We start from the raw sequence: 72,089 nt of genomic DNA on the forward strand, positions 1-72,089 counted from the left end.
ATGTCTAGATTGGTCATAGCTTTTCTTCCAGGGAGCAATCATCTTTTAATTTCATGGCTGCAGTCACCATCTGCAGTGATTTTGGAGCTCAAGAAAATTAAGTCTGTCACTGTTTCCACTGTTTCCCCATCCATTTGCCATGAGTGATGGGACCAGATGCCATGATCTCAGTTTTCCAAATGTTGAGTTTTATACCAACTTTTTCACTCTCCTCTTTCACTTTCATCAAGAGGCTCTTTAGTTCTTTGCTTTCTGCCATAAGGGTGGTGTCATCTGTGTATCTGAGGTTATTGATATTTCTCCTTGATTCCAGCTTGTGCTTCATCAGCCCGACGTTTTGCATGATATACTCTGCATATAAGTTAAATAAGCAAAGTGACAATATACAACTTTGACCTACTCCTTTCCCGATTTGGAACCAGTCTGTTGTTCCATGTCCAGTTCTAACTGTTGCTTCTTGACCTGCATACAGATTCCTCTGGAGGCAGGTAAGGTGGTTTGGAATTCCCATCTCTTGAAATTTCCACAGTTTGTTGTGATTTGCACAGTCAAAGGCTTTGGGGTAGTCAATAAAGTAGAAGTAGAGGTTTTATTAGAACTCTTGCTTTTTCAATGTCCAACAAATGTTGGCAATTTGATCTCTGGTTCCGCTGCCTTTTTAAAATCCAACTTGAACATCTGGAAGGTCACAATTCACACACTGTTGAAGCCTGGCTTGGAGAATTTTGAGCATTACCTTACTAGCATGTGAGATGAGTACAATTGTGCAGTAGTTTGAGCATTCTTTGGCATTGCCTTTCTTTGGGATTGGAATGAAAACTGACCTTTTCCACTCCTGTGGTCACTGCTGAGTTTTCCAAATTTGCTGGTGTATTGAATGCAGCACTTTCACAGCATCATCTTTTAAGATTTGAAATAGCTCAACTGGAATTCCATCACCTCCACTAGCTTTGTTTCTAGTGATGCTTCCTAAGGCCCACTTGACTTTGCATCCCAGAATGGCTAGCTCTAGGTGAGTGATCACACCATCGTGGTTATCTGGATCATGAAGATGCTTTTTGTGCAGTTCTTCTGTGTATTCTTGCCACCTCTTTGTCACCAACCTCCATCCATAGTTCTTCAGGCACTCTGTCTATCAGCTCTAATCCCTTAAATCTATTTGACACTTCCACTCTATAGTCATAAGGGATTTGATTTAGGTCATACCTAAATGGTCTAGTGGTTTTCCCTACTTTCTTCAATTTAAGTCTGAATTTGGCAATAATGTAAGCCATAGTCAGCTCCCGGTCTTGTTTTTGCTGACTGTATAGAGCTTCTCCATCTTTGGCTGCAAAGAATATAATCAATCTAATTTTTGTATTGACCATCTGGTGATGTCCACGTGTAGAGGACATCTACAAGATGGCAGAGGAGAAGGACGTGGGCACATCTTCTCGTGCAAGAACTCCAAACTTACAACTCACTGCTGAAAAACCATCCACAGGAGAATGTTGGATCCCACCAAGAAAAGATATCTTACATCCAAGGACAAAGGAGAAGCCTCAGCAAGATGGTAGGAGGGATGAAATCATGTTTAGAATCAAACCCCATACCCACCAGAGACTCTCGGAGGGCTCACAGAAAACCTTGTGCACACCAGGAGACCCCACAGAGACTGAGCCAGATTTGCCTTTGAGTGTTTGAGCGTCAGCAGGGGCCTGCCTCAGGGGCAGGGGCTCTGGGTGCAGCAGACCTGGGTGTGGCATAAGTAATCTTGGAGGAGGTCACCATTAACCCTAACATAGAGCTGCCAGAACTTACACAGGACTGGGGAACAGACTCTTGGAGGGCACAAACAAAACCTTGTGCATACCAGGACCCAGGAGAAAGGATCAGTGACCCCACAAAGACTGACCCAGACTTGCCTGTGAGTGTCCAGGAGTCTCCGGCCGAGGCGTGGGTTGGTGGTGGCCTGCTGCAGGGTCAGAGGCAACTGAGTGTGACAGTGCATAAACAGGACCTTTTGAAGGAGGTTGCCAGTGTCTTCATTCAGTTCAGTTTGTTTCAGTCGTTCAGTCTTGTCCTACTCTTTGTGACCCCATGAACTGCAGCATGCCAGGCCTCTCTGTCCCTCACCAACTCCCGGAGTCCACCCAAACCCATGTCCATCAAGTCAGTGATGCCATCCAACCATCTCATCCTCTGTCATGCCCTTCTCCTCCTGCCCTCAATCTTTTCCAACATCAGGGTCTTTTCAATTGAGTCAGCTCTTCACATCATGTGGCCAAAGGCTTAGAGTTTCAGCTTCAACATCAATCTTTCCAATGAACACCCAGGACTGATCTCCTTTAGTATGGACTGCTTGGATCTCCTTGCAGTCTAAGGGACTCTCAAGAGTCTTCTCCAACACCACAGTTCAAAAGCATCAATTCTTCTGCGCTCAGCCTTCTTCACAGTCCAACTCTCACATCCATACATGACCACAGGAAAACCATAGCCTTGACTAGATGGACCTTTGTTGGCAAAGTACTGTCTCTGCTTTTTAATATGCTATCTAGGTTGGTCATAACTTTCCTTCCAAGGAGTAAGAGTCTTAATTTCATGGCTGCAATCACCATCTGCAGTGATTTTGGAGCCCAGAAAAATAAAGTCAGCCACTGTTTCCCCATCTATTTGTCATGAAGTGATGGGACCGGATGTCATGATCTTCGTTTTCTGAATGTTGAGTTTTAAACCAACTTTTTCACTCTCCTCTTTCACTTTCATCAAGAGGCTCTTTAGTTCTTCACTTTCTGCCAAAAGGGTGATTGTCTTCATTACCTCCACCATAGTTTGGTCTCAGGGCAAAAAACAGGGAGGGAACACAGCCTCACCCATCAACAGAAAATTGGATTAAAGATTTACTGAGAATGACCCCTGGTCCCATCACTTCATGGGAAATAGATGGGAAACAGTGGGAACAGTGTCAGACTTTATTTTGGGGGGCTCCAAAATTACTGCAGATGGTGATTGCAGCCATGAAATTGAAAGACCCTTACTCCTTGCAAGAAAAGTTATGACCAACCTAGATAGCATATTAAAAAGCAGAGACAGTACTTTGCCAACAAAGGTCCATCTAGTCAAGGCTATGGTTTTTCCAGTGGTCATGTATGGATGTGAGAGTTGGACTGTGAGAGATCAACCCTGGGATTTCTTTGGAAGGAATGATGCTAAAGCTGAAACTCCAGTACTTTGGACACCTCATGAGAAGAGTTGACTCATTGGAAAAGACCCTGATGCTGGGAGGGATTGGGGGCAGGAGGAGAAGGGGATGACAGAGGATGAGATGGCTGGATGGCATCACTGACTCGATGGACATGAGTCTGAGTGAACTCTGGGAGTTAGTGATGGACAGGGAGGCCTGGCATGCTGCGATTCATGGGGCCACAAAGAGTCAGACACGACTGAGTGACTGAACTGAACTGAACTGAACTGAGAATGGCCCCACTCATCAGAACAAGACCCAGTTTCCCTGGCAGTCTGTCTCTCCTATCAAGAAGCTTCCATAAGCCTCTTATCCTTATCAGAGGGCAGACAGAAGACAACCACAATCACAGAAAACTAATCAAAATGATCACATGGACCACAACCTTGTCTAACTCAACAACACTATGAGCCATACTGCGTAGGGCCATCCAAGATGGACGGGTCATGGTGCAGAGTTCTGACAAAACGTGGTCCATTGGAGAAGGGAATGGCAAACCACTTCAGTATTCTTGCCTTGAGAATCCCATGAACAGTATGAAAAGGCAAAAAGATATAATACTGAAAGATGAATTCCCCATGTCAATAGGTGCCCAATATGCTACTGGAGAAGAGTGGAGAAATAACTCCAGAAAGAATGAAGAGACGGATCCAAAGAAAAATAACGCCTAGTTGCAGATGTGACTGGTGATGGAAGTTAGGTCCAATGCTGTAAAAAACAATATTGCATAGGAACCTGGAATGTTAGGTCCATGAATCAAGGCAAGTTGGAAGCGGTCAAACAGGAGATGGCAAAAGTGAGCATCGACATTTTAGGAATCAGTAAACTAAAATGGACTGAAATGGGTGAATTTAACTTAGACAACCATTATATCTACTACTGTGGGCAAGAATCCCTTGGAAGAAATAGAGTAGCTGTCATAGGCAACAAAGGAGTCTGAAATGCAGTCCTTGGATGCAATCTCAAAAGCAACAGAATGATCTCTGTTCGTTTCCAAGGCAAACCATTCAATATCACAGTAATCCAAGTCTATGCCTCGACCAGTAACACTGAAGAAGCTGAAGTTAAATGGTTCTATGAAGACCTACAAGACCTTCTAGAACTAACACCCAAAAAAGATGTCCTTGTCATTATAGGGGACTGGAATGCAAAAGTAGGGAGTCAAGAGATACCTGGAGTAACAGGCAAATTTGGCCTTGGAGTAAAAAATAAAGCAGGGCAAAGGCTAACAGAGTTTTGCCAAGAGAACACAATGGTCATAGCAAATACCCTCTTCCAACAACACAAGAAGAACTATAAGGAGTAGAGGCAATTCAAGTTTAGTATTATGAAAACACTACTTATATTCAGCAAGACTCCAGCCAGTTCTGCTTCCTGCTTTGTGAGATGAAAATGGGAATTAGGGACAAGATTCCAGTCTTGGCAGGAAACCTAAGCAAAGAGTCAAGCTTGGGGGTGTGTAATGGGGCAGGTGGGAAGGTTTTGCAAACCTGGCCACTCAAGTAAGAGCCAACCCATACCTGACCCAAGGAACATAAGCAATTCAAAATAAAAGATTTTTCTGGGTTAATATGAAATATTAACACATGCATACAAGTGCACACATGTACACACACATCTAATTTCATGCCTGCCTAATATTACATTAGATTTACAATAAAGAATTTTTTTTAAGACATAAGCCATCAAATATGGGGAAATTATGGGAGGAGACAACAGCAATAAAATTTTGGAAGCTATGAAGCATACTGATGAGATGTAACTGAAAAAAACAACTCAAAAAACATGAAAATCCCAAACTATCACTGGGGAAACTGAGAAAACCTGATTTATATCTTGAAATCTTCAAAATACTCCCAAGTGGATAGCACCAGATTCCTCTGGAACTGGAAGTAGAAGAAGACCTCTAAAACAAGAAGATTTGGGTGCATCCCTATGTCCCTTCTGCTCCCCAAGCCATTGGGAAGGGGTAGACATCTGAAAGTATCTTCTCTGGAAATGGTCAAACAGAGGGTCTCTGAACTGGAGAACCAGGTTCACCCAAGATAGGGCTACTACACCAAAACCAGAGATTAAGGGACTGGTACATCCTTAGTGATGACTATGAAGGCACACCTATCTCCAAGCCCTCTCATCCCACAAGATCTCGCAACAGCAGCCATTATTGTACTTTCCAAGCTGGAGTCTCTTTCCCAGGAGTCTGGCCAGTACAAGAGGAAAATATAGATACTTACTGTGATAGACTGAATAAGTGAAAAGTGAAAGTGTTAGTCGTTCAATCATGTCCAATTCTTTGCCACTCCTTGCACTGTAGCCCACCAAGCTCTTCTGCCCATGGGATTCTCCAGGCAAGAATACTGGAGTGGATAGCCATTCCCTTCTCCAGGGGATCTTCCCAACCCAGGGATAGAACTCAGGTCTTGTGCAATACAGGAAGATTCTTTACTGTCTCAGCTACCAGGGAAGCCTGATAGGCTGAATAATACCCCCTGCAATGTCCACCTCCTAATTGTTATGCTTGTGAATACGGCAATTTTGGGCTTCCCTAGTGGCTCAGGCAGTAAAAATCTGTCTGCAATGCAGGATACCTGGGTTCAATACCTGGGTTGAGAAGATCCTCTGAAAGAGGGCATGGAAACCCACTCCAGTATTCTTGCCTGGAGAATCCCCATGGACAGAGGAGCCTGGTGGGCTGCAGTCCATGGGGGTCACAAAGAGTTGGACATGGCTGAGCGGCTATGCATGCATTTGGATATGTTACCTTGAAATGGACTTTGTGGATGTGATCAAATTAAGAACATTAAAATGGGGAGATTATCCTGGATTATGCAGGTGTGTCCAATGTAGCCACAAGGGAGGCAAGAGTGGCAGATTCAGAAAGAACAGAAATGGGAATTGGAGAGGAGAGAAGTTGCTGCACTGCTGGCTTTGAGGATGGAAGGGGGTCAGTCAAGGAATGCAGCCAGCCTGGAGAAGTTGGAAAAGCCAAGGAAATGACTTCTTGCCTAGAGATCCCAGAAGGAATCCGGGCCTGCCAAAGTTTTGATTTTAGTCCAGAGACACTGATTTTGGACTCTCTGCTCTCCAAAACTGTAAGACAGGAAATGTATGTTTTATGTCACTAAGTTCATGGTTGTTTGTCACAGTAGACATAGGACAGCATTTTGTTGGCTCCAAAGTTCATTTGGGTTTTTCCATAAGCTGGTATGGGAAAACCAGAAATAATTTTTGGCGAACTCAATGTTATAATGATATTTGAAATTTCTCAATAAATGGCTCGACCAGTTCACCCAGAAGTGAAGTTCAGAGCCTATAAGCTCCCCCCGCCCCCACCACACACACACACACACACACACACACACACACACACACACACACACACACACACACACACTCAATTCCAGTCAGCTGTTTCCTCCATTCATTGCCATCAGCAGATAGACAAGGATCCCCAGATATCTGATGAAAGCCTCCTACAGGAAAGACAGAGATCAAAACAAATTTAAATAAATACCAATTTGGAGGCAACCAACTTGCAGAAAAGAAAGCCTAAAAAAAAAATAATAAAACAAATTATCACTCATTCCTTAGAAAGATAAGAGAAGATTCTGTGCTCATGAAAAAAAAAATAAGAAAAAGAAAGCTATTTTAGCAGGAATATTCACAGGACAAAAGAAGAGCTCTGGGGAATTAAAAATAAGATAGCATAAACAAAATCTCAGTAGAAGACTGGGAAAATTAAGTCAAGGTATTATTCAGACATTAGAGCAGAAAGAAAAAAATATATTTTTAATGGTGTGAGAACTAAGAAAAATAGAGAACCAGTCAGTCTGAGAAGTTGAATACTAAATAACAGGAATTTCTACAACAGAAAAAATGGAGGACAGAAATCATTATAATTCAAGAAAATTCCATGAAACTGAAGAGCATGAGTATCCAGATGGAAAGAATAGACCAAATGAAGTTTAAACTACCCTCTCCCCAACTGAAAGAGGATAGATTATATGCTTCCAGAGAGAAAAGAACAAGTCACATAGAAACATAGAAAATGTAGGGAATCATATTGGCTTTAAGCTTCTGAACAGCTCTATTAGATAAAGACTGTGGAGCAGTGCCTTTTAAATTCTGAAGGAAATTACTTCTGTGATATGTGTGTGTTAGTCGTTCAGTCATGTCTGACTTTGCAACCACACAGACTGTAGCCTGCCAGGCTCCTCCATCCATGGAATTCTCCAGGCCAGAATACTGGGGTGGGTAGCCATTTCCTTTCCAGGGGACCTTCCCTGACACAAGAATCAAACCAGGGTCTCCTGTATTGCAGGCAGATTCTTTACTATCTGAGCCACAGGAAGCCCCCCAGGAGAGAATGCACTTCACCAAAATGAAAGAATTATTCTTCCTCCAAGAAGAGGAAAAAATAGGGTTCAGGAAACAAAAGACAGAGCATAGGAGAGAGGTCAGGGGAAGCCCCTGAAAGAAGGGAAAGAATGTTCTAGAATAAAACTTGTTCACCACATGTAAAGGAACCAGCCCACTGGAATGGTATGCCTTGAGAGACAGAAATGCCCAGGACAGTCATCACCAAGAACCCTGATGCCAATATCCTATTGTTTTGACCTCAGGCCAGTAATCCTGTATTTGGTTTGGCTTAACTATATGCTGCTAATGTTCCTGCTCTGTCTGTTCATGGTTTGGATCTCCTAAGGGCACTCCACTCCTGAGAGCTGGAGTGGAACCAGACTGTGACCCAGAGCCTTACAGTTTATCTTCTCTCAGGAAAAATAGTGGCGCTGTTGCCCTTTCCGAACACAAACAGGTTTATGTTTGCTATTATTTTTCCTTCAAAAATAAACAACATATTGTTTAAGGATAGATATCCTAGTAAAAGGGCTTCCCAGGTGGTGTTATCAGTAAAGAACCCACTCACAAATGCAGATGTAAGAGATGTGGGTTCAAACCCTGGGTTGGGACGATATCCTAGAGGAGGGCTTGGCAACCCGCTCCAGTATTCTTGCCCGGAGAATAACATGGGCTACAGTCCATTGGGCCACACAGATTTGGACGCTACTGAAGCGACTTAGCATGCATGCATGAAAGTGAAAGTGAAGTCGCTCAGTCGTGTAGCTTGCCAGGCTCTTCCATCCATGGGATTTTCCAGGCAAGAATACTGGAGCATCCTGGTAAAATCTTAAAATGATACAGAATAGAAAAATTTACTTTCCAGGGTATGAGCTGTGTTCACCAAGGTAGATTCTCGCAATTCCTGGATCTTTAACTATCATTTGTGGCTTTCATACAAAATGTTTCATTGACGGAACTTTTCGGTGAGAGGCAGAGGAGCGGCGACTGCCCAAGCTGCGCACAGTAACGCGCTCCTTCGCGTTCCCGGACACCGGCATCGGCCGCACACTGGCTGTATAAAATGGTGAAAGAAACCACCTACTATGATGATTTGGGAGGTCAAACCCAATGCCACCCAAGAAGAACTGAAAAAGGCTTACAGGAAACTGGCCTTGAAGTACCACCCTGATAAGAATCCAAATGAAGGCGAGAAGTTTAAACAGATTTCTCAAGCTTATGAAGTGCTCTCTAATGCGAAGAAAAGGGGATTATATGAGAACAAAGGAAGAGAACAGGCCATTAAAGAAGGTGGAGCAGGAGGTGGTTTTGGCTCCCCCATGGACATCTTTGATATGTTTTTTTGGAGGAGGAGGCAAGATGCAGAGAGAGAGAAGAAGTAAAAACGTTGTACATCAACCTATAGTAACCTTAGAAAATTTATATAGTGGAGCAGCAAGAAAACTAGCCTTGCGAAAGAATATGATTTGTGACAAATGTGAAGGCCGAGGTGGTAAAAGGAGCAGTAGAATGAGTCCCAATTGTCGAAGTACTGGAATGCAAATGAGAATTCATCAGACAGGACCTGGAATGGTTCAGCAAATTCAGTCTGCATGGAGTGCGGAGGCCAGGGGAGCGGATCAGTCCTAAAGATAGATGTAAAAGCTGGAACGGAAGGAAGATAGTTCTAGAAAAGAAAAAGTTCATAATGACAGAGGCATGAAAGATGACCAGACAATAAAATTCCTTGATGAAGGAGACCAAGAACCAGGACTGGAGCCAGGAGATATTATCATTGTTTTAGATCAGAAGGACCATGCTGTTTTTACTAGAGGAGAAGACCTTTTCATGTGTATGGAGATACAGCTGGTTGAGATATTGTGTGGCTTCCAGAAGCCAATATCTACTCTTGACAATCGAACCATAGTCATCACTTCTCATCCAGGTCAGATTGTCAAGCATGGAAATATCAAGTGTGTGCTAAATGAAGGCATGCCAATTTATTGTAGGCCATATGAAAAGGGTCACCTAATCATTGAATTTAAGGTAAACTTTCCTGAGAATGGCTTTTTCTCTCCTGATAAACTCTCTTTGCTGGAAAAACTTCTGCCTGAGAGGAAGGAAGTAGAAGATATTGATGAAATAAACCGGGTAGAATTAGTGGACTTTGATCCAAATCAGGACAGACGGCGCCATTACAATGGAGAAGTATATGAGGATGATGAACAGCATCCTCAGGGTGGCATTCAGTGTCAGACCTCCTGGTAGGGCCTGTGAATAACAATCACTGCTGGTGTTTTATTTGCAGTAGTGACTGAGTGAAGGACTATAATCATAATATGCTCACTACTTGCTTTTGTTTTAATATTCAACTTTAGTAGTGTTTAAAAGTTAAATGAAGAATAAACTCGAATATAAAAGCTCTGATTTTGCCCTGTATGTATGATGACTTCAGTGTGCAAGATAAGTTTAATACTTGTGAAAACAACTTTAAAAAATTTCCCCTAGCATTTGTCAGGCCATACTTTGTAATGGATTTCAGCTATGTACATGGAATAGCTTAGACTGAAATGCCAGGTATATGTATTGACTTCAGTGTATGACCCTTAATTATTAAGCTATGAAATTAAAACTGTATTTAACTGGCAGTCAAACAGAGAACTTAATTTGTAGAGAAGTGTTGGTCTGTATAGTTGTATTAAGTGGGATTCAGTATAATGCTTCTGCATTTATTCTGTTGCCTCAACTGTTACCTGAAGATGGCCTGCTGTATAATTTAATTTAGCCTGTGGTATCAGTGATAGAAATGATACCTTTCTAAAGAAGGGGTTTATCATAATATGCTGCTTCTTGAGAGCTTGCACTTGTAGAATTGCATTCTCTCTGCTGTGTCATCTTTTATTAATATAAAACTATTGGTCCTGGTTACTTCCCACCCACCTCTTCTCTTTGGACCACAGTAAGCCTTCGAGTAGTGACTTCTGGAGCAGGGAAACTTAGAGGTTAGAGTGATGAGAACTTTACATGAAGAAGTAATTTGTATATATGAGATAGGAAGGTGTTTTTGTAGCTATATTACAGGCTTACTTTAAACCATTTAACTTATGCTCCAGAGCAACTGTAACTTAATGTTGGTAGTATAGCAAATTATGATGAATAGCTTTAATTGTATGTTTAAAGTCATATGTTCACAAGCTTAAATATGGTATCAGAATTTAGGCAGTTCTTGAAATGTATGAATGTCTCTTTAATATACTGATTATAAAGCAAAAAAAAAAAAAAAAAATTTCACTGAAAGTCTTGGGAAATTCTAGTTCAAGGAAACCCCCAAGTACAGCATCCAGAGATTCACAATAATATTGAGATCTTTATCGCATAGTCTCCAAAATTTGTCAGCCAGCTTCTGTGTAACCCAGATCTAGTCCTATAGTTCTCTCCATGTGGCTTCAGATATTGGAGCTCTGGTGGTAGAAGAGTTTATAACTTGTCACTCTAGGCACTAGGGTTTATATATTTGAGCAATGCTCTTCCCCCATGGCTTAGTGGGTAATGAGTCTGCCTGCAATGCAGGAGACACAGGAGACATGGGTTCAATCCCTGAGTTGAGAAGATCCTCTGGAGAAGGAAACAGCAACCCACTCCAGTAGTCTTGCCTGAAAAATCCCATGGACAGAGGAACCTGGTGGGTCTTCATTCCATGGGATCGCACAGAGTCAGACAGGACTGAAGCAACTAAATCCACACAGAGACATGTTTAGAGAAATTTATTTTTATCTGTAGACCAACTTAGAGGCCTGAGAGCTTCAGAAAGCAACTTCTGAACTCTCCCTCCACCCTTTTATCTTCATGAAACTCTGGTTTTCCACTTGCAGAACCACGGCATTTAACGTTGGGTACAGCAGAAGGTACTCATTGAAGTTGGAGATCTTTAAGGCTGGGAGTTGAGAGTTTTTTTCTGTAGATGAAGAATACAGAAACCTACTCATTGAATACTACTGAGTTCTCTTGGCCTCGGGGCACAAAAAGTTATTATGGGAAGATCCAGGGGAGGAAAAAAACACAAAACTAGAAATAAGCCTGGGAAATAAGCAAGGCCTCCGGGAGGTTACAGGATTAAGACTTGCATTAAGTGATTTAAGAGGGTGTGGAAGGAAACAAGGCCTTGCTCTGGATTGAATGCAGTAAGGAAGTAGGGATAATTCTACCAGTGGATGTCTTCATAATCTTGTCTATTAAGCAAGAGGGTTAAAACCAAAGGTGTACTTGGTAAAGAGGTAGCTGTCAGTTCTGGCCAGAATAAGGGAATGCTTGGTTACTATAAAGGTCTGGACAATGTTCATGCTCCCTCGTGTGTGTTCAAACATGATTATGGAATGGTCCTGTTTTCATCTTTATCTATCCTGGTCACCAGTGGTGTTGTCTGATGTTGGTGTTCTAGAAATTATGTTCAACAGAACACCAGGCCTACCTGTGAATGCCAGGCCAATTCTGAGTCAGGGTCTGCTTTTCTCTTTCTCATTGGCCCTCCATATCTTACATCTATGCCCTTCTATGCCTTGTTTTGTGGACATCTGGTCCTTCATGAAGTCTAGACCATATTGTGAAAGCTGGCAATTTCTGTAGTCTTAACCCAAAAAGGACACAAGGCTTTATCTCAAGTGCACCCATTTGCTCTGGCTCCTAACTCTTCTACTTATTGAATTTACTCTAATATCAATATCCTAGTTGATAGTTTGCTACAGAGTAATCTAGATTACAAGGCAGAACATTTAGTAGTAAGACCATCCACCAGCCTTTAAGGCCTTCATTTAAATTCTAGCTTTAATATTGAGCTGGCCAAAAAGTTTGTTCAGAAACATCTTATGGAAAAACCCAAATGAGCCTTTTGGCTAACCCAAAACCTACTTGCTTTGGAAAGTTGTTTAAAACACTCAAGTTTCAGTTTCCTCCTCTAGAAAAACAGCTTAGTAAACTTCCCTTTCCAGATTGGCCGACACAATTAGAACCAGCGTTTAGAAGGCAGCTAAGGAAAATCTGATGGCTGTTTCAACAAACAGTGATTATTGGTAAATGTAATAGAAAAAATAGAAATGGGTGTGAAAGTTGCTGGCACATTCCTCTTGTTTTTAAACTCCTTGTCTTGTCCCCACACCATTTATATTCCATTTGTTTGCCTTGTTGGAAGATAAGGTTAGCATCAGACATTCTGAGCAAAACTTAACATTTGTGGATATACAGAAGTATGTGAAAGTGAAAGTCACTTAGTCGTGTCAGACTCTTTGAGACCCCATGGATTTAAATAGTCCATGGAATTCTCCAGGCCAGAATATTGGAGTGGTAGCCTTTCCCTTCTCCAGGAGATCTTCCCAACCCAGGGATTGAACCCAGGTCTCCCTCATTGCAGGCAGATTCTTTACCAGCTGAGCCACAAGGGAAGCCCAAGAATACTGGAGTGGGTAGCCTATCCCTTCTCCAGCAGATCTTCCCAATCCAGGAAATGAGCTGGGGTCTTCTGCATTGCAGGCAGATTCCTTACCAACTGAGCTAAATTATGGGGACAAGTAAGGTCACTTGAAAGAAACATTTGACTTGGAGTCCAGTGATTTATATTTGAATCTTGGCTCCATAACTGGGGAGTTTACATCCTGCAGCTACTTACCTGATCTTTTGAGCTGTCCACACCTCAACTGTGAAACAAGTATGAGGGGTGGAAGTTAGGGGACAGTGTTTTGAAGACTACATTGGGTAAATTTTTTTTTTCTGTAAGGTATTTTAAATATTGTAAAGCTTTTTACAAACATAAAGTTGCATTATCATTGGGTCTTCATGCATAGTTTTGTGTGCTCAGTTTATTTCTTCAACTTATTTTCAGCTATGAAGGAGGAAAACCAGAGGAGAATTCAAATTCTGTCTAAGGTGTTTGTGCTCACATCTTGGGACAAAAGTCAACGAAGCTTCTCTAAATCTGTCACATTATGTTTCTGGGCTACCAACCAAGAATATAGTCAGATAATGATGACCAACATCAAATTCTGCTGTGCCAAAAAACTAACCTACTGAGGGCTAAGCAGGAAAAGAAGGACAGGACTGCAAACATAATTTGCCTATGTGTGCATCAGTCATGTCCGACTCTTTGTGACCCTGTGGACTATAGCCAGCCAGGCTCCTCGGTCCATAGGATTCTCCAGGCAAGAATACTGGAATGGGTTGCCATGCTCACTTCCAGGGGATCTTCCCGACCCAGGGATTGAACCTGCGTCTCTTATGTCTCCTGCATTGGCACGTAGGTTCTTTACTACTAGCACCACCTGGGAAGCCAAATTTCCTTATGGATGCTGCTGCTGCTGCTAAGTCACTTCAGTTGTGTCCGACTGTGTGACCCCATAGATGACAGCCCACCAGGCTCCTCCGTCCCTGGGATTCTCCAGGCAAGAACACTGGAGTGGGTTGCCATTTCCTTCTCCAATGCATGAAAGTGGAAAGTGAAAGTGAAGTTGCTCAGTCAGGTCCGACTCTTAGAGACCCCATGGACTGCAGCCTACCAGGCTCCTCCGTCCATGGAATTTTCCAGACTAGAGTACTAGAGTGGGGTGCCATTGCCTTCTCCCGCTATGGATGAGCCATAGAGTATATTACCCAAGACAAAGTGTTCCCCACCCCAACTCCAAAAATGGGAGTCAGTTCTAGTCATTTGTTGAGAAGAAAACAAAGAAACAGTGGACATTTACTTACACCGTTTTCATTGTCTCAGGAGAGGATGCTAACTTTCTTTAAATGCCTACACTGTGTCAGGCTGGAAGAGGAGCCCTGAAATTTAATTATTATAACCTTCATATTACAAGTAGGAAAGGTGGGAGTTCAGAAAGAGTGTGCAACTCATTCCCAATCACACATCTAGTGAATGGCAGAGTGAGAACTGGAGATAGATCTGTTTGAAGTGAATACAGTAGATGTCTTTGAACTTACTGGGGTAACTTACTGAGGGAAAAATATGCCAGCTCAATGGCTCTTCTATTATGTATATTCCAGACTAAAATTAATGTGCCTAAAAGAAAGAGAAAAGAAGTTATAGAAGATAAAGGAACATCTGAGAGTCCTTTTAAGGGCATCTTGCCCCCTGTGTGATGGGTAGACCCTTCTATGACAGCTAGTCTAAGACACAGTGGCAGGGAAGGTTGTAAGGTTTTTCCATACACAGAGGAATATGAGTGACTGCAGCATCCAACTGCTCCAACCAAGTTGGATCTCCTTACTGAGGCCAGAGAGCCCATCCCTAGCTCCTCTTTCATGAAACCCGTCGTACATGACCTGGGTCCTCCCGTAACCCTGTTCAGCTGCTTCCCAAAGGGTGCTTGCTTTCCTGGGGCTGATTTCTCCACACACCATGGTCCCTCCAGGCCTAGCTTTTCTGAATTTCTTCCAGTATCTGCTGGTGACATATAAATCTCCCAAAGCAGTGGTCTGTTTTCCTAGCTTCCTCTTAAAGCTAACCAGAGCATTTACAAATGTGAAAACCTTAGTAATATGACAGCCTAGATGTCTTAGCCTTTGTAGAATTTAGTAATTGCTGCTTATAAGGAAGATACTTATATTTTCATTATTTTTCAATGAAAAAAGGGTTTTAAATTGCAAGTATTTTGTTGATTTTTAAAATCAAGTAATGTGGAAATGTACTCTTCTCATAAAAAAAAACATTTTTAATATAATAATCCTCTCTCTTCCTCTCAGAGCTGTATTTAGTTTGTTATGTCTTTAAGTGTGTGTATTTATCTATATAAACAGCCAGAAAAAAAATACTTTGATCTTGTGTATTATTAAAAAATAAATAAAGGGGCTTCCCTGTGGTCCAGTGGTTAAGAATTTACCTGTCAATGTACAGGACACTGGGCCAGGAAGATCCCCCATGACCAGGGACAACTAAGCTCAAGAAACACAGCTCCTGGGCCCGCATTCCTCAGCAAGAAAAGCTCCCGCAGTGAGAAGCCCATGTGCAGCAAAGACCCAGCACAGCCAAAAGTAATTAATCGAAAAACAAAGACTCCCTTCACCACCTCCTGCAAATAGTATCTCCAACATAGGCACCTTAGTATGTGTGCTCAAGTTGTGTTTCAGGAACTCAGAATCACCTCTCATCCAGTTCAAATCCACTGACACCACTGAGCCCTCCACTGGGCCTGCCCAAGTATCTGATGGGTGACCTTTTGAGATCAGAGGGCCAAAACCCTCACCCTCAGAACATACTGATGCCACCATTTTCAGAACTCGTGTCCCACGAGAAAGCACGACCATTTGCACCTGTGCAGAACAGCAGTTACTTCACCGTTTCCTTACCTCCAATCAGACCACTCTGCTTCTTTAACTCACAGAGATCCCAGCTTTGAGGAGACGGATGTGAAACGTGTTCTCCTCTTTATGTAAAAATCTTTTCTTTGCCACAAACCTTGGCATCTCCGTGTTTGACTTGCTGCCCATTGGACAAATAAACCTGATTCAGTACACAGTAACTTGAGAAAGACAGGGATATCTGTAGACTAGACTAAACTGGAGGTGATTCCTATCATGCAGAAATAGACAACAATCTTAAGGGGCCGATGAATAATCTGTGTAGCCCATCTACTCAGTAATTCAAGCAAGCTCTTAATTGGTAAGGTGTACTGGGTCAAGAACCAGCATTCTCTGTGTTGGGCAACATTTCACCTCAGCTGACTAGTGAAAACTAAATGCATTTGGAATGGAAATGACATATATGCAGATGCAGCATTTGATGAGCTCTTATGCAACCCTGGCTTATGTAAACAAACATAAATAAAGGAAGAATGTGTAGATTATAAAAGGAAGGGAAACATAACAGCCTCTCCAAGTGCAAGGTTTGAAAATGAAGCTCCTTTTTTCACTGATCTATCTGGTTTTTATTAGTTCTCTAGGTTGGACAATAGATAGGTACTATTACATAGGCATTGAAGAAACTACTTGGAACTATGCTCCTACTGGTAAAAACCTGCTCAATGGAATGCCTTTTTCGGACGATCAGTAAGTAATACCTTCGTGTTGAAACATTTGCTATTAGACACAAATGTTGGTAATTGTTATTCACTGATAAAATGCTGCTGAAGAAGTTTCCATGATAGATTCTTTAAGGGCACATTTTGCTATTAGAACTGCTTCCTTTGAGTTTTTTAGTATAAGCATAACATGGAAGCTAGCTATTAATATAAATCAGAAATTGCTCCTTCCTGGGATTCCTGCCACTCTTGCCTTCACGATACATATTTCAAGGATCATCTCTAATCCTGTATTTATCATCAATTTTGTGTAAGTGGTGGTTGTTGTGGTTGTTCAGTCATGTTTGACTGTTTGTGATCCGATGGACTGCAGCACACCAGGACTCTCTGTCCCTCATCAGCTCCTGAAGTTGACCCAAGCTCATGTCCATTGCATTGGTGATGCCATCCAACTGTCTCATGCTCTGATGCCCTATTCTTCTTTTGCCTTCAGTCTTTCCAGCATCAGGGATGAGTATGAATGGTACGCAAGAGCTCAAACAACGCTTTTCTTTCTGGTATGGAGTCTATGGCAGAGATTGTAAAATTGCAGCTCTCTACTTGATTTTTCTGTTCAGGTGATTGGGACAAAGAAATCTAAAGGTTATATGCGGGGTTCTGGTTCACTATCTTTGTCTGCCAAAATGCCCCCAATTCTACCAACAAATCCCTGAATCATGGAAATGTGTAAAGAATCTTAACTTGTAACATTGATCTAATGTTTGAGAGCTAAAGTAACCTCAAAGTAGGGTCAGAAACCTTCCATACATGGTTCAGTGCAAATAATTTCTAAGTCATTTGAACCGAAAGGCCAGGCATATGACTTGATACATTTGCATTTCGTCTCTTCACCAGACTTTCCAGTCTTCTCCTTGCCTACTCATTCTAGATTTTTACCAGTGTCTGGGTTTTCTCTGCGAAATTAGACTGGAAAGATTCTTACTTCTAGTTTCAGTTGATTTGACATTGCTTTCTTTTCAGTAAAAATTTGTTAAAGTTCTTTCTTGTTTGTTTGTTTACAGAGAGTTTCAATCTGAAACATATCTCCAACCAAGCAAAGATAGGATAGGATCTGTCTATAAAAAGGCTTTGTATTTTGGGTACACGGATGATACATTTCAAACTGCCGTTGAAAAACCATCCTGGTTGGGATTTATCGGTCCAATCATAAAAGCAGAGACTGGAGACCTCATTCATGTACATGTGAAAAATAATGCTTCCAGAATGTATAGTTTCCATCCTCATGGATTAACCTACACTAAAGATAATGAAGGTAAGTGAGTTCCTATTCCTTAGGTTCCTGAGTTTTTGTTAATGAAGAGTACAAACCTCAGGAAAAGCAAGGCAATTATGAACTAAAGGAGTAGTTTGGGTGAATACAGACTTTTACTTCAGATGTCTCTAATGTTTATATCCCAGATTGTTCTTCAGTTTCTCATTTGAAATGAATGAATGACAATCCCTCTCCCCCATTCAACTTCTGGGAAAGAAAACACACTTTTCTCTCATGTAAATAAATAAATACATAAGTTTGGAGGGTAGGAGACACTCATGAGCTAAGTGTTATGTTGGCAGAAATATTGTCCTGCCATTTCATATCCATGTCCTGTCATCTCATTTTCTAGTGAATGAGGGTTAGCCTCTTAGAAAACATCAGTGTCAGGTAAAGTCACTATTTTCCAGACAGTATCTTCTCTCTTAAACATCCACACTCACAGCTGCTTGATGGTGCTGGGAAAAGGAAGGGAAGAGAATGCTAACACAAAATAGGGTTGGTCTCAAAAGATGATAAAGGATGAGAGGTTGGTCATGCTTCAAAGTCTCCTATTGAATGAGGGAATGTTATCCATAGTTATTAGATTCCAGCCTCAAATGGTGGAGATCTGAGGCAAAATTCTAGGATAATAAAAACGAAAAGGGCAAGGCCCCAGATTCAGAACAAAGGTAGTAGCTCAGGGTAATGTCATCCATGCCGAAGACCACTTCCTGACATCAGTGAGCAGCTTGTAGGTAACATAGATGCTTTTTATTTTGTGTTGGGGCATAGCTGGTTAACGTGTTGTGATAGTTTTAGGTGAACAGAGAAAGGACTCAACCATACGTATACATGTATCCATCCTCCCCTAAACTCCTCTCCCATCCAGGCTGCCACATAATGTTGAGCAGAGGTCCCTGTGCTATGCAGTACATCCTTGCTGTTGATCCACTTTAAATATAGCAGTGTATACAGTAACATGGATGCTCTTGATGCCCTCTGGAAGATGTAGCTCAGGTAAAGCCCTGTCATGGGGCTTCCCAGGTGGCTCAATGGTAAAGAATCTGCCTGCCAAGCAGGAGACATTGATCCCTGGGATTGGATCCCTGGGTTAGGAAGATCCCCTGGAGGAGGAAATGGCAACCCACTCCAGTATTCTTGCCTGAAAAATCCCATGGACAGAGGAGCCTGGCTGGCTGCAGTCCATGGGGTGGCAAAGAGTTGGACTTGACTGAGCGGCTAAACAACAACAGTGGCTTGGATGCTTTTGATACCCTCATTCCCAAATCTGATTTGCAATGACGATGATACAGAGTGCAACTCAGGAACTTTCTGTATCTAAGAACTACACAGATAGTATGTACACCATGAATAGTTGTGGAATCTATCGATAAAGGTGATGATAGTTTGTTCATATGCTGCCTGACTCCTTTTGATTTAAGTCTGGAAACTGGCCAAGCTGGGCATTCAGGTAGAAACCAACTAAGGGGAATCTAGGGAGACAGGAGGCAGGAGACAGGAAAGGGGAAACACACACTTTCCAAAAATACAAATTAACACACTTTCATGGCTTAATGCAGAAAGCATGAGTCACATTAAGAAAAATGTTGTCCACTGATTGCTGTGACCACAGCGCAAGTTCCATTTTCTAGGCGCTCTCTATCCAGACAACACTACGGGCCTGCAAAAGGAAGACGACCGTCTAGAGCCAGGGGCAGAATACACTTACAGGTGGTTTGTAGAAGAAAATCAGGGGCCTGGTCCCAATGACAGTAACTGCGTGACACGGATGTACCACTCCCATGTAGACACTCTAAAAGATGTGTCTTCAGGACTTCTCGGACCAATTCTGACTTGTAAAAGAGGTAACATTTAAAAAAATCTCACTGTAGCAAATAGAGCCAGCTCGGATGTGTGGGGTCTCCCTCACTCTCCTAGTGGAATTTTGCTAACAAACTCTTCCTGTCTTGACCTTGATTCTCCAGTCAGAAAAGTAACGTTGCCATTTCGCCTCTGAGCACCAGATGGCATTCTTGAGTCCAATGTCTCCATGCAAGTCCAGTAGAGCAGGCTGGACACTATACGGTAGTCAAACCCAGAAATCTTCATCTTAGTCACCTTCACACAAAATTTCGCCACCTTTCTCCTATGGAGAAGTGTTGAACCCACAGGGTGAGGGGAAATAGGGAGAAGAGAAACTGCCTGTTCTTTGCATGCTTAGTTCCTTAGGGTTCTGTCTATGGAGGTGAAAGGTTTTCCTTTTATATTTTGAATATCAAAATCAGAATCACTAGTTTATTTCATAGCAAAAATAATTTTCGCAAAGAGTAAGTTTTGCCGTTCTTTTTGTTTTAGGAACCCTGGATGGAGATATGGAAAAATATATCGATGAGTATTTCATTCTGGTGTTTTCTATAACTGATGAAAACCATAGCTGGTATTTCGATGACAACATTCGTACATACACTGAAGCTGGTCAAGTTAATGCTAATGATCCTGACTTCAAGGAGAGCAATGTCATGCGCTGTAAGATTATGAAGAGATTTCTCATTCCTTATATCCTATAGTTCTAACTTCTATGACTTTATTTTGTGATTTCCTTTCATTTAAGTTTGCGTCAATGAGTTTCTGTTTCCCAGTTCTTCATTCTGGGTCTAGCAGGCTATGTTTCAAGGGGTCGCAAAGAGTCTGACACGAACATGCCATTTTTGCTGTGAAAGAAAGTGAAAGTGAAAGTCCCTCAATCATGTCAGACTCTGGACATGCGACCTCATGGACTATACAGTCCATGGAATTACTCCAGGCCAGAATACTGGAGTGTGTAGCCTTTCTTTTCTCCAGGGGATCTTCCCAATCCAGGGATGAACCCAGGTCTCCTCCATTGTGGGCAGTTTCTTTACCTGCTGAGCCACAAGAGAAGCCCAAGAATACTGGAGTAGGTAGCCTATCCCTTCTCCAATGGATCTTCCTGACCCAGGAATCCAACCAGGGTCTCCCACATTGCAGGCAGATTCCTTACCAACTGAGCTATCAGGGAAGCTCAGTGGTGCTATGAAGACATCTAGAAAATCCTGCTGGTTTCCAAAGTGTCATAGCAAGTGAAGTTAGATAGATGCTTTTTTTTTTTCCTAACATCTGATATTGATGAAAATAGATGATGACAACAGAGAGATGTGATTTTTTAAATATTCATTTGGCTGTGTCAGATCTCAGTTGCGGCAGGTGGGATCTTTTGTTGTGGTGCGCGGGGCTCGGGAGTTGTGGCACCAGGGTTTAGTTGCTTCATGGCCTGTGGGATCTTAGTTTCTGACCAGGGACCAAAGCCATGTCGCCTACATTGCAAGGTGGATTCTTAACCCCTGAACCACCGGGGACGTCCCCAAATATTTAATTTTAGGGTAATAAAATATTATGGAAGAACAAAGACATAACTGAGCAGATCTTCTATGGAAATGTGCTTCTACATAGAACTTTTCAGAAAGTTGCTCTTGTTATCTCAGACCCCCTCACCTTTGTCTCCTTTTTCCACAGACTTAGCTTCTTTCTATTCTTTTCCCCCTTTTCACTGCTTCCTACCTTGCAGCTTAGTTTTCTTCCTCTTGCCTTTAAATTTGTGTTGTCCTCAGTTTTAATCAGAGATAATGTGTTGCAGATTTTGCATGAGAACAATGATGGCACTCCCAGATTTACGTGATAAGGAAATGCATAGAATATATACCATGTGGCCTTGAGGTAACATGCTTGCTCCATAGGCTAATTTACTTCTGCTTTCAGCAATAAATGGATACTTGTATGCAAATCTACCTGATCTCACCATGTGTGCAGAAGACAGGGTCATGTGGCATTTTATCAGCATGGGTACCCTGTTGGACATGCACCCCATCTACTTCCATGGACAAACTCTGATATCTCAGAATCATAGAAAAGACACCATCACCGTCTTCCCTGCCTCCATGCGTGATGCCTTCATGGTGGCCAAAGGTGTTGGAGAGTGGCTGCTGGACTGTCGGGTACACGGTAGGGATTTATTCCTTTTACATAATACAGGGTCAGGGGACTCTCAGGGTTATGACCCATAACAAACGCTAAATCTTCCAAATGGGGAAAGATGTCACCATCAGGCAGGTGACAGGATTGCCTTTTGGAAAGTCAGTAATACAGTCAGAACCAGAACTCAGGTCTCTGACACTTTTAACTTTATGGTAATAAACACTTTTAGTCATATAGGGATTATTTTTGTTGCTGTTTTTACCAAAAAAAAAAAAGGTATATATTTGTTAGCCAGTGAGCCTTACAAGAGCCTTGAGTGTCTGACAGAGCACATATAATTACTCTTCTTTTTTAAATTGAGAAGACAACTTCCAAGAGGTTGAAACACTAATCCAAAACCCTGTGAGAGTCAGAAATTATATAGGCCCAAGTGTTATGTAAATTCTGAACCAACCCAGTAATGGTTTCCTGGTTTATTTCCCTCTTCAATCACACTTCATATTTAATGATAGAAAGGCCCATTATGAAATTACTGATCTTCTCTAGTCTTAAATCTGACTAAACTCTACATGGAATCATGTAAATGTTTTGCATTATTTTTCAGTCAGAAAACACAATTGTTACTTGAACTAAAGAGTTTAACTTTTCTCCCTTTTTTACAAAAATGGGATTTACTTCTCTAATCAAAACCTTTCTTATTTCTAAGTCTAATACTTTGGTTAGCATTATACTTCAATTAATTATTTAAACAACTAAACAACATGTACTTATTGGGATTTCCTGTGTGCTGTGACCCTCCCTCCTAGGGTTGTGAGAAAAGGGAGACCCACACATGGCTATTGTAACTCAAGGACAGAATTTAATGATAATACAAAAGTTCTCACCTAGAAAGGAATGTTGTTTTAAAATATGTTTTAAAGGTTAAAATGTACACCAGACCTACTCCTCCTCTTGACCTCATTTACAGATGTTGCCTTTAAGCCAGGTCTTTCCTCTTCAGCTCTGCAGGAAAGATAGGGTCAACCCTGGACACAATGAAAAAACCTTGGCCTAGTGGACTACATAGCTTTTCCCTGTGTTTCTTCTCTTCCCATGGTGGTTTGGGGTGGTTTTTTGTCTGTTTGTTTTGGCTTTTTTGTGTTTGTTTTTGTTTTTTTGTTTGTTTTGTTTTTAGTAATTATAAGAATGCATGAATAGACTTGCTGGAAAGAAAGGAAGAAAGCAAAGAGGAAGGAGTGGAGGGAGGGGAGAGTTTGGTGAAGGCAGCAGGCAGAAAGAGCGAAAGTCTAATGCGGTATATGAGAGCCACCTCTTAGGAGCTCCAGAGAGTTGAGACTTAAATAAAACAGGTGATAAACTTGTGGTAGCTTCAGATTTGGCCACAGGAAAGTGTTTACACCACCCAAATTAGCACACACACACACCACACACACACACACACAAAATCAGATTTAGCATTCATCTTTGGAGAAATAGTTTAAGAATGTGCCATTAGTCCAACCCTACCCCCACCAACATCCCAGTTCCCTCTCCAGTGAATAATCCCTGTAAGCCATCTGTGTTTACACAAATGTGTATTTGTAAATACTCACAAAGCTGTTTACTATGCATTTTCATACAATATGCATGAACACTTAGAAATAAAAGTGCACAGGTACTGTTTTAAATAAAGAGATCACACCCCATATAATAGGTTTTATTTAACTATTAATTTTAAAAAATAGGTTATTATTTGTATATAATAGGTTTTTCTATCTTCTGCTGCTTGCTTTCTTCACTCATCCTTATATCTCAAAATCTTTTCCATGACGTTCCCTATACTTCTAAGTTACTCTTTTATTTTTTGTTTTATTTTTAAAATGTTTATCATATAGTTGCTGTGTTACTTCCACTGTACAGCCAAGTGATTCAGCTGTACATATACATATACATATGTGTATATACATATCCCCCCTTTTTTGGATTCCCTTCCCATTTAGGTCACCACAGAGCGCTAAGTAGAGTCCCCTGCGCTGTCTAGTAGGTTCTCACTAGTTATCTATTTTATACATAGTATCAATAGTGTATATATGTCAGTCGCAATCTTCCAATACCTCCCTCTCCCCTTCTTCCCCACTTAGTCTCCACAGGTTTGTCTAGCTTACTTTTCTAAATAGCTGTATAGTTTTCTGTATTTGTTTGAGATGTAGCCTAATTTATTTAACCATCCAGCTATTGATAGATAGCTAAATTGCTTTCACTTTCTTGGTTCACGGTGTGTGTATGTGTGTGTTAGTCGCTCAGTCGTGTCCGACTCTTTGCGACCCCATGGACTATATAGCCCGCTAAGCTCCTCTGTCCATGGAACTCTGCAGGCAAGAATATGTCCATGGAATTCTCCAGGCAAGAATCTTTTCCGTGACATTTCCAAAATAAAGCTACTCCTTTATTTTTTGTTTTATTTTTAATTTTTTTATTGTATAGTTTATTTACAATGTTGTGTCAGTTTTTACCGTACAGCAAAGTGATTCAGCTATACATGTACATATATGCATATCCCCTCCCATTTAAGTCACTAACAGTGTTATAGCTAGCCACTTTTTATTTGTATCTTTTTATGTATGTGCAAATTCTTGTCTTGCCTAACTGAAAGAAATGAAAGTTTTTAATGGAAGTGTTCTTAATTTTAACAAAGGCTGCCTAATCACCTTCCAAAAAGTCTGTATGAATTTATACTCCCACCTTTGTTGCTCTTAAATCAAAACACAGGACTGATGCTCTTATGGAAACGTACCTGCCTTGGTTTTCTTCCTGCCTGCCAACTAGTTAATCTAGTAATTAATGGTAACAACTTCAGAACCATAAGGGAAGATACTTTTGATTAAACAGACTCAAATCCCTCTCAGTAGGCAGGCACCATATTCCTCAGGAGCTGGTCCAGTGCTGGTTATTAATCTCCACTAATATACACTCCTCAACATTCACTTTGGCATCCTGAGTCTTGTACTTGCTTCATACATTTCAGGATTTTAACAGATTCCGGAAATAAAATACCTCAAATTTCTCAAAAGAAAGGGAAGTTGCAATGTTGTTGGCTATAGTTTTAAATATATGTATATATATGGACTAAGAAAAATGTTTTAATGTTTTCATAACATTCTCTTCTTGGATTTACTATTTTTCAGACAGTATGCAGGCTTTCTTCAGTGTAAGGGATTGCCAAAAATCTTCAGCAGACGTTACGGGGACACAAGTTGTTCATTATTACATTGCTGCTAAAGAAATTTTTTGGGACTATGCTCCATCTGGCATAAATTTCTTCAGTGGAAATAGTTTAACAGAAGCTGGAAGGTAATGATTCCGTGATTAAAATATTCATGGTTAAATAAAGATAATTGGACTTTTTCATAACCTAGCTATTCCTATAAGGACTTAAGCATTTTATAATAAAAAGATACCGATAAAATAAAGATGGGAAAATAATTATAACAATAATTGGAAAATATTCAGCCAAAGGATCATTGCTATATTACATTTTTCTCTAAATGCCTCGGAAGCCACTGCAAAGAAAAACATACTTCTCATCTTTTTCTTAGCATTAAATTTTTAAATGGATTTGTTTATAATTATGAGATATTCAAAAAGGATGACCCAGAGGAATGGTATGGGGGTATGGGAGGGGAGTTCAGGATTGGGAACATGTGTACACCTGTGGTGGATTCATGTTGATGTATGGCAAAACCAATACAATATTGTAAAGTAAAAAATAAATAAATAATAATTTTAAAAAGAAAAAAAAGAAGACTGGAAAAATAACAGGTATAAGGGATTTGAGACACTTAACATAATAGATAAGGAAAAAAAGGATAGAAGAATTGCATCACTAGAGGTCAATGACTTGGGAAAGATCAAAGCTTCAAAAATTAAGGGTAGGAAGACTTAAATCTGTCCAACATATGTAACCTGTAGGTAATAATTATCACAAAACCTTAACATCAAGTACAAATAAACTATGACACTGTAAAAATAAATAAATAAAAAATAAAACATAGTGAATTATGTTGTCAATAGCAGTTTTACAAAAACTCAAAAATATTTCTCACATGTAATTTGTATTTTCCTGCTAAGATCTGAGGGTATAGTCAATCATTTCTTGTGTCATCCTTAAATCATATTTTATATATATATATATATATATTTACTCAATAACACTTAAGAATATATTACCAATTATTTCTTTGATAACCTAAAACTAAGACTAAAATACATCACTGTGGTATCAGCACTTAGAAGTGCACAAAAAGTTTTTCTATAGTCTGACTGCTAAATATATTTACCAACTTGAAGATTACAGGAGTTGTAATTCTTTTCATCTATTGAATGAAAGTTTTATGTCAGAAAATATCAAGTTCTATAACCACCAAAAAATAATATTCCCCATAGTATTTTTTTTAATTTACTCATAGAAAATTTAAGAAAACTGAGAATGTTCTACCAAATGAATATTTTCTTTTCTTACTTTAAAGCTCATCAACAAATTATTCAATCTGTGTAATGGAAATTTTGTGTTAATTATGAAAAGCCTATCAAAGCTTAGAACAAAAATTAGATTCAACTTTCATTTTATATTGACTAAAATAAGTATGAATTAATAGATTCTTTCAGCTCACACGATTCTCCTGGTTATGAAATTTGATGCTGTCTCTGCATTGCAAGCCATTATTTCCTCCTAAAACACACTTGTCCTCATTTTATGTTATTACAATAGAATTAAAAAGTTAAGAATGACATCTCTTATCTCAGTACTCTAGCATCTCAGCACAGTTGTTTTAAAAGCAATGTTTATTACTACCTGCCTTAAAAAAAAATCAGTCTTAAGGTTTTTAAATTTTTATTCCAAAAGAAAAATGTATAGATAAACTAATAGAGTAGTCTACAGACAGAGACTTATATACATGTACAGACAAAAGACTGAAAAGATATCCATGGAATGTGTTGATAGTGCTTATAGAGAGATGGTAGAATTATGAGGATCTTAAATTTTTTGTTATATACATATATTTATTTTCCAAATTCTCTACAATGAGCATGCATTATTTTTATAAATACATTGCTATTGTTCAGCTTCTGTCATGTCTGACTCTTTGCAATACATGGACTGCAGTACACCAGGCTCCTCTGTCCTTCACTGTCTCCCAGAGTTTGTTCAAATTAAGGTCCATCGAGCCGGTGATGCCATACAACCATTCTCATCCTCTGTTGTCCCCTTCTCCCCCTGCCTTCAATCTTACCCAGCATCAGGGTCATTTCCAATGAGTCAGCTCTTCATATCAGATGGCCAAGTAGAGCTTCATCATCAATCCTTTCAATGAATATTCAGGGTTGATTTCCTTTAAGACTGAAGGGTTTGATCTCCTTGCAGTCCAAAAGTGAAAGTGAAAGTTGCTCAGTCGTGTCTGACCCTTTGTGACCCCATGGACTGTAGTCCATGGAATTCTCCAGGCCAGAATACTGAAGTGAGTAGCCTTTCCCTTCTCCAAGGGATCTTCCCAACCCAGGGATTGAACCCACGTCTCCCACGTTGCAGGCAGATTCTTTACCAGCTGAGCCACAAAGCTCTAAAAAGTCTTTCAAGCACCATGATTTGAAAGCATCAATTCTTTTGTGCTCAGCCTTCTTTAGTCCAACTCTCACATCCATATATGACTACTGGAAAAACCATAGCTTTGACTATATGGACCTGCATCGACAAAGCAATGTCTCTGCTTTTTAATATGCTGTCTAGGTGTGTCATAGCTTTCTTTCCAAGGAGCAAGCATCTTTAATTTCATGGCTGTAGTCACCATCCGTAGTGATTTGGGAGCCCAAGAAGAGAAAATCTGTCACTGCTTCCATTTCTTTCCCCTTCTATTTGCCATGAAGTGATGCCATGATCTTAGTTTTTGAATGCTGAGTTTTAAGCCAGCTTTTTCACTCTCCTCTTTCACCCTGATCAAGAGGCTTTTTAGTTCCTCTTCACTTCCTGCCATTAGAGTGGTATCATCTACATATCAGAGGTTGTTGATATTTCTCCTAGCAATCTTGATACCAGCTTGTGATTCATCCAGCCTGGCATTTCACATGATGTAATCTGCGTAGAAGTTAAACAAGAAGGGTGACAATATACAGCCTGGACATACTTCTTTCCCAATTTTGAACCAGTCAGTTGTTCCACGTATGGTTCTAACTGTTGTTTCTTGACATGCATACAGGTTTCTCAGGAGCCAAATAAGATGGTCTAGTACTCACATCTCTTTAAGAATTTTCCAGTTTGTTGTGATCCACACAGTCAAAGGTATTAGAGTAGTCAATGAAGCAGATGTTTTTCTGGAATTCTCTTGCTTTCTCTATCATCCAACTAATGTTGGCAATTTGATCTCTGGCTCCTCTGCCTCTTTAAACCCCAGCTTGTACATCTGGAAGTTCTCAATTCAGATACTACTGAAACCTAGCTTGAAGGATTTTGAGCATAACCTTGCTAGCATGTGGAATGAGTGCAAATATAATGGTAATTTGAACATGCTTTGGCATTGTCCTTTTTTGAGATTGGAACAAAAACACCTTTGCCTGTCCTGTGGCCACTGCTGAGTTTTCCACAAATAGATTACAAGTACTAGATTACAAGTACCTTGAAACAGAAGGATGTAGGTTCTTGCTTTCTTTTCACATAGTCATTGTAAATTTAAAAGTTCTCTGTTTCTACTTTCTCTGAACAGTGAATCCCACTTCTATTTTGAACAAGGCCCAACCAGAATCGGAGGAACTTACAAAAAACTAGTTTACTTTGAATACACGGATGCATCCTTCCAAACCCAGAAGGCAAAAGCAACACACCTTGGACTCCTTGGTAAAATTATTTCATAGCTTGTGGGGTTATAAACACAATTTACACATATTCTGTGCCATCAAAAGAGTACTCACCAACTCACAGTTTTGGGGATTCTCTGGTGGTTCAAATGGTAAACAGCCTGCCTGCAATGTGGAAGACCAGTATCAATCCCTGGGTTGGTAAGATCCCCTGGAGAAGGAAATGGCAACCTACTCCCATATTCCTGCCTGGAGAGTCCCATGGACAGAGGAGTCTGGTGGGATTCATCCAATTTGAAACTACATTTTTTTTTGTCCCTGCAAATCCATGAGAGTTTCTAAGATACTGAATCACCTAGACTTCTTTTCACTGGACACACTCTGGTCCATGGCATCATCCCTTTAATTTGTTCCTAGAAGAACCTCACCCAGGTAACACAGCCTGAATGACACTTATGAACACCAAGAACAACTCCTAACTCTGTTGGTTTCCAGGCCCTGTCATTAAGGCAGAAGTGGGGCAGATCATCCAGGTCACTTTCTATAACAATGCTTCCCTGCCGCTCAGTATTCATCCCCATGGATTGCTTTACAACAAGAACAACGAGGGCTCCTTCTACAGAACACCAGGAGGAGGCAAGTACCACAGCTCAACCCAGGCACAAGCAAGGCCGACAGCAATACAGTGTGAGCAAGAAAATCAGACTCCTCCTAAAATCCTTGGGCAGCCTACTTTTCACATCATCACAAATCTGTGTACTCACGGTGGCAGAGGGGGTCCTTTGGCCCTGTTCAGCTGTCACCCAAGGTACCCCAGTGTGAGCAGGACACAGTTCTTGATCTCAGAGATCTCACAGGCTAGGGTACTTTGGGTCCTAGGTCTTATTTCACAAATATTTCTTTCTTACTAGGTACCCCGTCACCCTCCTCGCATGTAAATCCTGGTGCAACATTCGTTTATACATGGGAAGTTCCAACAGATGTGGGACCCACTTCCACAGACCCCAACTGCCTGACCTGGTCATACTTCTCCTCAGTAGATTTTAAAACAGACATCAACAGCGGCCTTATAGGGCCTCTTCTCGTGTGCAGAAATGGAAGTCTTGGAGAGGATGGCAAACAGGTTAAGTGATGGGACCTATGTCCTGGTATGCTTGGTGAGAGGTTGCCTGAAACATCTTCAGAGGAAAGGCAGTGTGCAGTGGGCACCTTCAAATTCTGTGTACCTGTGTCTCTCAGTTTTACTCTGTCCTCAGCTTCAGACCTGTGTCTTCTCACGCCCAGTGAACTCTGGGCATGTTCCAGATACTTTTAATTCTGCTGGACTGTTCTGCTACTTTTTTAAGATTTTTTTTTTTAATGTGGACCATTTTAAAAGTCTTTATTGAATTTTTTGCAGTATTGCTTCTGGTTTTTTATGTTTTGGTGTTTTAGCCATGAGGCATGTGGGATCTCAGTTCCCCTACCAAGGATCAAAACCACATCCCCTGAATTGGAAGGCAAAGTACCAACCACTGGACCACCAGAGAAGTCCCTACTTGACTGTTTCAACTCTTTGTCTCCCTCTAGACAGCCACTGCCTGTCCCACCCTTCTCTGAGTCATCTCTTTTTCCTCCATCCTGTCTCTTAGAGAAGGACACCATCAAGCCCAGGACTTCGATCAACAACTCCTTGTTTCTCCCCTCCAGCCCTGGTCACCAGCTCTCTGATCCCATTGCCTTATTTGAGGCAGCATCATCTCTTTCTGAATTCCTGTAACCTCCTAACTCCTATCCCTGCTTCCATTCTGTTTCAGTATAGCTCCACGTTCCTCCCTTTCTAATCAGATTATAGCACTCTCGACCCTAAAAATCACCCTACAGTCTGTTGGCTCAGAAGGCAACATATCAGACCCCATGGATCCTTCCAGATCCATGCTCCCCCCGCCCCCTCCCCGTCCCCCCGCCCCTGCACACTCCATTCTGGTCTTACTGCAAAGTTAGCCTGTTAGTCCTGAGTAAGGATGGCTAGTTCACATCTTTTTGATTTTACCCTTCTTCTCTCTGTCTGGAACGGACTTTCCTCACTGTTTTACCTGCTAAAAGGGGAGAATTTTTAATAAAAACTCAGACTGAGGGTCCCTTCATTTTCTTCAAACAATATTCCTAAACTAAAGTTAGTTCAAGTTCCTGCAGGTTATTGCGGTTCCGTCTGTAGATTTCTGTCAGAGCACTTGTGCTCAAGTCACTTCAGTCCTGTCTGACTCTTTGGACCTGTCTGACCCCATGGACCATAGCCCGCCAGGTTCTTCTGTCCCATGGGATTTTTCAGGCAAGAATACTGGCATGGATTGCCATTTCCTTCTCCAGGGGATTTTCCTGACCACGGGATTGGAACTGTGTCTCCTGTATTGGCAGGCAGATTCTTTATCACTGAGCCACCTGGGAAGCCCTGTTAAAGCACTTCCTCAGGCAGTTATTTTTACTGGCCTGTCTCTCCCAATAGACTCTAAGTGCCTTGAAACCACAGACTGGTTTTTATTAAATTTTTGGTAACAAACCCACTCCTTCTGTGGCATGTAGTAGGTGCTCAATAAATGCTTAATGAGTGAATTTCCCTTGTTTTCACTCACAAGTGAAGTAATAGCCAAGTTCTTTTGTAATTCATGTGTTGGAAAGCCTTATAAGGGCTTCCCAGCTGGCTCAGTTGATAAAGAATCCTCTTGTGATACAGGAGACACAGGTTTGATCCCTGGGTTGGGAAGATCCCCCTGAAGAAGGAAATAGCAACCCATTCCAGCATTTCTGCCTGGGAAATCCTATGGACAGAGCAACCTGGTGGGCAACAGTCTGTGAGGTCACAAAACAGTCAAACACAATTGAGCAACTAAAGAACAACAACAAAAAAGCCTTATAAATCCCCAGTGTAAACATGTAAAATTGTATATTTTATTTTAAAATATGGCTATGTATTTATAGTCATCTATATAATGAAAATCATATAGCCTCATAATTTTTACAGTACATGTAATTTTTCTACTTTATCCAAAAATATAAATATATACGTATATTTCTTCATAAATCCTAAAATACAGACTTTCTAGAATCAAAAACATTTTATTTAACTTACTTTTTACAAAGCTTCCAAGAGAAACCACTATAAACATCTGTGATTATAGTGTTTAGTTTTATGAAGTTAAGATAGAGGGGGTCCCTAGAGTAAGAGCTTTACATGAAAACAGTGGTAGAGATTTCTCCCAGCTTCTTAGTTCTGTGATAAATCTATTCACTGGGATTCATACATTTGTATAAAAAGTCCATAAGTGGGGAAGTTAATTGATCAGTTTTTCCAAGAACATAAAAATCCCATTGCATGGGAAATCCTATACAAGGGCCAACCATTTGAATATGTACTATGTACTACTTTGAATATGTACTATGCATATTTTGTATCTGTTTATTTTTTCTATTTTCATCCACAGAAAGGAATAGACAAAGAATTTTACCTACTTGCCGCAATATTTGATGAAAATCGAAGTTATCTCTTAGATAAAAATATCAGGATATTTACCACAGAGCCTGAAAATGTGGATACCAAGGATCCAAACTTCCAAGAGTCTAACAAGATGTATTGTAAGAGAACACTTAACTTAAAAGATAAATGTATTAAGCAGTTTAATTTCACTAGGCCTAAAGAATTACAGATTTTTTTAAGAGAAACATATTTTCCCCTCAATTGTTGGCTACTATGTTTCATGTTTTCTTTAAACATAATTTCCCAATAAAAATAGAGCGTACTAGGGTGATTACGGAGAAGGCGATGGCGCCCAACTCCAGTACTCTTCCCTGGAAAATCCTATGGACGGAGGAGCCTGGTTGGCTGCAGTCCATGGGGTCTCGAAGAGTCAGACACGACTGAGTGACTTCAGTTTCACTTTTCACTTTCATGCATTGGAGAAGGAAATGGCAGCCCACTCCAATGTTCTTGCCTGGAGAATCCCAGGGACAGGGGAGCCTGGTGGGTTGCCATCTATGGGGTCGCACAGACTCGGACATGACTGAAGTGACTTAGCAGCAGCAGCAGTAGCAGGGTGATTACGTCACATTCTATCAAATGTTTACCAATGCCTTTTTGGTGCAATACATTATTTTAGCTATTGCTAAATATGATACAGAAAAGTCACATATTTCTCTATTGCCAAAGTAATGGAGTGGATAGGTAGGGTGTTTGTTGAGTTGGTTGGTTGGTTTCTGAAGACTTTAAAGTGTGGTGGGAAAAAAGAATGATCTAGAATGTGGAGACTTGGTCTAGAATCTGGAGACTTGGACTCTGGTCTCAACAGTTTCATTCATTAGCTTCATGACACTGAACAAGACTCTCTGACCTTAGTTTCATCAAATCTAAAAAGAAGGGGTTGGCTTGGGTAATCTTGATATCTTACATGAATGAACTGCTTAATGGATAGTCCTTGGTTGAGTCCAAGAGATGTCAAGATGTCCAAGATTAATTTACAATAAATTAAACAATCTTTTCTTTGTCACAAATGTCTTGCAGCGATAAATGGATACATGTATGGAAATCTGCCTGGACTAGATATGTGCTTAGGAGACAATGTTTCATGGCATGTTCTTAGTGTGGGATCAAGTCAAGACTTTCATGGGATATATTTCTCAGGAAATACCTTCACTTCCTTAGGATCAAGGGATGACACCATATCTGTGACTCCCCATATCTCCCAAACACTTCTTATGACACCTGATTCCATAGGTAAGTTGTGGATCTTCTCCATCAGCCTGAAATATGCCCAAACTATGAAAAAGCAATGTCTTCATATGCACTGAATATTGTTTGTATGGGAAAAAAGGAAGTTATCCAAATAATGTTTTAAAATACTTTTGCCCTGCTCCATTTAATTTATAGGAGTGTAAGTGTATCATTTTCCTGTACACAAAAATCCTTTCAGCCCTTTCCATCTTTCTCTTCCCAGGTATCAGGCTCTAAATCAATCCATACTTTTCAAAAGCAGTGAGGCTGCTCTGAAGCATTTTAATTCGCTTTCATTCTATTATCTGCTGCATTTCTTACTCTTCTGTCCATTTGTTTCCCAGGTCTTCCTCCTTCATCAACCTTACCCTTCTCTTTCTCGCCTTCCTCTCTTATCCCTCTCCTTGCTAGTTTTGCTCCCTTGGGAAATATTTCTTACTTCAGTGAGGTTGACTATTTCTGGCAGTTTTTTAAAGGCACCTTGTATCAGAAAATTGTTAAGGGAATCAGAGGAGCCTCCCCTCTCCTCTGAATCTAATACCCTCATTTATAAAACAGGGATTGTAATAATTTACAATCCATAAAAAGCAATAAACACAATCATATGAGATAGATGCAGTGTAGTAAAGGGCCTGGTATATGTTAGATTTAAATTTTTAATATTTTCTTTCATCCCACAGATATACCTTAACAAAACATAAAATAAGCAAACAAAACTCTCTTCGGTCAAAAAGTACTAACACCAGTTGAATACTGGCTATACAATAAACAAGTGAAAGTGAAAGTCGCTCAGTCGTGTCTGACTCTTTGTGACCCTATGGGCTATACTATACAGTCCATGGAATTCTCCAGGCCAGAATACTGGAGTGGGTAGCCTTTCCCTTCTCCAGGGGATCTTCCCAACCCAGGGATCAAACCCAGGTCTCCTGCATTGCAGGCTGATTTTTTACCAGCTGAGCCACAAGGGAAGCCCAAGAATACTAGAATGGGTAAACTATCCCTTCTCCAGTGGATCTTCCCGACCCAGGAATCAAACAGGGGTCTCCCGCATTGCAGGTGGATTCTTTACCAACTGAGCTATGCAGGAAGCACTACAATAAACAAATTACTCTAAAAATACCATGGATTTATATCTTAACTTTTTGTGATATCACAAATTCATCTGACTACATACTTACATATTTTTTTATTCTACATTCCAAACAAATAGTGCTGGTGATTATGAGTAATCAGAAGATTACTCAGCCATTTTTTAAAAAAAGAAATATTGCCATTTGTAGCAACAATGATGGACTTTATTGTACTAAGTGAAGTAAGTCAGACAGAGAAAGACAAATATCATGTGATATCACTTATACTTGGAATCTAAAAAAATGTTATAAGTGAACTTCTTTACAAAATAGAAGTAGACTCATAGACATAGAAAACAAACTTATGTTTATCAAAGAGGAAAGGGGCATAAATACACAGTACTATGTATAAATAGATTAATGACAAGGACCTACTTACAGCACAGGGAACTATATGCAATATCTTATAATAACCTATAATGGAAAAGATTCTGAAATATATATATATACATATAACTGAATCACTTTATTGTATGGAAGAAACATTGCAAATCAACTACACTTTAAAAAATAATATTTTAAAAAGATTATCCAAAAAGAAGTAATCACAAGAAAAAAAGAAAAGTCTTTCTTCACCACTTTCTCTTCTCTGCTATACTCACTCACCTAGTGGCAAGTTATCACCCATTCCCTTCCCACGTCTTCCTCTCCTTTCCCCTGTAGATGTTTCCCTGGTCTTAAAAAAAAAAAAAGTAGTCTGCTTTTCTTCCTCTTTCCTAAACAGTATCCACCACAGTAAACACATGGCAGTGTCACGATAAGTAACAATAACCACAGAAATACATACAGAGCTGAAAGAGAATGCTAGTGTCGATGAAGGTGATATCAATATTAATAGAAACAAAGTCAGAACACGAAGGGCATAAAATTACCAAAATAAAAGACAGCTGGAATTTAGGTGGAATTTTCTGGCCTGATCCATGCTGGAGTTTGTTGTTGTTGCGGTGATTTGTTTTCATTGTGGTCACTGTTTGGGGTTCTTATTAGTAACATATTATTCTGATTTCCTTCAACTTCCTTTCACTACCTCCACACTACCCCTCTGCTCCAACCATCATCATCCCTTGTGGGTTATTGTAATAGCCTTCTAACAAGTCTCCTTCCTTCCTCCCTTGCCCTCTCTGGTCTATTCTCAGCACAACTGCCAGAATGTTCTTATGTCACTCATAGACTCAGAGTTAAAGCTACAGATTTTTCAATGGCCCACAAGGGCCTGTGTGACTTTGTCCTCCATTCCTCACCAATCCTGTTTCCTAGTACCCTCAGCCTTGCTCATTCTATTCCAGACCCCCAGGCTTCTTAGATGGCCTTCAAACACACCAAGCAGACCCTCAGGCAGGGAATTTTGCTATCTATTTCCTCTTGCTGGATTGCCCTTCCTCTGGATCCACCATCTATCTCTTATGAATCTGCCCAAATGTTACTCACCCATCAAGGCCTACCCTGACCATCCTATAAAATATTGTTCATTGCCCTCTCTCTCCACACATTCATCCAGAATTCTCAATACTCCTTACACTGTCCTACATTTTCCTTAATCCATAGCACTTATCACCTTCCAACCCACATCAGCTTTACTTACTATGTTGGTTGTCTGTCTCTACAACACCCTGCAATATAAACCCCAAGGGCAAGAATGTTTACCTATTTTATTCATTAATGTTTCCCAAGTGCCAAGAAATGTGCCTGGCATAAAGAAGATACTAAATAAATAATTGTCAAATTAGTGGAAGAATGAATGAACTACCTTATAGTATTTCTATGAGGGATTTATATCTTATAGATGATTTAGAGAAAAGAAATCTGAATGCAATGCCTTAAGTATTCTTTTCTTATTCCCCCCTAGGCATTTTTGATGTGGTTTGTATAACCTCAGAGCACTATATTGGAGGCATGAAACATAAATACCAAGTGAGGGAGTGTTCAGAGCCAAACCCGGATCAAACACAGTACCAGGAGGCGAAGGTTATTTATATCGCAGCTGAGGAAATTGTGTGGGATTATTCTCCTAGCAGGGAGTGGGAGAGAGAACTGCATCGTCTCCAAGGACAGAAGTATGGCAGTGACTTCCATCTCTAATTGGGCAGGGTTTATTCTGTAGTCCTCCACCCTTTCCTTTCAGTCGTGTGTGTGTGTGTGTGTGTGTGTGTGTGTGTGTGTGTGTGTGTGTGGTGTGTATTTATTTGTGTGCGGTATGTGTGTGGCATGTGTAGTTTAGGCCACATTTAATGACAAATAACTTCAAAATGTGTGTGTGATGTCTTCAGTTATAAATACTTCTAATCTTTCCCAATATTAACATAACTTAATTCTTCTTTGCTGTTTCTGCTTGTCTCTCTTTTCATTTCTTGTCTTCTCTCTTCCTTATGTGTTTTACTATCCAATCTCACCACTTTAAGGTATAATAAGTATAATTTCAGCTACATGTGACATTTGGAATCAGTCAGAATTTTTTTGTCTTCATTTGTTTCCGGCTATTGCTATTCTTCTTTGAACCTCAAATTGAAGACACTAATTTTTCTTTCTGTGTAAAATTTGATATCCTTCTCTGATTTTTCTCTCTTACTATTTATTCATTTGATCAAAACTGAATTTTATCCTAAAAACATGTTTTAAGGTACAGGATGAATATCCAACAATCTTATCGAAATAAATATATATATATATTTTAATGAAATGAATTTCTAAGGTAAAATAGACTCTCAGTCAGTCAGTTCAGTTGCTCAGTATCGTGTCCGACTCTTTGTGACCCCATGAATCGCAGCACGTCAGGCCTCCCTGTCCATCACCAATTCCTAGAGTTCACCCAGACTCATGTCCACCGAGTCGGTGATGCCATCCACCCATCTCATCCTCTGTCATCCCCTTCTCCTCCTGCCCCTAATCCCTCCCAGCATCAGGGTCTTTTCCAATGAGTCAACTCTTTGCATGAGGTGGCCCAAGTACTGGAGTTTCAGCTTTAACATCAGTCCTTCCAAAGAACACCCAGGACTGATCTCCTTTAGGATGGACTGGTTGGATCTCCTTGCAGTCCAAGGGATTCTCAAGAGTCTTCTCCAACACCACAGTTCAAAAGCATCAATTCTTCGGCACTCAGCCTTCTTCAGAGTCCAACTCTCACATCCATACATGACCACTGGAAAAACCATAGCCTTGACTAGATGGACCTTTGTTGGCAAAGTAATGCCTCTGCTCGTCCATGGGGTCGCACAGAGTCAGACACAACTGAAGTGACTTAGCAGCAGCAGGTTGGTCATAACTTTCCTTCCAAGGAGTAAGCGTCTTTTAATTTCATGGCTGCAATCACCATCTGCAGTGATTTTGGAGACCAAAAAAATAAAGTCTGACACTATTTTCCCACCTATTTCCCATGAAGTGATGGGACCAGATGCCGTGATCTTAGTTTTCTGAATGTTGAGCCTTAAGCCAACTTTTTCACTCTCCTCTTTCACTTTCATCAAGAGGCTTTTTAGTTCCTCTTCACTTTCTGCCATAAAGGTGGTGTCATCTGCATATCTGAGGTTATTGATATTTCTTCTGGCAATTTGATTCCAGCTTGTGCTTCTTTCAGCCTAGCGTTTTTCATGATGTACTTCAGTTCAGTTCAGTTCAGTCGCTCAGTCGTGTCCGACTCTTGGCGACCCCATGAATTGCAGCATGCCAGGCCTCCCTGTCCATCACCATCTCCCGGAGTTCACTCAGACTCACGTCCATTGAGTCAGTGATGCCATCCAGCCATCTCATCCTCAGTCATCCCCTTCTCCTCCTGCCCCCAATCCCTCCCAGCATCAGAGTCTTTTCCAGTGAGTCAACCCTTCTCATGAGGTGGCCAAAGTACTGGAGTTTCAGCTTTAGCATCATTCCTTCCAAAGAAATCCCAGGGCTGATCTCCTTCAGAATGGACTGGTTGGATCTCCTTGCAGTCCAAGGGACTCTCAAGAGTCTTCTCCAACACCACAGTTCAAAAGCATCAATTCTTTGGCACTCAGCCTTCTTCACAGTCCAACTCTCACATCCATACATGACCACAGGAAAAACCATAGATTTGACTAGGCGGACCTTAGTCAGCAAAGTAATGTCTCTGCTTTTGAATATACTATCTAGGTTGGTCATAACTTTTCTTCCAAGGAGTAAGCGTCTTTAAATTTCATGGCTGCAGTCACCATCTGCAGTGATTTTGGAGACCAAAAAAATAAAGTCTGACACTTTTTCCACTGTTTCCCCATCTATTTCCCATGAAGTGATGGGACCAGATGCCATGATCTTCGTTTTCTGAATGTTGAGCTTTAAGCCAACTTTTTCGCTCTCCTCTTTCACTTTCATCAGGAGGCTTTTTAGCTCTTCTTCACTTTCTGCCATAAGGGTGGTGTCATCTGCATATCTGAGGTTATTGATATTTCTCCCAGCAATCTTGATTCCAGCTTGTGTTTCTTCCAGTCCAGCATTTCTCCTGATGTACTAGAAGTTAAATAGAAGTTAACATAAGCATAGAAGTTAAATAAGCAGGGTGACAATATGAAGCCTTGACGTACTCCTTTTCCTATTTGGAACCAGTCTGTTGTTCCATGTCCAGTTCTAACTGTTGCTTCCTGACCTGCATACAGATTTCTCAAGAGGCAGGTTAGGTGGTCTGGTATTCCCATTTCTTTCAGAATTTTCCACAGTTTATTGTGATCCACACAGTCAAAGGCTTTGGCATAGTCAATAAAGCAAAAATGGATGTTTTTCTGGAACTCTCTTGCTTTTTCCATGATCCAGCGGATGTTGGCAATTTGATCTCTGGTTCCCTGCCTTTTCTAAAACCAGCTTGAACATCAGGGAGTTCATGGTTCATGTATTGCTGAAGCCTGGCTTGGAGAATTTTGAGCATTACTTTACTAGCATGTGAAATGAGTGCAATTGTGTGGTAGTTTGAGCATTCTTTGGCATTGCCTTTCTTTGGGATTGGAATGAAAACTGACCTTTTCCAGTCCTGTGGCCACTGCTGAGTTTTCCAAATTTGCTGGCATATTGAGTGCAGCACTTTCACAGCATCATCTTTCAGGATTTGAAACAGCTCAACTGGAATTCCATCACTTCCACTAGCTTTGTTCGTAGTGATGCTTTCTAAGGCCCACTTGACTTCACATTCCAAGATGTCTGGCTCTAGATTAGTGATTACATCATCATGATTATCTGGGTCATGAAGATCTTTTCTGTAGAGTTCTTCTGTGTATTCTTGCCACCTCTTCTTAATATCTTCTGCTTCTGTTAGGTCCAGACCATTTCTGTCCTTTATCGAGCCCATCTTTGCATGAAATGTTCCCTTGGTATCTCTGATTTTCTTAAAGAGATCTCTAGTCTTTCCCATTCTGTTGTTTTCCTCTATTTCTTTGCACTGATCGCTGAAGAAGGCTTTCTTATCTCTTCTTGCTATTCTTTGGAACTCTGCATTTAGATGCTTAAATCTTTCCTTTTCTCCTTTTCTTTTTGCTTCTCTTCTTTTCACAGCTATTTGTAAGTCCTCCCCAGACAGCCATTTTGCTTTTTTGCATTTCTTTTCCATGGGGATGGTCTTGGTCCCTGTCTCCTGTACAATGTCACGAACCTCGTTCCATAGTTCATCAGGCACTCTATCTATCAGATCTAGGCCCTTAAATCTATTTCTCACTTCCACTGTATAATCATAAGGGGTTTGATTTAGGTCATACCTGAATGGTCTAGCCGTTTTCCCTACTTTCTTCAATTTAAGTCTGAATTTGGCAATAAGGAGTTCATGATCTGAGCCACAGTCTCCCGGTCTTCTTTTTATTGACTGTATAGAGCTTCTCCATCTTTGGCTGCAAAGAATAGAATCAATCTGATTTCGGTGTTGACCATCTGGTGATGTCCATTTGTAGAGTCTTCTCTTGTGTTGTTGGAAGAGGGTGTTTTCTATGACCAGTGCATTATCTTGGCAAAACTCTATTAGTCTTTGCCCTGCTTCATTCCGCATTCCAAGGCCAAATCTGCCTGTTACTCCAGGTGTTTCTTGACTTCCTACTTTTGCATTCCAGTCCCCTATAATTGCATATAAGTTAAATAAGCAGGGTGACAATATACAGCCTTGACGTACTCCTTTTCCTATTTGGAACCAGTCTGTTGTTCCATGTCCAGTTCTAACTGTTGCTTCTTGACCTGCATATAGGTTTCTCAAGAGGTAGGTCAGGGGGTCTGGTATTCCCATCTCTTTCAGAATTCTCCACAGTTTATTGTGATCCACACAGTCAAAGGCTTTGGCATAGTCAATAAAGCAGAAATAGATGTTTTTCTGGAACTCTCGTGCTTTTTCAATGATCCAGCAGATGTTGGCAATTTGATCTCTAGTTCCTCTGCCTTTTCTAAAACCAGCTTGAACATCTGGAAGTTCACCGTTCACAGAATAAACTCTAGATATTAATAAATTGCATTATTCCAATAAGTCCTTCCGTATGATAATTTGTCTAATTTAATGGTTAAATTAATTAAATTTGTGATTTTTTGTTTTTATTTCTCAAAGCAAAACAAACATATACTTGGATAGATTTGAGACATATCTTGGGTCCAAATACAAGAAGGTCGTATACCGTCAATATGATGACATCACATTCACAAATCAAACAGTACGAAGTGAAGATGAAATACATCTGGATATACTAGGTATTGATACACTAGAAGATTGGTTTGGGGTTTGTCATCTTGTCCTCAACCACTGGAAATTGTTGCCTCTATAAGGATATTGTCAACTTCTACCTCAGTGGAGAAAAGTGCCTATAATTCTAACTTTAATTTGTTTGCTGGTAGACACTTTTATTGGGAAAAGAAAAGTGATTCAAATATTTTTAAATGGACAACAAAGATATCACAGACAATGAATATGGTTAGTTTCAGATTATCTGGCTTCTTGCACACAGAATCCCAAGATTCTGGGAGGGACTTTAGAAATAATATTTAAAGATAATTTCTTTGAAATTAAAACAAATCCCAGAAACCCTCATATAGTTATGAGGGGGCCTTCTTTGTTTAAATTTAAGTGTTTAAACAGTTAATTGCTTAAGATTTAATTTCACCTTCTGTCTAGGAGTGAGAAAAATATAGCCCATACCCCCACCTTTGACAGATCAGCTAAAAAACTTATAAGTGTCTCCCAGGCACCCACATGTAGCATTTCTATGAGTCACACAGCATTTCCATAGGTCACACAATGTATTCATTTGTTATGTCAAATGGCATGTCCATACATTGCATAATATTTCCAGAGGTCACAAGGCATATCCATATGCCCAGATCTTATTTCTGTCGTGATATCTGTGTGTCTATTGGAGGCCATATTCTGGCATGGCACCCTGAGAAGATGGATGTGCATGCTGACAAGGAGGAATTTGTACTTTTCTTGGCTCCGCATCAGCCTCTTGGGCTTTGCAACCCCTGGAGGGAGGTGTGTGGTATTCAGTTTCCAGTGCTTTTGAATGGACCCTTCAAAAAAAGTAACAGTATTATATTTGTTTTCTCTAGGATTCTGGCCAAATGCACTAAGATAAATACACAATATGACCCTCTAGATTCCTTTATTTACACACACACACACACACACACACACACACACTTTTTAGAAAAGGAAAAGCAAGCGTAGTGTTTGAGATGGTAGAATTGCCATGGGAGGCAAAGAGGCGCTTTACTTCATTAGTATCTAGTATCTACCAGGTCTTTTCAGGGTTCTGATACTAATAGTTATAGCATGCATTTAAGGAGAGTTCTGTCTGCTTTATTGTTGTTTAGTCACTAACTGGTGTCACACTGTTTGCAACCCATGGACTGTGGCCCCCAGGCTTCTCTGTCCATGGGATTTCCCAGGCAAGAATACTGGAGTGGGTTGCCATTTCCCCCTCCAGGGGATCATCCCAACCCAGGGATCAAACCTGCATCTCCTTCATTGGCAGGTGGATTCTTTGCCACTGAGCCATCAGGGAAGCCTTAGTTCATCTCAAAACCATCTCTGTTTCAGAATTTTTAGAGCCACAAATTCTATCTGCCTTCAAACAGAAAGAAGTTTTATAATAAATTGTATACCTCCAGCTCTTAGCATGGGATAAAAAAGAGAGTAAAACGAAGGGTCAATTTGTGAGAGATAATAGCTCTGGGTCAATGAAAACACCTTGCAGTTCCTCCCAATCTTCCACTAGGGTAAAGAGGGGGAAAGAATAAAAGGTTTAAATGGTGTGATTGGTTAAGAAAGAAAATGTTCCATTTCTAAATTGTGTGTTTTCATAGGCATTAACTAATGCTCATCGAAGTAAGTTTTCTAGAACTGGAGCTTATAAAAATTCTAGATGATTTAAACTTTCCAGGCAAAAGCCATGTGTCATAAACCAGCAATGGTCCATTTGTTAAATGTGTTTGTGTTTCATTTGGCTGCATGTTAAGGAATATAATAAGTCACTGTGCATATACTTAACGGGGCAGGTGACTCATAATTTAAAATAAATAACAACTATCCATCCATTTTTCTTTTTGTATTTCCTAGGTCCTATAATATTTCTCACTCCTGGTGAGAAAATCTATGTTGTCTTTAAAAATAAAGCCTCAAGACCATATTCTATTCATGCTCATGGAGTGAAAACAGACAACCCCACTGTTGTTACAACACAGCCAGGTACCTGCTTCGGGAGAAATAAAAGTTCCAAAGCTTTTATGCAGGACTGTGAGGATAACGTCTGCTCTTTCTCCCCCTTTTTTTGTTTGTTTCTTTCTTTTGTGAAATACCTACTATATGCCATGCCTTTTTCTTTATTGAGGTATAGTAACTGATTTACAATACTATACTAGTTTCAGGTGTACAACATAGTGATTCAAAATTTTTATAAATTATACTCCATTTATCATAAAATACTGGCTTTATTCCCTATGCTGTGCAATATATCCTTATAGCTTATTTATTTTATATATAGTGGCTTGCACCTCTTAATCCCCTGCTTCTATCTTGCCTTTCTTCACTTTTTTCTCCCCAGTGGTAACCACTAGTTTGTCCTCTATGACTGTTTCTTTTTCGTTATATTCACTAGTGCTTTGTTTTTAGATTGTACATATAAGTGATAGTATAGTATTTGTCTTTCTCTAGTTGACATTCCATTAAACATAATACCCTCCAGGTCCATCTGTGTAGTTGCAAATGGCAAATTTTCATTCTTTGTAATAGCTGAGTGAAGTGACGTCGCTCAGTCGTGTCCGACTCTTTGCGACCCCATGGACTGTACCCTACCCCATGGACTGTACCCTACCAGGCTCCTCCCTCTATGGGATTCTCCAGGCAAGAATACTGGAGTGGGTTGCCATTTTCCTTCTCCAGGGGATCTTCCCAACCCAGGGATCAAACCTGGGTCTCCCGCATTCTAGGCAGATGCTTTAACCTCTGAGCCACCAGGGAAGCCTGGTGAGTAGTAATATATATATATTCATCTCCTTCATCTATTCATCTGTTGAAGGACACTTAGGTTGCTTCCATATCTTGGCTATTATAAATAATGCTGCTATGAACATTGGGGTCCATGCATCTTTTCAAATTAGTGTTTTCATTTTCTTTGGATTTATATCCATAAGTGGAATTGCTGGATCATATAGTAGTTCTATTTTTAGTGTTTTGAGGAATTTTCATACTGTTTTCCATAATGGGTTGTTCCAGCTTATAAACAAAATCAAAGTTAGTGGAAGAAAAGAAAACATTAAGATCAGAGCAGGGATAAATGAAATAGAGATTTTAAGAGTAATGTAAAAGATCAATGAAACTAAGAGTTAGCTCTTCAAAAAGATAAAATTGATAAACGTTTAGTCAGATTCATCAAGAAAAAAGAGACAGAGAGTGCAAGTAAATAAAATCAAAAATGAAAGAGAATTTACAACTGACACCACAGCAATACAAATTATCATAAGAGATTACTACAAACAATTATATGCTAATAAAATGGACATCCTAGAATAAATAGATAAACTCCTAGAAATATGCAATCTTCTGAGATTGAATCAGGAAGAAAAATTGAAAACATGAAATGAAACTGAATCAGTTGAAAAAACAACAACAAAGTCCAGCACCAGATGGCTTCATGGGTGAATTCTACCTAACTTTTAGAAAAGAGTTAACACCTATCCTTCTCAAACTCTTTCAAAAAATTGCAGATGAAAGAATGCTTCCAAACTTATCCTATGAGGCCAGCATCACCCTGATACCAAGACCAAACAAAGAAACCACAAAAAAAGAAAATTCCAGGCCAATATCACTGACAAACATAGATACAAAAATCCTCAACAAAATACTAGCAAACTAAATCCAATGATACAATAAAAGGATCATATACCATGATCAGTTGGGATTTATCCCAGGGATGCCTGCTAAGTCAGTTCAGTTGTGTCTGACTCTTTGCGGCCCCATGGACTGTAGCCTGCCAGCCTATTCCATCCATGGGATTCTCTAGGCAAGAATGCTGGAGTGGGTTGCCATTTCCATCTCCCAAGGATCTTCCTGACCCAGAGATCAAACCTGCATCTCTTATGTCTCCTACCTTGGCAGATGGGTTCTTTACCACTAGCGTCACCTGGGATAGTTTAGTATCCACAAATCAATCAATGTGATACATTACATCAACAAATCACCAACAAATTGAAGACTAAAAGGATATGATCATCTAAATAGATGCAGAAAAAGCTTTTGAAAAATTCAACAACTATTTATGGTAAAAAGTCTCAACGAAGTGAGTACTGATGGAACATATCTCAACATAATAAAGGCCATATATGACAAGCCCACAGCTAACATCATACTCAACAGTGAAAACCTGAAAGTGTTTCCTCTATGATCAGAAGCAAGACAAGGATGCCCACTCTCACCAGTTTTATTCAACACAGTATTCAAAGTCCTAGTCACAGTAATCAAACTAGAAAAAGAAATAAAAGGAATCCAAAACTGGAAAAGAAAAAGTGAAACTCTTACTGTTTGCAGATGACATGATACTGTACATTGGAAATCCTAAAGCCACCACCAAAACACTCCTTGGGCTCATCAACAAATCTGATAAAGTTGAAGGATACAAAATTAATGTACAGAAATTTATTGCATTTCTATACACTAACAACAAGATATCAGAAAGAGAAATTAATGAATAAATTAAGAAATTAATCCCATTCACAATCACATCAAAAAGAATAAACTACCTAGGAACAAACCAACCAAAAGAGGTAAAAGAACTGTACTCAGAAAAGTATAAGACACTGAGAAAGAAATCTGAAGACAACACAAACAGATGGAAAGATATTCCAATCCTGGAATGAAAACAGACTATCCCACTGAAAATAAACAAACACAGCCAAGTAACTGCCTTGGGGAAAAGAAAAGCCCCAAAGCTTTTATGCAAGACTGTGGGGCTAATGTTCTTTCTTAAATAGGGGTATAGTTCCAGGTGAGAGACACTAGTGGACTAGGAAGAAGGGGGCAACAGAAGATGAGATGGTTGGATGACAACACTGACTCACTGGACATGAGTTTGAGCAAATTCTGGGAGATGGTGAAGGACAGGGAAGACTAGTGTGCTGCAGTCCATGGGGTCACAAAGAGTTGGACCTGACTTAGCAATTGAACAACAGCAAGAAGGGCTGAAGAACAAGTTTGACAGAGAAGTTCCTTTTGCAAATGAAGTTTGCTTCCAGGATAGGGCACCATGTGTATACAATTTGTGTGCAGCTCTCTCACCTCTTTACCTGTCCCTGTCAGGTATTTATGCTGTGTTCAATGTCTCCAACTCAAGTGTTAAAGTAGGAATTGAATACAAGGTGCAGTGTGTGAGGGAGGAAGCAAGGGAAAGAGTTGAGCAGCTAAGAAAAAGGGAGAAACCTCATGTGCTAATCATCATGACGCCACCCTGTACAGCATGCCACTCAGCATTCTAAACTCAAAAGAAATGAATACTTTCTAATATAAATGCCCAGGAGGCAGGCCCTAAAATGAAGATTTGTGTGCAGACAGTGGTCTTGGGATAAACAACTTTGGGGGAATAAAAAAAGAAAGAAGCAAAATTGGACAAGGAAAAAACGTTTAACAGAGATGCAACCTCAACAGAAGTCACAGCCACAACTCTGAGAAACTTCAAAGACTGGGTAGCCTGAAGCGACTTAGCAGCAGCAGCAGCAGCAGCAGCAGCTCTCCTGAGTTGGGGTAAGAGAACTGGCACCTTTGTGTCCCTGCCCAGTCATTGGATGCAGACATGGGGGACATGGCTGTTGACACCTGGTGAAGTATTTTTCAAGGGAGATATAAAAGGGGCATCCAGAATGTTCCTGGAGAAAGAAATGGCAACCCTCTCCAGCGTTCTTGCCTAGAGAATCCTGTGGGCGAGGAGCTTAGTGGGCTGCTATGCATAGGGTCGCACAGGGTTGGACACGACTGAAGCGACTTAGCATGCATGCGTGCATTGGAGAAGGAAATGGCAACTCACTCCAGTATTCTTGCCTGGAGAATGCCAGGGACAGGGGAGCCTGGTGAGCCGCGATCTATGGGGTCGCACAGAGTCGGACACGACTGAAGCGACTTAGCAGCAGCGGCAGCAGCAGCAGAATGTCCTCTAAAGGTGCCAGTCAAAATAAGTAGTTCTGGGTATCAAGGGTATCAAAGAAAGAGTCAAATTCAGAAAGAAAAAAAAAGATTTGTGGGGCAGAAAGACTGAAGATAGACTTTGATGATAGGTGGAATATTCCCTTTTGATTTTAAAAGCAGACAGTCCTACCATGGGACCACGATGAGTCTCCTGCCAAGGGAGTCTGCAAGTCAGCACTTTGTTCTGATTAGCCAGGAAAGGATCACATTACATGCATTTCACGAACACTTCTGAGTACCTGCTGTGTCCCTGGACCTGTGCAGTGTGCTGGAAGGAGAGGGCTAGTACTAAGATGATTGTTAAAGATTTGGAACTTGGGAGGCTGAGGATGGGGTTGGTTAGTGGAGAAGGAAGACTATGTCACAGGTGCTTGGAAACACCTCTGGAAGGGAGAGATGTAGAATGATACAGCAAGGGGTGAGGGTGGGGACTAAAAGAACTTTCCTGCAAAAGTCAAGAAGATTCAACTTAATGCAAACAGCTTTGGGGGTGGGGAGGGAAGGAGGTGCATGTGATCCTCAGATTGGAAGGTTCAGAGCTGTGATTCAAAACAATTCTGTCACATTTCAAAGACTGAGTTATCTTCATTACAATAAGTATTTGTTGAGCAAATTAATTAGATTGAACAATTGATATTTTTCAATGGTAGAATCACTATAAAGGTTTTTATTTTTCAGATTTACTCATTTATTTTTGGCTGTGCTGGGCTTTCTCTAGTTTCAGTGAACAGGGCAGTTGCAGTACATGGGCTTCTCACTGCGGTGGTTTTTCTCGTTGCTCTAGAGCTCTAGAGCACTGGCTCAGTGTTTATGGCACATGGACTTTGTTGTCCCTTGGCACATGGGATCTTCCTAGACCAGGGATTGAACCCATGTTCTGCATTGGCAGGCAAATTCTTTACTGCTGAGTCATCAGAGAAGCCCCCGTTATAAAGTTTTGATCCTATAATGCTGAGAACGTAACAACCAACACTGACAGTGACATCAACCTTGCCCTGTGGGTCAGATAATGTAACACCAAGGGCTTCCTTTGCACCATCTTGTCTAATCCCTAAATTCCCATTTTATGTACACGAGGAAAAGCAAAGTGAAGTAAAAGTGTTAGTCGCTCAGTCATGTTCAACTCTTTGTGACTCCATGGACTGTAACTTGCCAAGCTCCTCTGTCCATGGAATCACCCAAGCAAGAACCCTGGAATTGGTTGCATGCCCTCCTCCAGGGGATCTTCCTGACTGAGCGTGAAGAAACAGAAGTCTAAACCATGTGAACACATTGACTAAGATCACACAGCAAGAAGCTGTGGAGCCAGGAGTGAAAACGAGGACTATGCTGGTTAATATCTGCATAGCTTTAGGGTTTGTTCATTTTCTGGTTTTCCATAAAAAAAAATGTGATTTAAAAGATTCTGTTTAAACACATTGCATTTACCTATTTCAGGAGAGATCCGAACATACGTATGGCAGATTCCTGAAAGATCTGGTCCTACCTCAAATGACTTTGAGTGCATACCTTGGTTTTACTATTCGACCGTGGACATGGTTAAGGTAAGCTTCAAATTCCAGCTTTTACACTGTCTCCTCTTAGGAATTATGATGAAAGCAAGGCTTTATTTTTCTTTAAAATCTCAGTTTTATGTAAACTTTCTAAATACTGCTTAGTTTCTAATTTTACACAAGTTTGCATTTTTCAAGAGCAAAAAATTATTATATTATGATTACTTAGATTTAGGATATTTTCCAACATGTTACTGTGGATTGAAGTACATATATATATATATATGGAATATATATATATGGGATACACACACATATATATGTATAACTATATGATAATACCCCTTCTTTGTTTCATTGAATAAGATTTAGTTTCCAGAAAATGAAGGATGAAGTTTTAAAATTCTGTAATTAGTTACAAATTAATGGACACACAGTATTTATCTTTTAAAAACTCTCAACTCGAGGTCCAGTTCATTTGTATTAAAAAAGAGAAAAAAGAGCTCCTTTTTTGGCCTTTCAGTTATTTTTGGCCTACTCACCACCAAAACCAAGAGCAGACACAGACATTCAACCCCAAATGAAAATAAATACAAACGAACCAGGGATCCCAACTGAAAGTGGCTGCAGGAACAAATGTATCATGGGGGTGGGGGAGGATCCAAGACCTTTAAACAAGTCTGTCAACCAACTCCAATGCAAGGGAATTCTAATTAAAACCAAAGTTCTGTTTTTTGATTAAAGTTTCAAAGATAAAGCTAAATCCACTCAGGAATGTATCTAAAATCCCTTTCAGGAGTTTGTTGTTCACTTTAGACCTCAACTCTGATGAGTGAGATGATCATTTTTTTTTTTCCAATCAAGAATTTAGCAAGTTATTTGTGGAAATTCTGATTTGAAAAAAAAGAAAAAAGGAAGAGAATTTAGCAAGTCAAATATTGTTCCTTATGCTCACAGTTAGAATCCTAATCATTCAAAACTCAGAATCTAACCTCACTCAAACTAAAACTTTCTCTCACTCTTTTCCTTGTCTGGGGGAGTTTTTCAGTTGTGGACACAGTTCATCATCTTGCTTTGTCTCCCCAGGATCTTAATAGTGGACTGGTAGGTCCTTTGATTGTATGTCGAAAAGACACCAAAGAAAACATAGTTCACCGTGTTCTCTTCTTCGTGACTTTTGATGAAAATGAATCCTGGTACATTGAAGAAAACATCAATACCTATTCTCAAGAACCAAACCAAGCAGACAGGAATGATATTACTTTTAAACGAAGCAACCAAATGCCTGGTAATGTCCACTCACTAACTCACTGACTGGCACCTACAGGTGGTTCTGCCCAAAGGGAACAGATAAAGGTTTGCATCCGTCACTCTCAGCACAGTCTAAAGAACACAGTCCATAGAGCTGGGGTGCAGAGCACATCGACCAGGGGCCAGCAAACTTTTCCCATCAGGGGCTGGATAGTAAAGAGTTTAAACTTGTAGACCATAGGGTTTCTGCCTTGAACTCTTCTACTCAACCCTTGTGACACCAAAACACTCACACGTAAGTGAGTACTTACATGCAAATATAAGTGGCTTCAAGTCAGTAAAACTGCACTGGAAATAGTATTTCACACAATTTTCACATCAGGAAATATATATATTTTTTATTTTGTTCAACTATTTAGAAGTTTAAAAACCAATCTTTGCTCATGAGCCATAGAGAAAAGGACAGTGAGTGAGCTGGAGTTGGCACTCAAGCTGTAGACCACTGTCCTAGCAGCATGGTGAATTCTAATGTCCCTGGAGCCCCGAGGACAATGTAAAATTGAGGATATCAGCTAACATTCCTTGAAGGTCTAACTACACACTCTAAAGCACTGTCCAAGGCCTTGAGGAGATACAAAAGCCATAAGGTGGATCATCTCTCAAGTTGTTCAGTGTGTTGCCACAGTAAAAAGCTGACTCAAAGGGATGCTGTGACAGGATTATAAATAGCACTGTGTTTTACATTTTTATTTGGGAGGTCAAGAATGGTTTCATGAAGGTGAGGAGAACTTTGAGTATTTAAAGATGCCTAGGAGCCTCTCAGAGAAGGCAGTGGCACCCCACTCCAGTACTCTTGCTGGAAAATCCCATGGACGGAGGAGCTTGGTGGGCTGCAGTCCATAGGGTCACTAAAAGTCAAACAACTGAGCGACTTCACTTTCACTTTTCACTTTCATGTATTGGAGAAGGAAATGGCAACCCACTCCAGTGTTCTTGCCTGGAGAATCCCAGGGACGGGGGAGCCTGGTGGGCTGTTGTCTATGGGGTCGCACAGAGTCAGACACGACTGAAGCGACTTAGCAGCAGCAGCAGCAGCAGCAGCAGCAGCAGCAGGAGCCTCTCTAGTAGAAAATGAAGGGAATGACCTCCCAGGTGGATGGAAGAAGGTAAGCTAGGTCACAGAGCACCTGGAAAGAAAAAGCCATCAGTGTGGGGAATGAATACCCTGTTAAGAATTTAAACTTGATCTAAACCAGGTTTTCTCAAACTTGACACTACTGACATTTTGGGTTGGACAACTCCTCTTGGGGGAGCTGTCCTGTGCATTGTAGGATGTTTAGCAGGAGCCATATTCCCAACCCCCTAGATGCCAGTAGCCCTTCTCCTCAAGTTGTGAGAGCTAAAAAAATGTCTCCAGACACTGCCTCCCTTGGAGGAGAAAATCCTGTTAAGAACCACTATGCTAAAGTTTTCAAGAGCACTGAGCTAGAGAACAATAGAAATAGATGTGTGTTTTCCGAACAATTCTGGCACTTGTGCTCCAAGTGTGGTCCGTGAACCAGTAGTAGTGGCATCCCTTCAGAGTTTGTTAGAAATGCAGTATTTCAGCCTTGACACACCCAGTGGATCACAATCTGTATTTTAACAAGATTCCCAGCCATGCACACACTAAAGTTTGAGAAGCACTGATCTAAAGCAGTGTGTCAGGGTCTCCTAGTTTTTCCTATTACTTCCTTCCATCAGCTAAAAGCATTAGAACCCAACCTCCACAGATAAATGGTTATTAATTATATATGATATACAGTGTGTGTCTGTGTGCTCAGTCATGTCTGACTCTTCGCGACTCCATGGAGTGTAGCCCGCCAGGCTCTTCTCTCCATGGGATTTCCCAGGCAAGAATACTTAGGTGGGTTGCCATTTCCTCTTTCAAGGGATCTTGTTGACTCAGGGATGGAACCCGTGTCTCTTGTGTTTTCTGCACTGGCAGGAGTATTCTTTTACCACTGAGCCACCTGGGAAGCCCAAAGAAAGGGCTTCCTGAATTAATTATATATTTGTGTCACTGTAATAATATATTCCATGTATTTCCAAAGACAGACACAAAATAGAAAAAGAAAAAGAAGGATATGTAGTTTTTTATCTCAATATTTTCTTCCTCTTACCCACTGGAAGCCATATCTGGTGAGGATTAAAGCGGGGACAAGACAAGACCTCAGGCAAATGGCCATTCCTGGAGAAGGAAATGGCAACCCACTCCAGTATTCTTGCCTGGAGAATCCCATGGACAGAGGAGCCTGGCGCGCTACAGTCCATGGGGTCACAAAGAGTCAGACAAGACAACTTAGTGACTAAACAACAAATGGCCGTTCCAGTCATATTCATGACAGGTCATGGAGGAAATGGGATCACACTGCTAACGTTCTAAGCCTATTGAGATAATTTCAAGCATGCTTTAAATTTATAGACCTATTCAAGTATCCACCAACTTAAGTATCCTTGTTGCTGCTGCTGCTAAGTCACTTCAGTCGTGTCTGACTCTGTGCGACCCCATAGATGGCAGCCCACCAGGCTCCCTCTTCCCTGGGATACTCCAGGCAAGAACACTGGGGTGGGTTGCCATTTCCTTCTCCAATGCATGAAAGTGAAAAGTGAAAGTGAAGTCACTCAGTCGTGTCCAACTCTTAGTGACCCCATAGACGGCAGCCTACCAGGCTCCTCTGCCCATGGGATTTTCCTTAGTTGTGCATTATTCTAGAACAACCCAGTTATGTTAAAGTCAGTGCCTCATTTCCTCGGGCAAGGAAAAATTCTCCAGCATCAGACACACCCATGAAAGGGTGGCTTGGTCATGTTTAACAGCGTTCTTAGGCTAGTTTGAAAACCCTCATGGCCTCTAAAAACATCATGGTGCTTTCTATAAGGTGTTTCTAAAAAAACGTATTATTTCAGATCCTGGTCGAATATAACAAACTGTGTCCCCCTCTCCCCTCACAGCAATTAACGGAAGAATGTTTGCAAATAACCAAGGCCTGGTATTTCACGTGGGGAGTGAAGTGAATTGGTATCTGATTGGCATAGGGGATGAGTTTGACCTGCACACAGTTCACTTTCACGGCCACAGCTTTGTCTTCACGGTAAGCGGCCTGGGAAGCTCCTCTTAATTACTAAAGTACTTTGTTATTGGGGCAGCACAGAAAGATAACAGGATGAGAAAGGAAATGACCACGCTAGAACGCAAGTTCATTACATACAATCTGCAGTATGTCTGATGCAAAAGTTATACATTTAGCTCTTTATATCCCACAGACATTTGATAAATGCTTCTGAATATATGAATTGCATTTCTTACTCTATTCTGATGTTTCTCAATAAGTAAGTAAAACATCTTTAATCATCTTTAGTTTTACCCCTCTTTCCCAACTTATCTTTTTAATTTTCAAACTCTTAGTCACATAAAATAAAAACACCTTGAACACTCCTATATATTTTTGCTGCATTTGCTTTCTCTCTGTTTTTTTTTTTTCTGAATCCACCTGAAAATAAATTTCAAACATCATGACTCTTCACTCCTAAATACTAAAGCAGGTATATCCTAAGAATGAAGACACTCTTGCCTCAACCACAATAATATTATCATACCCTTTAAATTAACATTCATTGAATAATGTAATCGAACATGCAGTCCATTGAAATATCACTAGTTGGCCCCAAAATGATAGTTGTAATGGTTTTTCTTTTAATCCCAGATCTAACCATTTATACTTAGCATTTGGTTGTCACTGTCTTGGTGGTTTTACTCACTAAGTCATGTCTGAGTCTTGCAACCCCATGGACTATAGCCCACCAGGTTCCTCCGTCCATGGGATTTCCCAGGCAAGAATACTGGAGTGGGGTGCCATTTGCTTTTCCAGGGGAGCTTCATAATGCAGGAATCAAACCCAGGTCTCCTGCATTGCAGGCAAATTCTTTACCAATTGAATATCTTTCCTAAAATCAGGATACCATATGACTTTTATTTCCCTGATCTTTCATGATATTTCATTTTTGAAGAGTCCAGGCCAGTTTTGTAGAATGTGCCATATTCCATATTGTTCTGATCATTTCCTTGTGATTGGATCCATGTCAAACCCCTTTGGCAAGAACACTACCTAGGCGATGCTGCGTACTTCTCGTATATAACATCAAGAGGTACACAGTGTCAACAGGTCCTAATACTGTGAAGGTTAAATTTTGATAACTTTCTGAAGGTGATGGGTACCATTCTCCCCATTTTGAAAGTATCATTTTCCTATTGTAACTAATAAGTAATCTGTGAAGTGATTTTTATGTAGTTTATTACAACAGTTTTTCATCTTATAGTTTAAAAAGTATCCATTGATGATCCTTGCCTGACTCAGTTTTTCTAATGGGGATTCCAAATGGTGACTTTCCAATTCTATCATTCTTTTAACATTTGCTATAAAATTAAAATATGGAACTAGGTGTGAAGTGGCTTTACAGTATCTTCATTTTATTATTATTATATTGCCATCTTTTTCTACTTTATGATTTCTTAGTTTCCTTATAGCTTCTGTCTGATTTGCTTCCCATCACTCTACCTGTCATACTTCTTTATAGTTGTTTTCACTGACCATTCTTGATGGCTATTTCTCTAGGTTATTATAAGTATTTTCAATGTTATCCTTCCTCTGTCTCCAAGTTAGTATCATTTATTTACTTAGAGAGTTTTCTCTTTATTTTCTCATCCTAATCCCTTATATAAACATTAATGTGCAATGGAGGATCAATTATATTTTTTGCATTCGACACCTCAAACTTTTAATCTAACCGCTTGGCGTGATACAGTCTATCTTTTACACATTTATAGAAGTCTCACATAAAGCTTTCCTGAATTCTAGATGCATCCCGTTCATAGTTTCTTTAATGCTTTGGGTCTATCATTGAAATAAATGATTATGTACAACTTAATTTACACAAAGCTTTATTTGTGTGTTGCTTTTTTTCTTTTAATAAAAAAATTATTCCCTGTAAATATTTTTTGCTTGAAAGCTAATTTTATTATAGGGAATTTTATATAATAAAGTACACAGAATAATATAATGAATCTCTTTATCCATTGCCCAGGTCCAACAGTCTTGACATTTCCATGCTTCCATCCACACTCCTCATATTTGTTAAGGAAAAACCTAGATAACAGGGTTGTTATTAAGTTCTTAGATGTTTATATTAGACTTTAAAAATTAGAATGCTGCTGCTGCTGCTAAGCCTCTTCAGTCGTGTCTGACTCTGTGTGACCCCATAGACAGCAGCCCACCAGGCTCCCCTGTCCCTGGGATTCTCCAGGCAAGAACACTGGAGTGGGTTGCCATTTCCTTCTCCAATGCAGGAAAGTGAAAAGTGAAAGTGAAGTCGCTCAGTCGTGTCTGACTCTTGGCGACCCCATGGACTGCAGCCTACCAGGCTCCTCTGTCCATAGGATTTTCCAGGCAAAAGTACTAGACTGGGTCGCCATTGCCTTCTCCAAAAAATTAGAATAAAATAGATTAAAACCCAGTTATAGATTTTTACAGTGTATTTACTGTTCAGTTCAGCAATGCCTGTGATATTCCTAGAACCATGCCAAGTGCTATGTGGAGATGAAATCAGAGTTATCTTTCAGGAGCTACATTTACATAAATGATCACAGTATAAGGTGTCAAATTAACAGTGACGATTATAGCTAACCTTTAAGTTTTTATGTGCTAGATGATAAGCTTAGTGTTTTGCATGGATTTTTCATTGAACCCACACAACTTTCCCATGAAAGACGTACTATTTTATCACCATTTTACAGGGAATGGAAGGAGGGACAAGATAAAGAACGTTCCTACAAGCAAAAAGTGTTAAACTTAGGATTTGAACCCCTGGCTCTCACTCCAGAGCCCCTCACTCAACCTCTTCACAAAACTGCCTTCCTTTAGAATGACCCAGTTTGTACCAGCAGACTAGTACCACCAGTTATCAGATCTAGCCGCCCATTCTAAATTCATCACAGATGGATACAAGTAGTCTTTCCCTTCCCTTGAGGTTGAATTTATCTTTATTTTTTAAAAAATTTTTATTGGAAGATAATTGCTTTATAATGTTGTGTTGGTTTCTTCCATACAACAACACAAATAAGTCATAATTATATACAGAGTGAAATAAGTCAGAAAGAAAAAAACAAATATATATTAACACATGTATATATGGAATCTAGAAAAATGGTACTGAGGCTGAATTTAACTACTCCAGCAATGATCCAGCTGCTGGGATCTACTCCCTGGGACATTTGGGACAGCAGAGCAGCCCTCTGGGGTTACTAACTGAGTCTTGGGACAAACCAGCCAGTCACCTCTTATTCCCTAAGGCTATGATTTCCTTCATATATATTTCCAGGTATATATGATACATTTCCCAGTACCTTGTGCATGCCTTGGACATTGTCAATTCATTTAAATTGTTTCATTTTGTTCCTTAAATTTTCTGACACCTTAGAAATATATCCATGTCATCCTTATTATTGTCACCTTTGATGCAAAATTAATTTCCCTAAATAACAATGACTTAAGGCCCTACCCTGCCTCCAGTGGGAGATAGCTCAGCCTTCCTTCTCTCTACCTTCCAGTTTCTCCAGAGAGTCTTAAGAGACTAAATTTCTTCTAGTCATTTACAACTCTCACTTCCTGCATCTGCTCAGCTTCCTGCCTTCTCCCCTAACTCCTGTGGCTGGTATTTTCCCATCTCTCTGAGCAGCTCTAAATTGGAACACACCCCCATTACTTAAGATTTACCTGTGCAAGTATAAAATCAAGGACATTGTGGGTCATAGATTTCAAGTGAAATTTTGGGGGTAAGTTAGAGGGGTTTTATTATTATTATTACACAGTGAAAATGTTACTGTTGTTATCAGTTGACATTAAATGTCACTGTTTTTAATTATCCTTCCACCATGAACCTCTGGCTCTCTTGCTTTTTACTGTTACTCTCAATACTTCTTTCTCTGCGTTCTTCCTCTCCTGACTCTCTTCTCTCCTCTCCTCAAATTATTCTGGACCCCATCATGAGCTGCACTCTCCAACACATCCCCCACCCTCCAAACACCTCCCATCTGTCAGTATGATGCAGAGAAATTCAATCCCTCTTACTCTTTTTCTAATCCATCCAAGCCAGGCCTTGCACTTCATTTATCAAAATCAAAGTAGCCTACAGACGAGACAGTCTCTTAAATCTCAGGTTTTCTGTTTAGGGGAGAAATTAGCCATTAAGCCCTCAGCCTTTGGGCTCAACCCCAGAGAGCAGAGATGTGGTTCCCCTCTTTCCTGAAACTGTGAGTTTTCCTGATTAGTTACATCTTGAGAAATGATCATATTCATGTCACCAACATCCCTAGTTAGAAATATTTCAGTTAGAACATTTGGGATTTGTGAAACTGATGTTCTCTGAAATCTGTAGCACTCTGTATGAGACTCCGGCGAGGTATCTAAAACCTGTACTGACACAAACACCCTTTTAGAGCGAGATGCTTTTCCTGTGGCCTATCGCTAAAAAGCCCTGGGACTTCCTTCGCCAACCTCTCAGTTGTATTCAGAGGAGAGGGTCAGTGGCACCTAATGCTTTCTAATCATCATCTGATACAGTATATACAAGAGAGGAGTTATAGCAAACGGTAAGTTGGGTGAGCCAGGAAAGAGTGAAGGACAGGGAAACCCGGTGTCCTTGGGGCTGCAGTCCTTGGGGTTGCACAGTCGGACATGCTTTAGAGACTGAACGACGACAAAAGGTGTAAATGATAGATATCTCTTAAAAGCTATTTAAGTGTGTTTTGTCTTTTTTGTTGAGGACATGGGAGCGTTTCACTCTGATGTGTATGACCTTCCTCCTGGGAGCTATCAAACTGTAAAAATGTATCCAAGAGATGTTGGAATATGGTTATTTCATTGCCATGTCCACCTTCACATCCGGGCAGGGATGGAAAGCGTTTACACTGTAATCGAGTGAAAAGGTATGCCAAATTCATTAGAAGTGATGATATTTAAATAAATTCAGTGTTTATATAAGGATATCTGATCTACTGAATATTTACATTTACAGTAATCAAAGATTACTGTTTTGATGTGACCAAGATAATCTAGCTTATTTTCTTTATAAATTTAGGTAAATTGTATCTAATCTGATAAAAGATATTTTAGAGTTAAATGTAATTTCTAGATTCCTATAATATCTGCATCCGGATTTGAACAGATAGTTCATGAAGATGAAATACAAGTGACTACTGAACTTATAAAGATATATAAACTTGCTTATAATCAAATTACTTAAAATTATATTTAGACAACAATAAGATACTTTTGAATAAGAAAGCAATCGATTTGGCAAGGTTTTTTTTCACTGATCGGAGAAGGCGACGGCACCCCACTCCAGTACTCTTGCCTGGAAAATCCCATGGACAGAGGAGCTATCAATAACAGTGTGGTAAGAAGGTCATTGCACATACTTTGGTGGAAGTATATACTGTTTCCACAGTTCTGGAAAGAAACTATTAATAAATAACAATTCTAATAATTTCATTTTCACATTCAGTGACATTTTATTTTCTCTCATTCCCATCTCCTCCTTCTCTGATACATTTTATTAGCAACTTTTTATGAAAATAGTGTCTTTGTTACTGAGATTTTATCAGTTCCTTGGTGACTTAGACTATTCATGAGGTCATTATCCTTTCGTCTTTTGACAGAATTATTCTAACATTTTGACTCAGTAATTTTATGTGACAGTTGATCTCAGAAAATTATCAGCAATACTGAAAAATATTTGTCACTATGTTTTTTTGTGCTGGTGGAAAACTGAAAATTAGGAAATGATCTACTATAAGTTTTGCTACATTTATTATCTGAAGTATTATCCCATTTTAAAAATCATGCCTTAAAATTTTAATGGAAAAATGCTTATAATACAATACTAAGTGGTTAAAAGCAGTCTACAAAATAATACTTGAAATATAATCCAAATTATATATATATATGTAATAGATATATGTACATGAACAGAAATATTAATGGTAACTGTCTCTAGGTGGTTAAATTCTGAGTAAGGTTTATTTTCTTCTTGTATGTTTCTGCTTCTGCTGAGATTACTTTTAAAATCAGGAAGACTATTGAACATATATGTCATACACTATTTAAAATATGCTGTGCCACTCTTGAGTTCTATGGGATCCTTTTTGAATATAAAGGACCACATTTCTTACAAAATCAAAGATGTATTAGCTCCAAATATAATTTTTACCTACAATAAAATATTAATATCAAGAATAATATTATTAACATAGTAAGAGTAATTATTTCTCTTATTACTCTTATTCTTGTAATCATTCATATTCATTCTTTTTTAGTTGAAGTATTGTTGATTTACAATGTTGTGATAGTTTCAGGTATACAGCAAAGTGGTTCAGATATATATATATTTAATACATATATTTTATATAAACATAATATATATATATATTCTTTTCCAGATTCTTTTCCCTTATAGGTTATTACAAAAATTGAATATAGTCCTCTGTTATACAGTAGGTCCTTGTTGGTTACCTATTTTATTTTATTTTACTTTTGGCTATATTGCATGGCTTATGGGATCTTAGTTCCCTGACCAGGCATCAAACTCATGTCCCCTGCAGTGGAAGTGCTGAGTCTTAAACACTGGACCACCAGGGAAATCCCAATGATGTATTTTATGTATAGTAGTGTATACATGTTAATTCCAAACTCCCAACATATTCATCCTTAATAAACGATATTTTGGTGTGCTGTCCAAGAAACAAACCCCCCACTTTTAACATGGTTTCTCTGGGAAACTAGGTTTTTGTGTTACAAATACTCTAAAGCAAAACTTGGTTGGGTCTTCAGGTCTTTCTGTCCACATGGCAGAGTGACAGTGATGTTGCTATTGATTTAGTAAGTAAACTTTTCTTGCAAAAGCACTGGTAGCCATTTTAAGGATTTTCTTCAGACTTATTCAAACAATATTTTTTCCTTAAATTTATGTAACCATTTTAGTTTAATATTCCAACCTGAAACTGTATGAAACTTTTTTTTCTATAGCACAAATATCTGCCTGCTATGAATGCTGACAAGTCCAGGAGCAGAGTTTAAGTTGATGAAGAAGAAAAACTTCAGGAATGAAGGAGTATAGGAGGGGCTGTCTAAAGATGTTCATGGCAATGTGCCAGGAAAACTAGCTAAAAATAAAAGTTTTCTTGGTAAATTTTGTGTATGAGCTGCTTCATCTTTCTGTCCATGGAATAGCATCTGTAGGGCTGTAACAAGGCTTTTAATAAATAGCAGTGGAAGTGGGCAAGTGGGACAAAAAAAGTAGGAGCAAATAAAAGTCTAGCTCAGTTAGAAAAAAAAAAGGCATGCCATCCAAGATTTTACCCTAAATTGCAACATTTGCAAACATTTAGAAAATTAAATTCTCAAATCATGGGTAAGTGTTTGAATCAGTCTTTGAAATGGAAATCCATACACTGTACAGTGCCTTATGCTTGGAAAACTACAGTTTTCAGAATCTGTAAGCTCCAGTTTTCCAGAACCAAAAATAAGGACTCATGCTCTGTCTTTGTATCTAGCAATATTAACAGTAGTGATGCCTACTGCTTCCCTGGTGGCTCAGAGGGTAAAAATCTGCCTGCAATGCAGGAGATCTAGATTCAATCCCTGGGTCAGAAGATTCCCTGGAGAAGGGAATGGTACCCACTCCAGTATTCTTGCTTGGAGAATTCCATGGAAAGAGACTACAGTGCATGGGATCATAAAGAGTTGGACATGACTGAGTGACTAACTTTCACACTTTTCACTTTCCATGGCTCCTGCTATAAGAAACAGAAACCTCAGCTAACAGGGGTTTTCATGGTGTTTGCTCAAATTTATAAAGAAAAAGTTAGGAGGTAGATGGCTATTAGGGTTTGCTGAGAAACTTGATGATATGAAGGACAGTTTGTTTAATGCCCTTGGTCTTTTTCCTCATGAGTGTTGCAAGATGGTTGCTATTACTCCATACATTACTTCTAGGTTGAAGGCAGAGAGGAAGGAAAGCTCACCACACCTTTTCCTTTTATCAACAAAGCAAAAATCTTCCAAAGAGACCCAGCCAATTTCTACTTATATCTCATTGGTCAAACAGCTATTATCTGGCTACTCTTAACTGCAAAAAAGGCTTTGTAGCTTCTATAATGTAAATAACAGGGAAAGAGTGAGTGAGAGTGAAGTCACTCAGTCGTGTCCGACCCTCAGCGACCCCATGGACTGCAGCCTTCCAGGCTCCTCCATCCACGGGATTTTCCAGGCAAGAGTACTGGAGTGGGGTGCCATTGCCTTCTCACAAATTTCTTGTCGTTTGGCTAACAAGTCTTTGCCTTAGACAATAAGTAAGAATATTTGCAAGCAGTAATTAGTTAAACAAAAGCATTCAACATGAGAATTGAAACCAAAATCAGACTTTTCATTCTTTTCACTTTTTTGCTTCTGAATTTCATAAGTAATGCATGAATACTTGAAATATTATCAAGTAAATCCAAGACATGATATCATTTCACCACAAAATACTCCAATATGTGTCTCCAGAAGAGGACTTTAAAAATTAATATACTAATAAAGTGATTGTAACATGAAACAAAATTAACAATACTATTTTACTCTTTGATACTGAAACTAATAAGAACATGTAAAATTTAGAGGCAACTAGTTTTAGAAAAGGCAGAGGAACCAGAGATCAAATTGCCAACATCTGCTGGATCATCAAAAAAGCAAGAGAGTTCCAGAAAAACATCTATTTCTGCTTTATTGACTATGCCAAAGCCTTTGACTGTGTGGATCACAATAAACTGTGGAAAATTCTGAAAGAGATGGGAATACCAGACCACCTCACCTGCCTCTTGAGAAATCTGTATGCAGTTCAGGAAGCAACAGTTAAAACTGGACATGGAACAACAGACTGGTTCCAAATAGGAAAAGGAGTGCATCAAGGCTGTATATTGTCACCCTGCTTATTTAACTTATATGCAGAGTACATCATGAGAAACGCTGGGCTGGAAGAAACACAAGCTGGAATCAAGATTGCCGGGAGAAATATCAATCACCTCAGATATGCAGATGACACCACCCTTATGGCAGAAAGTGAAGAGGAACTAAAAAGCCTCTTGAAGAAAGTAAAAGAGGAGAGTGAAAAAGTTGGCTTAAAGCTCAACATTCAGAAAACGAAGACCATGGCATCTGGTCCTATCACTTCATGGGAAATAGATGGGAAAACAGTGGAAACAATGGCTAACTTTATTTTCTGGGGCTGTAAAATCACTGCAGATGGTGACTGCAGCCATGAAATTAAAAGACACTTACTCCTTGTAAGAAAAGTTATGACCAACCTAGATAGTATATTCAAAAGCAGAGACATTACTTTGCTGACTAAGATCCGTCAAGGCTATGGTTTTTCCTGTGGTCATGTATGGATGTGAGAGCTGGACTGTCAAGAAAGCTGAGCGCCGAAGTATTAATGCTTTTGAACTGTGGTGTTGGAGAAGACTCTTGAGAGTCCCTTGGACTGCAAGGAGATCCAACCAGTCCATTCTGAAGGAGATCAGCCCTGGGATTTCTTTGGAAGGAATGATGCTAAAGCTGAAACTCCAGTACTTTGGCCACCTCATATGAAGAACTGACTCATTGGAAAAGACTCTGATGCTGGGAGGAATTGGCAGCAGGAGGAGAAGGGGACGACAGAGGATGAGATGGCTGGATGGCATCACTGACTCAATGGACGTGAGTCTGAGTGAACTCCGGGAGTTGGTGATGGACAGGGAGGCCTGGCGTGCTGCAATTCATGGGGTCACAAAGAGTCGGACATGACTGAGCGACTGAACTGAACTGAACTGAGGAAACAAGATCCTGCAAGCCACGTGCTAAGGCCCGAAAAAGGAAATACACCTTTTTGCTCAAATTCTATATTTACCAAGACAACTATGTTCCAAAATATTTTCTGAGTAAGTCTATAAACAAAGTTTTTCAGAGGCCAATAATATATGCCCATCTTGCTTTACTTTTCAATGTATAAATTACTATATTGATATATTCTGCAAGTTTGTTTAAAATCAATTAGCCCTCTGAACCTGGTCATCTTTATGTAAACTGACAAAAAGAAGGTTTTGAATCCATCAATTGCCAATCAAAACCCTGAAGAGAATTCTTCTAAAGGGCAGAGCGACTTGGAGGCCCAGCCTGACACAGTCTGGAGCCATGCTCTCATGCCCTTAGTCCACTGTGCAGCTCTGGGAGGCAGGCCTGTAATTGCATTCCAGCTATGCCACTCACTAGCTATGGAATCTTGGACAAAGTATAAAATCTCTCTCATCCATTGTTTCTTTATCTTTAAAATGAAGATGTTCTTGATGTTTAAAAAAAGAAAAGGAGAATAGGCTCCAAATTGTCTCACATATGCTAAGCCTCATGACACCAAACTGGGACTTAATACTGAAAATTACGGTATTGGCTTTTCCCAAGAATGGAACTTTAATCCAGTTGATCTGGAATTACCTGGTTGGCACTACTTGCAATTCAGTTCCAGAGGGCTTTGAAACCATGGTGCTGGAGAAGGCACCTGGAGTTTGAGCAAGCTCTGGAAGTTGGTGATGGACAGGGAAGCCTGACATACTTGCAAAGAGTCGGACACAACTGAGCGACTGAACTGACTGACTGATGGCTGATTCATGTTGGCGTACAGCAGAAACCAACACAATATTGTAAAGCAATTATCCTCCAATTAAAAATTAATAAATTTTCTTAAGAGAAAAAGAAAGAAAGACACCCCTGCCCCTGTTGAAGATGGGAGGGGGCCTTTAGCCAAGGACTGTGGGCAGCCTCTAGAAACTGGAACAGACTGGAAATAGCTTCTCCCCTAGAACTTCATAAAGGAAACAGACCCACTGACACCTTGATTTTAGTCCAGTGACACATATGTCAGGTTTTCAGCATACAAAACTATAAGATAATAAATGTATGTTGTTTAAAGTCACTAAGTTTATGGCCATTTGGGACAGCAGCAATAAAAAAATCTTATACATCTATCTAACTGGCTGCTGTGAAAATTAAATGAGATAAAATTTATAAGGCTTTTTACACTGTGTTGGCCTACAGTAACCATCTAATAATTATGAGTAGACTATAGGCTTCCCAGGTGGCTCAGTGGTAAAGAATCTACCTTCATAAAGGAGATGAGGTTCAATCCCTGGGTCAGGAAGATTCCCTGGAGAAGGAAATGGCAACCCACTCCAGCATTCTTGCTTGGAAAATCCCATGGACAGAAGAACCTGTCGGTTTACAGTCCATGGGTTCTCAGAGTCAGACATGCCTTAGTGACTAAACAACAACAACATTATTAGAGTTAACATTCATTCATTCTTTCAATATTTATTAAGCTATGTATCAAGCACCATGCTAGGTTCTTGAGATTCAGTGTAAAACAGAGCATAGTTATTTGTACCAAGGAGGCCATCTGAGGAGACAGTCACATAAACAGATTATTCTGATATAAAACACGTACAAATTATGTTTTTAAATTTTAATATTTTATGATATGTGACATCTTTGGGGGACCTTGCTACCTGGGGAGGGACTGCTGTTCCCAGAGCTAGTTAATTCCTCGAATTTGTAACAACTTGTTGGTGAGCCAGACTTTAATATACAAAACCACCCCCCCAATCCCAAGTCCATATCCTTAGTTGCCTCCTTGTGGTTCTCTTTCATTGTTAATAAATGAAACCCTTTGATTTCTATATTATTCAAGGGAGTGAAAGAACAAGGATGAAAGAACAATTGAAAACCTTATGCCATTTAAAAAAAAATCCCATTTCCCTTAATGCTATAGACATCAATACCATAGATTAGAGTTTTTGCTAGATTAGAGTTTTGGCTTCCTCTCTTCCTCTGCCTATGACCCCTTAACCTGACAGAAGGTGATGAGCGAGACCTTGACCCACTAATAGGCAGCCAAAGGAGATGAAGTCATCAAGGACCTATCTGCCAATCATTCCCTAAGCAGTCCTGAATTGATCCATAGCAGGGAAGAGGCTAGGCCGTGCTCGCCCTGCACTGAGCCGGTCAGGGACTCATTATCAAAGTTCTGTGTGTCCCACTCACTGATGAAATTTCAGAGTCATGCAATTTCCTGTGAAAAAGACAACACTGTGGGAGTCTGACTGGTCAAGGCTGGAATGACCTGCTATTTATATTCACTGCCTCCTGCTGTCACAGTGGTGGTTGCTTTGTTAATAATTCTGGAGACACAGAGTAGAGGTTAAGAGCCAGTTCTCACGAGTCAGCAAGAAACAAATAGAGGACTTCCCTATGGTCCAGTGGCTAAGAATCTGCCTGCCAATGCAGGGGACATGGACATGGGTTCAACCTCTGGTATTCCACATGCCGAGGGGCAGCTAGGTCCACACACCACAACTATTGAAACTGTGCTAGAGCCCGAGAACCACAGCTACTGAGCCTGCACTCCCTAGAGCCTATGTTCCCCAACAAGAGAAGCCACATCAATGGGAAGCCTGCACACTGCAACTAGCGAGTAGCCCCTGTTCCCTGCAACTAGAGAAAGCCGGTGCACAGCAACAAAGACCCAGCACAGCCAAAAATAATTAATAATTTTTTTTAAAGAAACAAATTAGGGTAAAAGCACGAATACATGGTTGGATGTCATCACCAACTCAATGGACATGAGTTTGAGCAAGCTCCGGGAGTTGGTGATGGACAGGGAAGCCTGGCGTGCTGCAGCCCATGGAGTCGCAAAGAGATGGACACGAATGAGCCGCTGAACTGAATGAATACTGGAGGTAACAAAAAGACTGTGTCTTGCCAGACAGATACAGCTGGAGCGATATTCTGCAGTCATTCAGAATTTTGATTGCTAAATGCAGAGAAGAACCACCCAGTCCAGAAGTCTTTATGTTGACAAGAAAATAAATTGTGGAAAATAATGAAAACGTGATATGTGGGGATTCCCTGGTGGTCAAGTGGTTAGGACCCTGGACTTTAACTGTTGAAGGCCTGGATTCAATCCCTGGTTGGGGAACTAAGATCCCACAAGCTGAGGCCTTCATTCCTCCCACTCGCAAAAATACCCCCCAAATTTATATATAACTCTACTTGGGTTGCTGCTGCTGCTGCTGCTGCTAAGTCGCTTCAGTCGTGTCCAACTCTGTGCGACCCCATAGATGGCAGCCCACTAGGCTCCTCTGTCCCTGGGATTCTCCAGGCAAGAATACTGGAGTGGGTTGCCATTTCCTTCTCCAATGCATGAAAGTGAAAAGTGAAAGTGAAGTCGCTCAGTCGTGCCCGACTCTTAGCGACCCCATGGACTGCAGCCTACCAGGCTCCTCCATCCATGGGATTTTCCAGGCAAGAGTACTGGAGTGGGGTGCCATTACCTTCTCTGTAACTCGGGAATACAGTAACTAACTACAACAAGCTACAAAGTTATACCTTGCCGTTCTGAGGTAAAAATCTGACAGGGACTTCCCTGGCAGTCCAGTGGTTAAGACTTGGCCTTCCAATACAGGGGTTGTGGGAAAACATAAAACAGAAACAATATTATAACAAATTCAATAAAGACATCAAAAAAAAATCTAAAGAAAAAAAAACTTCTGACATACACAGCTAAGAGAATGGGTGTTTGATCCAGTTTAGATTTCTCTCTTCTCTTTTTCAAAAATGCCCTAGGTCAGCTAAGCCTCTCCTGTTGGCTCCTCTGTGTTCTTGCATCATCCTAGTCTACGCAGAGTGCAGAAATTCTCAATTGCAACATTATTCAAAGTTCACTTTTGAGTACCAACTCTGGAATCACTGTAAGGAGGTTTTTTAGGGTTAATTGCCCGCAACTGGCTACTTATTAGGGCCCAGTGACCTCGCCTCTTACTGAGACAACCCTGAGGTTCACAGCTATCTCCTCACTTCCTGAAAGCAGCTACTTGCGTTTTAACTGGAAGGTCAACTGTCTCAAAACAGGACAGAAATATGACTTCCTGACCCTTCCTGTATTACACCATAAAATGTTTACTTGCACTGATCAGGGGTGTTACTGTTTAACCATTTCATTTCACCACAGATATGAGTGCTATGGGCTTCCCTGGGGGCTCAGATGGTAAAGAATCTGCCTGCCATGCAGGGTACCTGGGTTTGATCCCTGGGTTGGGAAGATCCCCTGGAGAAGAGAACGGCTACCTGATTCCGGTATTCTTGCCTGGAGAATCCCTTGGACAGAGGAGCCTGTCGGGTTATATAGTCCATGGGTTCACAGAGTCAGACACAGCTGAGCGACTAACACTTGATGAGTGCTATCAGGATATATTCTGGAGCCTTCAGCTCAGTAACTATCTGAGCATGAGTGGAGGGGGAGGGTAGAAGTTTCTGGAAGAAGTGACTTTGGGACTTGTTGTGGTGCTCTGAGCACCATCCTTCCATCCTACAAGGCTGAGTTTGAACGTAGAGTGGAAAATGAGTAAGAAGAAAATGCCTGGAAACTCAGATGACAGGGAACGAAAAGGGCTCACCTAAACTGGAAGGTATCTTGAAACTAAAAAATGAGACAGGCAGCTCCAAATAATCAGTGAATCCATTTGCTACAGGATAATTTACTCATTGAGTAGGATTAGGTGGACAATGACCCAGAGCATTTATAGCTGCACTCCACATCACTGAGGGGCCATTGAGGCAATTTTATAGTTAACCTAGAATAGGTGGCTCACATGGTAAAGAATCTGCCTACAGTTCAGGAGACCCAGGTTCAATCCCTGGGTTGGGAAAATCCCCTGAAGAAGGGAATGGTTACCTCTCGAGTATTCTTGCCTGGGAAATCCATGGACAGAAGGGCCTGCTGGGCTACAGTCCATGGGGTCACAAAGAGTCAGACATGACTGAGTGGCTAAGCATGCATGCATGCAACTGGTCTCATGGTTCACCAGGAATATGTCAGAAAAGGTCTTCATCATTGGAGGCTAACAGAGTACAGAGACCACCTGGACCTAACAGTCATTAAACAATATCTATTAACTACAAAACCCTTGATGATAGAGAAGTGCTTTCCCATGTACTACAGTCCTGGTAGGGTCAGTGGAAGGACAGGAGAAGCTGTATGAGACCAAGATGGCATCAGTTATGTCAGCAGCCATACACTCCACCCCCAATATTGTGATGGCTCAACAATCTTAGCATTATTCTTCTTGAGAGACCCTAGGATCAGATACCAGAGGTGGCTTGTGCTCCAAACCCATAGTAACAATATAAGCAGCAGCAAGAACAAAGAATTCCTACTAATGATAAAAGAACACTAAGAACTATGCTTCCCCATTTACCTAGAGAGAAGTAAGCCAGCAATAAAAGCATCAGCAAATACTCTCCGACATAAATCACAGCAGGATTCTCTATGACCCACCTCCCAGAATATTGGAAATAAAAGCAAAAATAAACAAATGGGACCTAATTAAAATTAAAAGCTTCTGCCACAACAAAGGAAACCATAAGCAAATTGAAAAGGCAGCCTTCAGAATGGGAGAAAATAATAGCAAATGAAGCAACTGAGAAACAACTAATCTCAAAAATATACAAGCAACTCCTGCAGCTCAATTCCAGAAAAATAAATGACCCAATCAAAGAATGGGCCAAAGAACTAAATAGACTTTTCTCCAGAGAAGACATACAGATGGCTAACAAACACATGAAAAGATGCTCAACATCACTCATTATCAGAGAAATGCAAATCAAAACCACAATGAGGTGCCATTTCATGCCAGTCAGAATGGCTGCGATCCAAAAGTCAGCAAGCAATAAATGCTGGAGAGGGTGTGGAGAAAAGGGAACCCTCTTAAACTGTTGGTGGGAATGCAAACTAGTACAGCCACTATGGAGAACAGTGTGGAGATTTCTTAAAAAACTGGAAATAGAACTGCCTTATGACCCAGCAATCCCACTACTGGGCATACACAGTGAGGAAACCAGAATTGAAAGAGACACGTGTACCCCAATGTTCATCGCAGCACTGTTTATAATAGCCAGGACATGGAAGCAACCTAGATGTCCATCAGCAGACGAATGGGTAAGAAAGCTGTGGTACATATACACAATGGAGTATTACTCAACCATTAAAAAGAATACATTTGAATCAGTTCTAATGAGGTGGATGAAACTGGAGCCGATTATACAGAGTGAGGTAAGCCAGAAAGAAAAACACCAATACAGTATACTAATGCATATATATGGAATTTAGAAAGATGGTAACGATAACCCTGTATGAAAGACAGCAAAAGAGACACAAATGTATAGAACAGTCTTTTGGACTCTGTGCGAGAGGGAGAGGATGGGATGATTTGGGAGAATAGCATTGAAACATGTATAATTTCATATAAGAAACAAATCGCCAGTCCAGGTTCAATGCATGATACAGGATGCCCGGGGCTGGTGCACTGGGATGACCCAGAGGGATGGTACGGGCAGGGAGGAGGGTTCAGGATGGGGAACACGTGTACACTTGTGGTGGATTCATGTTGATGTATGGCAAAACCAATACAATATTGTAAAGTAATTAGCCTCCAATTAAAATAAATAAATTTAAATTTTAAAAAAAGTATCAGCAAAGGGAACTGACTGATGGCACATGTTTCAGTTCTGTGCTAGAATCGGATGCATGTTTGCATCTTTGAAAGTTTGCAACTTGAAGGTTCATATGTAGGAGACTTACTGTATTTTATCAAAAACAACCTCAGGCATCACTTTAGTCTTACCAGAACACATCATTCCTGAGAACTTTAGTGACTCCCCTGGTCCTTGTACCTTGTCAGCATTTACCTCCCATCCCCTTGCTTATAAATATCCCTGAGGTGATGCAGCAGGTTGAGAAGAGACAAGTCTTCATGGGTTAACATGACGTCAACCCAGTAATGACAGAGAGAGAAAGAGGGAGGGAGAGCCCACTTCTCCAAGTCCCAAGCAAATCCCATGACATACAGTAGGGCTGTGCAGATAACCCTGGGCTAAGATAGTAGAAGTGCATTGCCTCCCTTCCCACATAAAGACTAACTGGTCCTGATATCCCTTATCTAAAAGAATACTGAAAAAGGCTTTAGACTATGGGACTTCCCTGTAGCTCAAATGGTAAAGAATCTGCCTGCAATGCAGGAGACAAGGGCTCGATCCCTGGGTTGGGAAGATCCTCTGGAGAATGATATGACAATCCACTTCAGTATTCTTAGAGAATCCCATGGACAGAGGAGCCTGGTGGGCTACAGTCCGTGGGGTCACAAAGAGTTGGACACGACTGAGCAACTAACACACACAATTGTAGACTCAGTGATTTGTCTTGAGAGAAAAGTAGATTTGTGTCCAAGAGTTCAGCTGTATTTGGAACTGCTGCATAGATACGGAATGCTATTGTGTTTAATTCTCCACAGTCTACTGTCATGAGCCAGGTGCCATTTGTCTTTTTCCACTGGCAACATAGGTTTTGTGCATCTTATAACCCTCATCTTCTCTAATACTATGATGGCAGCCCATATTCTGTCCTGTCCCCCTGGTAGGCGATACTATTTTATTGTCACCACTCTCCTGGGGATGGACAACTCTACAGGGTCCCATTTAGTGTTACCCACCACTACACACTTGACAGTATGGATTCATAAGCAGAACTTTCTGGTGGTGATTGTGAAGTCCAAGTCTTATAGGACATCCACACCCAAAAATATATCCAGGTATGGGTATTATGGATGTGAGAGTTGGACCATAAAGAAAGCTGAGTGCCGAAGAATTGATGCTTTTGAACTGTGGTGTTGGAGAGGACTCTTGAGAGTACCCTGGACTGCAAGGACATCAAACCAGTCAATCCTAAAGGAAATCAGCCCCAAATATTCATTGGAAAGACTGATGCTGAAGCTGAAGCTCCAATAATTTGGCCACTTGATGCAAAGAACTGACTCATTGGAAAAGACCCTGATGCTGGGAAAGATTGAAGCCATGAGGAGAAGGGGATGACAGAGGATGAGATGGTTGGATGGCATCACTAACTCAGTGGACATAAGTTTGAGCAAGCTCCAAGAGTTGGTGATGGACAGGGAAGCTTGGCATGCTGCAGTCCATGGGGTCACAAAGAGTTGGACATGACTGAGCAACTGAACTGAACTGATAAGTGAAATATAAACCAGAAAGGGATGGGGAGGCAATCTTCCAATTTGTAAATACAAGCTCATATGTTTCATCCACACCGTTCGGTCTCCTTATCCATCCCCTTGGAACTTGGATGGATTCCCATAAATCTGGGTGCACTGGGCAGATACCTCTAAAGCCAGAGTGGTCTTCCTATTGGTGCAAGACTGAGAAATAGTTCCATGTGGGGCCTCCACAGTTAATGTATCTGTGGCCCTATGGCCCACACCAAGGAGCAGGTTTTACCCCAGCCCTGACCCCCAGAACCGGGAGTATCATCTTCCCAAAGTGACAGAGTGCAGGCTTGTGCCTCTTCCTCTTGCTGTCAGTAGAATAAACTGTTTTTCTTTGGATAATACTTTCCATAAGCTTAAAAGGACCCAATAAGGTTGTTTATATTCTCTTCAGGGGTCCTGATTAATACAAGGTATTGCCATAACTGTTTGTAGGAAATTCTAGTCGAGCCCCCTTTAATTTCCTCACTTTTTTTTTTTTTTTCTCTTTGGCCTTATCTACCTGTTTATTTGGGCTTCCCTGGTGGCTCAACAGTAAAGAATCCACCTGCAATGCAGGAGATGGGGATTCAATCCCTGGGTTAAGAAGATCCCCTGGAGGAGAGCATGCAACCCACTCCAGTATTCTTGCCTGGAGAATCCCATGGACAGAGGAGTCTTGTGGGCTGAGGTCCATGGAGTCACAAAGAGTTGAACATGACTGAAGCGACTAAGCATGGCACCTCTTTATTTCCCTTGTGCAGATCTGTTCAGTCTCACTTAATTCAGCTGTCATAGCCACCGTAGTGTGAATGGGTTGATTAACCATCCTAGTCAAAACCGAAACTAAGGTCCCTATCTCAGGTCAGCAACCGAGCTCCTGGAGTGGATTGCAGGTATCTGTGCCCTGTGCACCCA

The 72,089-nt window shown here is 40.4% G+C and overlaps 1 protein-coding gene and 1 pseudogene across 1 annotated transcript; both read left to right on the plus strand.

Moving 5' to 3' along the window:
- Positions 1–8,645: 8,645 nt before the first annotated feature.
- Positions 8,646–9,988, plus strand: LOC101103034 (dnaJ homolog subfamily A member 1-like; annotated as a pseudogene).
- A 6,431-nt stretch (positions 9,989–16,419) lies between these two features.
- On the plus strand, positions 16,420–57,943 carry LOC101121993 (ceruloplasmin-like). The gene is made up of 18 exons (XM_004003267.6): positions 16,420–16,591; positions 17,625–17,875; positions 19,510–19,722; positions 20,213–20,383; positions 21,632–21,874; positions 25,012–25,177; positions 28,582–28,712; positions 29,168–29,308; positions 29,584–29,795; positions 32,134–32,284; positions 33,207–33,419; positions 36,393–36,600; positions 41,064–41,203; positions 43,068–43,196; positions 48,618–48,724; positions 49,760–49,961; positions 52,919–53,058; positions 57,785–57,943. The coding sequence occupies exons 1-18, from the start codon at positions 16,437–16,439 to the stop codon at positions 57,941–57,943; spliced, it is 3,132 nt and encodes a 1,043-aa protein (XP_004003316.1). The 5' UTR covers positions 16,420–16,436.
- The last annotated feature ends 14,146 nt before the right edge of the window (positions 57,944–72,089 follow it).

Source organism: Ovis aries, chromosome 1 (genome assembly GCF_016772045.2).
Source record: "Ovis aries strain OAR_USU_Benz2616 breed Rambouillet chromosome 1, ARS-UI_Ramb_v3.0, whole genome shotgun sequence".
NCBI lineage: Eukaryota > Metazoa > Chordata > Mammalia > Artiodactyla > Bovidae > Ovis > Ovis aries.

Excerpts from the sequence above, each read along its gene's own strand:
- LOC101121993 (XM_004003267.6), top strand. The coding sequence starts at position 16,437 with ATGAAGCTCCTTTTTTCACTGATCTATCTGGTTTTTATTAGTTCTCTA. Across the intron at positions 17,876-19,509 it reads CTACACTAAAGATAATGAAG|GCGCTCTCTATCCAGACAAC; the intron begins GTAAGTGAGTTC and ends TCCATTTTCTAG. Across the intron at positions 28,713-29,167 it reads AACACACCTTGGACTCCTTG|GCCCTGTCATTAAGGCAGAA; the intron begins GTAAAATTATTT and ends GTTGGTTTCCAG.